The sequence below is a fragment of the Pinus tabuliformis genome, chromosome J (genome assembly GCF_031772625.1).
Source record: "Pinus tabuliformis cultivar Carrire ecotype Pingquan chromosome J, CPIR1, whole genome shotgun sequence".
NCBI classification, from domain to species: domain Eukaryota; kingdom Viridiplantae; phylum Streptophyta; class Pinopsida; order Pinales; family Pinaceae; genus Pinus; species Pinus tabuliformis.
Window position 1 is genome coordinate 939,508,431 of NC_142295.1, and position 72,089 is coordinate 939,580,519.

Consider the following 72,089-nt stretch of genomic DNA (forward strand, 5'->3'; position numbering starts at 1 on the left):
AGAAGATTCTGCTTCTTTGCCATCAATAGGACTTTTACTACCATAATCTTGCGATCGAGTCGCAATCCTTACATGGGACATCATCAATATGGGTTCTTCATTGGCACTCGAGGAAGAACCTATCATCTTACTGTGTTGACTTGGAAATGGATCCTTCAAGATAGCAGGAGTTTGGGAACCTTTGACGATCTTCACAACCTCTGCTCGATGAGGGAAGTCTCTTGTAAAATGTTCTTCGTCACAAATGCGACATGGATAACGAGGTTTGCGCTTTTCATCATTGGATTCCGCCTTTTCAGGTTTCTCCTTTGAACTTTTGTCTGTTTTATTCTTCTTCTTTCCTTTCTTCTTCCCACCGGATTTTGATTTAGTCGTATATGATTCTACAACGTGAATATCGGCGGAAACCTCTTCAGAAGAATCTCCTGTCGGGGAATCAGGCAAGGTTATGATAGGAGAAGAATTCTTGGAAGACTTCTTCTTACTTTTAGTGTTAACCGTACCAATCATACCGTCAACGACATGAGATCCCGAAGGAGCTGCAGTGATTTGATTTGACTTGGGAAGATCGGGGATCTTTTCGGTAAACGTACCTGACTGAGTATAGACCAAGTCAAGGTACTGTGCTTGAGCAATCACTTGCTCCTCAGTAACAACTCCGGCTTTAGCAACATCTTCAGTGATCCTTGGCAACAAAGATTTTACAAACCACTCAGCCAAGATTTGATCCAGAATAAATACCTTCACTAAACGTCGTCAACGTCTCCACTCATGAATATGATCTGAAATATACGTGGATATCAATTGTTTTAGCGAAGTTAACAATTTCGTGACATTGTCATATCTGACTGGCAACTGAAAATGAGTTAAAAACGAGGTAGCTAACTGACTAAAATTATGAAAAGTGCCTTGCGGTAACTCAATGTACCACTTGGCCGCGAGACCAATTAGAGTGCGCTGGAAAAGTCTAAGACGGATCAAATCATCAGTGATGGAGTTAGATGCACACCAGAGGTGGTAAGTCATCACATGGTTCGACGGGTCCTCTCCAGATTTACCTTCGAACTTGGGAATGTCACTGGGCAACTTATTCGGCATTGGCGGCCAAAACGAAAGATAATTAATCGGATCGTTCATTAGGCGCAACAAGTCTGGTAAGTCCAAAGTTGCGATAAACGGTAACTGCCGATTAGGATCCCTAAAAATCTGGGTCATCAAACCAGCCCCAGGAGGAGGATATCCAGGATAACTAGGAATAGGAATCGCGTTCGGGATATTGTATCCTCCCAGAAAACCAGGATTAACCGGACCGTACTGGGGTTGTTGAGGTTGTTGATAAGTGTACCCAGGATATGGTTGATACTGATAAACTGGCTACTGGACAGTTTTACCGAATTGGTACTGTCCCTGGTACGGTTGATAGGTGAATTGTGGTTGACTTGTGACAATCGTACTTAAACTAGGTTGTCCTACAGGCATCTGAACCGTAGTTTGAATCGTGGATCCAGACGGTGGTAAAGATGTCTGAGGAGTAGATACAGGAACAGTAGAAATCGGAGCTGTTGATACTCCAGAAGTAGGTGGGGTAGATTGAACAAATGTTGCGGCAGTTGTAGCAGTCGTTTGAGATGGAGTACGAGGCGCAGTAGGCCCAAACTGAGAAACTACCGAAGGTACAAAAGTTTGAATATTAGACTGGACTGGTTGTTGGGGTGAACCAGAAACTAAGGGTTCTCCAGTTTGAGATGACAACTGTACATTTGGTTGCAACACCTGTTGAGTTTGCGATGGATCCCACACTATGTTCATTCCGGGGTACTAACCCATAACAGCTTGAGGATATTGAGGACCATAACCGGATTGAGGGTAGGATTGATAATTGAAAGGTACATTTCCCGTTCCTTGAACATAAGATTGACCTTGGGGTGGTTGGAAACCTTGGTTTGAGTACTAACCTTGGGGTAGATACCCCTGAGGCACATACTGATATTGGGGTTGATCTTGAGGTATAAATTGATACTGGGGTTGACCTTGGGGTACAAATTAATTGAGTCTGGGGTTAACCTTGAGGAACGTATTGTACCGTAGGTACGTATTGTCCTTGAGGTTGCCCCCCAGATGCAAATTGTGTACCTTGAGGTTGCCCCCCAGGCGTTAATTGAGGTTGCCCCCTAGGCGGTAACTGGCCACCTTGAGGTTGAGAATTGGGAATAGAACCTGACATCATAAGAATATCTTCTATGCTCAACGGCTTTGCACCGTTGCTTCCAGTGAATAACCCTTGTTCAATGGGTTGAGGAGATGCTCCCGAAAAAGTACCATAAAGTGACTGATACCCAGAGGGAACAGAAGGACCGCCGTACAAAAAAGATTCAGGCAATTGAGTAAACATGGATGACTGACCTGACATATTTACGGGAGTATAAAAACCTCTAGGATGATAAGGAGCACGAGGTGGTGAAAAACTTAACGCTGGGTTTTCCAAATAATTAGTCAAAGAAAGATACCAAGTAGTACTTCTAGGTGCACTGTAAAAAATTGATTCACGCTCCCTTAGATCAATAACCGGTTGATTTTCAGGGATAGGGATGCCTACTTCTTCTTCTGGAGCAAGCTCTTCAATAGCTATCAAACCAGAAGGAATATTTTCGGTGATTACTCTTTCTACCCTAGGTGAATTAGGAGCACTAGAAGTTGGAGAGACAAACCCCGATGTTGGAGTAACAGGTTCAGATATCTCAGGTTCTTCACCTATATCACTGGTAGATGAAAAGCTACCAGCAAGTTCGGAAACCGATATAGATTCAGGATTATAGCCTGTTACTAGAGTTTGATAATCAGGATGTACAACCAATGAAGACTCTCCTTCCTCAAGTGACCCAACTTTACTACCACTAGGAGTTACAAGGACTTTCAACCCTTCAAGCTGGCTCGGGACTTCTTCAGGAGGTTGGCCCCGGAGTCTACGGGACTTCCTCAGTAAATCAGCCACGGTTACAACCTCAGGAGACTGGCCCCGAAGTCTACGAGACTGTCTTGGTAATTCAGCCACAGTTAAAAAATTTTAACTACTTCACACGCAAACAAAGTAAAATTTCAATGAAAACCATCTAAAGCCTCTAAAGAACCAAACAAATTTCAATCACACGCCTAAAGAATCTAGAGATCAAACACACACAAACAGTAACTTTCCGGACCGAAAACACTATTTGGTGATGAAATCCAACGTTGCAGAATTCAGTACAGAAATGGTGGTTGGAACAGTTACCCCGGAAACCTGCTTAATGAATAGACTGGACCAAGTTCCTCCACTTAATCGTCTGAGGTGAAGTGAACCCGCCAGAAAATCCAAGTGAGTCTAGCCGACGTCTGCTCCAGGTACAGTGGGATCTTCCCACCACTGTCACATTAGGAAGAATCCTAAAGAATATGGCCACTAAGGTTACCAACTGAGACAAATACACCAGGGGGAACAGTCTATGATCCGATACGAACGCAAGGGCAGAGTAGCAAGCTCAATCCCCTTGAAGGCTCCTTGACATAATCCAAGGCTTACCAACAAGTGACCCCAGGCTCCTCGACAATGGTTAATCTAAGGTTTAACATTTTTAATACGTGAATATCTCGCATCGTTCCCAATGAGGAAGGATTGATTCCCACACTGGTTCGGACACGATCTCGTGCTTCTCCTTTAAGAGGAGCTTTCCCAGAGCATAAATGCAACAATTGGATTTCTTCCTACCACAAGATACAGCTACTTGTTTGTTTTTACTGTCTTGGAGAGTTAATTACTCTCCTACTCCAAGACACTAGCCTAAGCTAAGTTGGTGTATCAGAGCCCTAGAAATAAAATGTTACTAGGTGAATTTTACTTTAAGCGTTAATTTTAGTGGTTGTTGTTTAAGTCAAGAGGTGGCGGAGATGAAACTCGTGGTGTAAAGACTCGACTCAAAATCACTAAAAAGATGCACCTAAGATGATTTAAACAATCTTTTCTCTTCGATGAACTTCTAAACTAAGAAAGAGTTTGAGAATGCAAATACTTTGTAAACACAAATCTTTCTCAATTAAACAAATTAAAAGAAGAGCTTTTCCTTTCCAAAGCACTCTAAAACGAGACAACTAGCTATTCCACACAAATTTCCCTTTTCTTTCCAAAGCACTCAATCACTACAAAAACAAACTTTTCCGAAAGAGAGATTTTTTTTATATTTTTTGTAAATAAAACACTCTAAACTAATGAAAATGACTAACTTTGAGAGCTACAAACTATATAAAAAGCTACTTGAAGTCAAAGCCTACTAAAAGTCTTTTTGAGGATGTTTTACTTAGCTAAATGTGAGCTAAGGACTAATTTATGAAGAATCACAATTAGTCAAAAAAAAACCAATCTTTCGTTTTCTTTTTTAAAAATGATAATTCCAAACTTTCAACTACAAGCTTTTCGAAATTTTGAAATGAGAAAACTCAAAGCGGATTCCTCAACAAGGGTAGATTTCATAAATGGTCAGACTCATAAGAAGACTGGTAGACACCAAGGTAATATGAGGTCCCTACGGCTTCTAAGCTCAGAGCCACTACACAACCAAAAACGAAAAACAAACCCAACAAGCAAAATTCCTAGGAATTCCACCTAAAACACTAATGCTAATGAAATTAAACCAAGGAAAGTTTTTGACAGGGAACAAGCAGGTCTGGGCAATGGCTAAAACCTATAAACAAATTCTAAAATGATAAAAAAGAGAAAAATTTAAAATTTTTCAAATTTTTGATAGGGTACGTAGCCAACCTGTTTATAGAGGTGCGTCCATGCTCTGTGCACAAAGGAAAAGTGAGTACAGGTACGCACTGTGCTTAACTCAGAGGGTGTGTACCTCTCCCAAAACTATGAAAAATGAAAACTAACTCAACATTATCTAAATTCACCCAATCCCACAATCATCAAGTCAAAAATAGAAATAGAAAATACAGTTTCTCAGGTCAAAGTATAGACAAAGAAAACAATCAAAGTATAGACAAATGATTGTCACTCTGGAGCATGTGGCGGTCATATGTCTGGGTATGCCACAACCCAAAAGATATTGCGCGCTGGCTATTTCTGGCCATCCTTGTTTAAAGATTGTATTATGGCGGTCCGAAAATGCCACAACTGCCAGATTTTTTATCGTAAGATGCGCACTCCACCTGCTCCTCTCCACCCTATAATTGTCGTTGGACCTTTTGCCAAATCGGGTATCGATTTTATTACATGTAACCCTCACTCGGCTGGGGGGAATGCGTATATCATCCTTGCGGTAGATTATTTTACTAAGTGGGCCGAGGCGGTGCCTACATTCGAGGCAGACGGCAAGACAGCTGCAATTTTCGTGTTCAATCATATAATTGCTAGGTTTGGTGTCCCACAAGCGATAATCATTGATCATGGGTGTCATTTTTGAAATGTTATGATGACCGAACTTACAGGCCAGCTTGGTTTACGTCACGATAGTTCAACTCCTTATTATCCACAAGCAAATGGTCTGGTTGAATCCATCAACAAAGTTTTAGTTATCATGATCCGACGAATCATTGGGATTCATCGGTCAAATTGGCACAACATGCTATTTTTAGCGCTTTGGGCGTACTGAAATTTAGTAAAAACATAGACAGGGTTCACTCCTTTCCAATTAGTCTATGGTTTGGAAGCTGTGTTACCCATTGAGTGCGAAATCCCGTCACTGCAAATGGCCATCGAGTTACTTCCAGCTACTTCCGAAGAGGAAAAGCGTTTGTTATACTTAGCTCAATTAGATGAGAATCGACGTGATGCTGCATTGGCGATCGAGACTCACGCAAAACGTATGAAAGCTCAGTATGATCGGAATGTGACCCCTCGAAATTTTTCGGAAGGAGACCTAGTGTTATTGTATGATCAAGCTAATGATAAATTAGGCGCTGGGAAATTCGTTCCTATGTGGCATGGTCCCTATATTGTTAAGCGAAAGCTAGCAAAAGGGGCCTATGAATTGGTAGACTTTGATGGGGACTCTTTGGGTAAACCCAGAAATGGCCTTTACTTGAAGAGGTACTATGCTTAAAAGAATGGGGTATGGAGATTTTTAGTTAGGATAGTTTTTTCTTTCTAGCTGGTGTGTTTTAGTTTACAAAGTGTGCTTAGTTTAGAGAGTGTTTTTTCGTCATTATTCCTGCTTATCTTGGTTTCACTCTTGATATTGCAGATGTCGATGCCTCTCCAAACATACATTGGATTTGTTGATGGTGCTTGTTATAATACATGGAACATCTCTTCCGCAGCTTGGGTTATCTATTCGCCCTCTGACGAGTTAGTCTCTATGCATGGGGTAAGCCTCGGTCAAACCACAAACAACATTGCAGAGTACAGTGCAGTGATTGAGTTATTGTCTGAATCTATTTCATTTGGGATTCAGAGTTTGATAGTGAGGTTAGATTGTGAACTCGTTGTGTTACAGCTTAATAGAGTGTATGCCATTAGAAATCCAGTGTTATTAAGATTATTTTTGAGGGTGCGTCTCTTGGAACATGAGTTTGATTACATTGAATATCAACATATTCCAAGGTCTTTAAATACATTAGCAAATGCAATTGCTTCTCGAATGTTAAATAGACATTTGCAATAAACATACATGTAAATTTAAAACCATTCCATAACATGATTTACAAGATAAGCCGGGAATAGTGATATATATATATATAGGAGTGTGTCAAAAAATACATCGTCTTCGATCATAGGTTGAAAAACACCTTATGATCGGCAAAAATGATAAGTACAAAAAACAAAAATGCCATATGTGCCCACAAAAGGCGATCATCCTATCACTGGTGATGATCACTATAAGAAACCACTGCCCGGGCCACCTTGCAAAGGAACCTCCTAAAAGGTCCCGGGACTCCAATCACATAGCGCTGAAGTCGACGATGAATGTCGTCTATAGTGGTCTTAGGAATATCCCCTGTCAAGCGCTCAAGATGACCCTCCAACTCGACCAAAACCTCTGCTGATTCGTCCTGTGGGGCTGGTGCGGGTGCAACTGGTTGCCTCCTCTCGAAAGGCCGGAGAGCGGTTGGTCGCTGTGGACCCACATCTGCATTTGAAATTTTTACTATCAGTTTTGAGATGATGAAAAATATATAAAAAAAAAATTAAAATAGGAAAAGTTGAAAAGGATTTTACCTGACTCGTCCCACTGCTCTCCTGGTGGAAGAGCCATGTCTGGGTCACCATGGAAATCTATCCCAGTGTAAGGGAAATCCTGAATTGAAAAGACCTGGTTTTCCAACCATTGGAAATACTCAGGTTTGAACCGAGCAACTTCTGTCCTCTCGTCCGGGTGACGGGCCATGACTATGACCCATCGCATCAGTTTGGGCTCTCGAGGAAGCCCAGCTCCAATAGTAAGGTGCTGTGGGATCAGCAAAGGAACCCTCTCCAGGCCAAAGCTCATGACCAAAGCCCCATAACCAAAGGTCTTTAGTCGTCCACTCTTGGCCCTGGTTAGTTGGCCTTTCACATTAGCCAACACAGCATTGCACCAGTTGAATATGGTCCCTCGAAAGCAATCAACTGCCATACGCATCTGGGATCCGGTGGCAACATGTAATGCGGCAGCTCCGCAAAGTCTGGTGACAGTAAACGCAATCACCATGAGATCAGGATAGGATATGTTCTTTATGTCTATCCCTTTGTCTTTAGCCTGGCTGTTGCAGTACTCTAGCCGGAGGCTATCGACAGACTGGCCACCTAGCCTAGTCCCGTATAGAGTCAAGTCTTCACCTCTCTTAGGCAAACCAGTCAAGAAATAAATGTCCTTCGGCTCAATTTCGAGCCAGTGCCCGCCAATGAAGAAACACTGGTCATGTCTGGTCCATCTGTCAGCCAGCCACTGTAAGAAATCCACCTGAGCCCTCATGCCAGGATTGGTCCAGAATTTGTATAATCCGCACGCCCTCAAAGCATCAAGTGAAGGCTGATGATTCCATGCAGAGGTATCCACATCCTCATGCTCTCGTTCACGCCAATCTAGCATGATATACTCTCTGCATCAAGTATAACGATTAATTAAATTGCTAGAAAACATTTTGATTGGTCCATTTTTGAGAAATTTTGGGTTCAAAACCCTTGCGGCGGGGTACGCACCCTCCAAGTTAGACACAGTGCGTGGGTACGCACTTTGTCTACACGGAAGTTGCGGACCCCGAGCTTTTTCCCAATGGAGAAAAAGGGGGTCCGCGGGTCCGCAATGGTAAACCTATGGACCCCCGCGTGCGGGTTTTGCGCCTAAAAACCCTCCCAAAAAATGAAATGAAGGACTTCATCAAAAAACTAAACGGTTGAAAATGAGGAGTAAGATGATGTGGATTACCTGGAGAAGACGACGCTCGATTCCGACGGTTGGATTTTCCACAATCTTCAGGGGAAGTTTTCTAAGCAAAAGCACTATTTTCTCACCCAAACTCGAACGGTAAAAATGAATTGACAAAGGCCCTTTTTATAAGTTTTTTGAGTAAATAAATCACAAATTTGTTTATGTTTCACTTTGAAAAGGTATTTGCAAACGCTTTTATCCATTTCAAACATGTATGAGTAATGTTTGTGTTTCTGTGCAAAATAAAGGATTATTCAGGTGAAATCTATCATTTTCAACGAAAAAACAAGTAGAGTCATCTTTAAGCCCCTTTCTGACTCCTAAAATATGAAAAAATTGCCGAGCGTTTCTTTTACACTCGTTAAAACAGAATTAAAAGACGGTCCACTTACAGCTCTTTTCCGACCGTAAAAACATGAAAAGATTGCCGGATTTTTGTCGTTTTGAATTCGATATTTGTTATAAAACGACGTGTCGTTGATCGCTTTTTTACTTTTTCGGATCAGTGACACTAATAACGAAAAGTAATCCTTGGTCGTAAAAGATCAAGCGGTTCTCTCAAGTATTATTTTATACTTTTTCGGGCTTGGGAGACACAAATTTAGGAAAAAGGTCAACCCTGGAGTCTTCTTAAGTTTTTTCAGACTCTCTAAAATTGAAAAACGCCGAGTTTGTCCTATACTAGACTTGTTAAAATTTCACAGTAAAGGACATGTTCAATTACAAACAGGAACAGACCACTCCTTCTTAGGGTTCGAATCTAAACTAAGTTGGACTCATCCGAAGGATGAGCTTATAATCAAGCAAATGTTATCCTCCTCAAGCTTGTCAAAAATAAAGAGGTACTTGCCAGAAATGGTGGGGGAAAAGAGAGGAAAATGAGTCTCTTTGTCATACTTTGTAACCACTCTTGAACACGACACTTTTATTCACTTGGGTTGGGAAATCCTTTGCCTAATAGTTGATCAAACCACATTGAAAGTCTTCAGCCGGTTTCTGGGTATTAACTTTGGGTCAATTATTACCAAGCCATCTGTCGTGTCGTTATGTGTTTAAGAGGTCACTGCCAATAAGCCATTCATCTGCAAAATATCTGTCATCCATCTTGACCATCCCTGAGTCAGTCATTGCAACTAAATTTCTTCAACTTGATCTATGATTTCGTGTTGTGGGCTTGCCTACGACGGATCGCTTTATATCGACATCATCACATTATCTAGAAAGATGATCTAGGAATCGTCAGTACCTTGAGATCTGCATGCCTCAATGGCAGGTTTCTCGCCTTTGACGACAGTTTACATCATTGACTTTCGATCGAAGGATTCCGTGACATGTTCGACATCAACACATTTATTCACATCTCATGGATTGTACTGAGTACTTTGAGAGCCATTGACATCACTGGTGGTTTCTCTCACACTTGTTAACAGTTTACATCATTGACTGGTAATCAAGTGGTTTCTACCATGTTCGAATTCAACACATTTATTCGCATGGATAGAATCATACTATTTCGGGATATAGAAGTGAAGACCCTGGATCTAGTTTCCACCATCCAGGCTGCGAGGAATTTTGTATTCATTATGTTGTGGACTATTCATAAACAGATGGTTGCGTCCATACTGTGTTCACACGAGTCTATACTTATGATGTTTTACAAGATCATTCCTATATCAGAGCAGCAGATAGTTTTCTAGTTAGTTTTGATCTGAGTATGGGAATGCCTACCTCAGTGATGATATGGTCTCATATATATATATCTTGCATTGAATGTTTTTACAGGTTCCGACCGGGCTCTCCACAAGATGATCCTTGAAATTAAAAGTACTTCACTCTTCCTATATGATAAATGAAATCCTCATCTACTACAGACTTCGCACTTTAGGGGGCAATCTGTTACACAAAAATATCGTCACCATGATTATTTGCAGTCAGTATGGGTCTATCATCACTTGTACTGTCCTCCTGAGTAAGTCTAAGACCTCAGCTCTTCAAATCAAGCTTTGGAAATGAGAGAAAGACATTAAAAATCAATGTAACTCTGGTTCCACACTTTCTCTCATGGTCACCTGCAGTCCCGTACCTTCTGTGTACAAAAGCTGCGTACCTACCCGCTCTGTCCCTAACGGTGTAGGTGCGAACCCCTGTGAAAGTCAAAAGGCGCAAGTTTTATCTTTAAAAACTCACTTTGCGTTAATTCTAGAGTTTTCTAGAAGGAATTTTGACGTGGATTGTTCGCTCTGAGGTGGTTCATGCATCCCAAAAGAGAAGGATCTAATCCCTTGACTAAAGGAGCTATCCCTTTGAAGGAGGGCTTTATCCCTTTGAAGGAGGACCTAGTAACTTCCCTCCATTGCACTATAAATACAGGCATTGGGGTGAGGGCTAGAGAGGTTAGAAGCTGAACATTTTGAGGGTAAATGCTGGTGAAATTAAGACTCTTTGGTTGAGCTTGAGAGGAGAGATCACATACCTCTTGGTTCTATTGGAGAGTGAGTGAAACTTGTCAAAGTAGAGAAGACATCTTGTTGGACCCTGGGAGGAGCTTGTACAGCATCAAGGCAAAGGTTGTAAGGTTCTTCTTCTTTTGAATTAATACAACCAAACTCATTTTTCTCAACAAGTATCTTATGTTATTTGTTTCATGGACTCCTTGACTTTCATGACATTAAATATGTTTTATGCAATTAGTTTTTCAGGTGCTATTTAATGTGTTTGCCTTGTTTGTGTTTGCAGATTCACGAAAAGGAGCTCAGTTGGATCAAAGGAGCAAGGGCATCCACAAGCTTGCGTTGGACCAAAGGTAGGCCCTAAAAACACTTGTTTACTATTGTTTATTAAAGCATATTTAGAGAAAGATAGTGTTTGGTTGGTTTGCTTGTCGTTAGGTCTTCTTTAGATTCTAGGAAGGTCTATCTTGTCCACAAGATCGACACATTCCGTGCGACAAAATGGCGACTCCGCTAGGGATCGAACCCAGAATCTCTGGTTTCGCAGCAAAGAGTGGGATTAGGCAACCTGCTTAATGAATAGACTGGACCAAGTTCCATCTCAAGAATGCGTATATCATCCTTGCGGTAGATTATTTTACTAAGTGGGCTGAGGTGATGCCTACATTCGAGGCAGACGGCAAGACAGTTGCAATTTTCGTGTTCAATCATACAATTGCTAGGTTTGGTGTCCCACAAGCAATAATCATTGATCATGGGCGTCATTTTCGAAACGTTATGATGACCGAACTTACAGGCCAGCTTGGTTTACGTCACGATAGTTCAACTCCTTATTATCCACAAGCAAATAGTCTGGTTGAGTCCATCAACAAAGTTTTAGTTATCATGATCCGACGAATCATTGGGATTCATCGGTCGAATTGGCACAACATGCTATTTTCAGCGCTTTGGGCGTACTGAACTTCAGTAAAAACATCAACAGGGTTCACTCCTTTCCAACTAGTCTATGGTTTGGAAGCTGTGTTACCCATTGAGTGCGAAATCCCGTCACTACAAATGGCCATGGAGTTACTTCCAGCTACTTCTGAAGAGGAAAAGCGTTTGTTATACTTAGGTCAATTAGATGAGAATCGACGTGATGCTGCATTGGCGATCGAGACTCACACAAAACGTATGAAAACTCAGTATGATCAGAATGTGACCCCTCGAAATTTTTCGGAAGGAGACCTAGTGTTATTGTATGATCAAGCTAATGATAAATTAGGCGCTGGGAAATTCGTTCCTATGTGGCATGGTCCCTATATTGTTAAGCGAAAGCTAGCAAAAGGGGCCTATGAATTGGTAGACTTTGATGGGGACTCTTTGGGTAAACCCAGAAATGGCCTTTACTTGAAGAGGTACTATGCTTAAAAGAATGGGGTATGGAGATTTTTAGTTAGGATAGTTTTTTCTTTCTAGCTGGTGTGTTTTAGTTTACAAAGTGTGCTTAGTTTAGAGAGTGTTTTTTCGTCATTATTCCTGCTTATCTTGGTTTTACTCTTGATATTGCAGATGTCGATGCCTCTCCAAACATACATTGGATTTGTTGATGGTGCTTGTTATAATACATGGAACATCTCTTCTGCAGCTTGGGTTATCTATTCGCCCTCTGACGAGTTAGTCTCTATGCATGGGGTAAGCCTCGGTCAAACAACAAACAACATTGCAGAGTACAGTGCAGTGATTGAGTTATTGTCTGAATCTATTTCATTTGGGATTCAGAGTTTGATAGTGAGGTTAGATTCTGAACTCGTTGTATTACAACTTAATAGAGTGTATGCCATTAGAAATCCAATGTTATTAAGATTATTTTTGAGAGTGCGTCTCTTGGAACGTGAGTTTGATTACATTGAATATCAACATATTCCAAGGTCTTTAAATACATTAGCAGATGCAATTGCTTCTCGAATTTTAAATAGACATTTGCAATAAACATACATGTAAATTTAAAACCATTCCATAACATGACTTACAAGATAAGCAGGGAATAGTGATATATATATATATATATATATATATATATATATATATATATATATATATATATATATATATATATATATATATATATATATATATATAGATATAGGAGTGTGTCAAAAAATACATCGTCTTCGATCATAGGTTGAAAAACACCTTATGATCGGCAAAAATGATAAGTACAAAAAACAAAAATGTCATATGTGCCCACAAAAGGCGATCATCCTATCACTGGTGATGATCTCTATAAGAAACCACTACCCGGGCCACCTTGCAAAGGAACCTCCTAAAAGGTCCCGGGACTCCAATCACATAGCGCTGAAGTTGACGAGGAATGTTGTCTATAGTGGTCTTAGGAATATCCCCTGTCAACCGCTCAAGATGACCCTCCAACTCGGCCAAAACCTCTGCTGATTCGTCCTATGGGGCTGGCACGGGTGCAACTGGTTGCCTCCTCTCGAAAGGCCGGAGAGCGGCTGGTCGCTGTGGACCCACATCTGCATTTGAAATTTTTACTATCAGTTTTGAGACGATGAAAAATATAAAAAAAAAAAAAAAAAAAATAAAATAGGAAAAGTTGAAAAGGATTTTACCTGACTCGTCCCACTGCTCTCTTGGTGGAAGAGCCATGTCTGGGTCACCACGGAAATCTATCCCAGCGTAAGGGAAATCCTGAATGGAAAAGACCTGGTTTTCCAAACATTAGAAATACTCAGGTTTGAACCGAGCAACTTCTGTCCTCTCGTCCGGGTGATGGGCCATGACTGCGACCCATCGCATTAGTTTGGGCTCTCGAGGAAGCCCAGCTCCAACAGTAAGGTGTTGTGGGATCAGCATAGGAACCCTCTCTAGGCCAAAGCTCATGACCAAAGCCCCATAACCAAAGGTCTTTAGTCATCCACTCTTGGCCCTGGTCAGTTGGCCTTTCACATTGGCCAGCGCAGCACTGCACCAGTTGAAGATGGTGCCTCGAAAGCAATCAGCTGCCATACGCATCTGGGATCTGGTGGCAACATGTAATGTGGCAGCTCCGCAAAGTCTGGTGACAGTAAATGCAATCACCATGAGCTCAGGACGGGATATGGTCTTTATGTCTATCCCTTTGTCTTTAGCCTGGCTATTGCAGTACTCTAGCTGGAGGCTATCGACAGACTGGCCACCTGGCCTAGTCCCGTATAGAGTCAATTCTTCGCCTCTCTTAGGCAAACCAGTCAAGAAATAAATGTCCTCCGGCTCGATTTCGAGCCGGTGCCCGCCAATGAAGAAACATTGGTCCTGTATGCTCAATCTTTCAACCAGCCACTGTAAGAAATCCACCTGAGCCCTCATGCCAGGAATGGTCCAGAATTTGTACAATCCGCACGCCCTCAAAGCATCAAGTGAAGGCTGATGATTCCATGCGGCGGTATCCACGTCCTCATGCTCTCGTTCACGCCAATCTTGCATGATATACTCTCTGCATCAAGTATAAAGATTAATTAAATTGCTAGAAAACATTTTGATTGGTCCATTTTTGAGAAATTTTTGGTTCAAAACCCTTGTGGCGGGGTACGCACCCTCCAACTTAGACACAGTGCGTGGGTACGCACTTTGTCTACATGGAAGGTGCAGACCCCGAGCTTTTTCCCAATGGAGAAAAAGTCGGGGTCCGCGGGTCCACAATGGTAAACCTGCAGACCCCTGCGCGTGGGTTTTGCGCCTAAAAACCCTCCCAAAAAATGAAATGAAGGACTAAATAAAAAAACTAAACGGTTGAAAATGAAGAGTAGGATGATGTGGATTACCTGGAGAAGACGGAGCTCGTTTCTGACGGTTGTATTTTCCACAATCTTCACGGGAAGTTTTCTAAGCAAAAGCACTATTTTCTCACCCAAACTCGAATGGTAAAAATGAATTGACAAAGGCCCTTTTTATAAGTTTTTTGAGTAAATAAATCGCAAATTTGTTTATGTTTTACTTTGAAACGGTATTTTGCAACGCTTTTATCCATTTCAAACAGGTATGAGTAATGTTTGTGTTTATGTGCAGAATAATGGATTATTCAAGTGAAATCTATCATTTTCAACGAAAAAACAAGTAGAGTCATCTTTAAGCCCTTTTCTGACTCCTAAAATATGAAAAGATTGCTGAGCGTTTCTTTTACACTCGTTAAAACGGAATTAAAAGATGGTCCACTTACAGCTCTTTTTCGACCGTAAAAACATGAAAAGATTACCGGATTTTTGTCGTTTCGAATTAGATATTGGTTATAAAACGACGTGTCGTTGATCGCTTTTTTACTTTTTCGGATCAGTGACACTAATAACGAAAAGTACTCCTTGGTCGTAAAAGATCAAGCGGTTCTCTCAAGTATGATTTTATACTTTTTCGGGCTTGGGAGACACAAATTTACGAATAAGGTCAAACCTGGAGTCTTCTTAAGTTTTTTCAGACTCTATAAAATTGAAAAACGCCGAGTTTCTCCTATACTGGACTCGTTAAAATTTCACAGTAAAGGACCTGTTCAATTACAAACAGGAACGAACCACTCCTTCTTAGGGTTCGAATCTAAACTAAGTTGGACTCATCCGAAGGATGAGCTTATAATCAAGCAAATATTATCCTCCTCAAGCTTGTCAAAAATAAAGAGGTACTTGCCAGAAATGGTGGGGGAAAAGAGAGGAAAATGAGTCTCTTTGTCATACTTTGTAACCACTCTTGAACACGACACTTTTATTCACTTGGGTTGGGAAATCTTTTGCCTAATAGTTGATCAAACCACATTGAAAGTCTTCAGCCAGTTTCTGGGTATTAACTTTGGATCAATTGTTACCAAGCCATCTGTCGTGTCGTTATGTGTTCAAGAGGTCACTGCCAATAAGCCATTCATCTGCAAAATATTTGTCATCCATCTTGACCATCCCTGAGTCAGTCCTTGCAACTAAATTTCTTCAACTTGATCTATGATTTCGTGTTGTGGGCTTGCCTACGATGGATCGCTTTCTATCGACATCAGCACATTATCTAGAAAGATGATCTAGGAACCGTCAGTACCTTGAGATCTGCATGCCTCAATGGCAGGTTTCTCGCCTTTGACGACAGTTTACATCATTGACTTTCGATCGAAGGGTTCCGTGACATGTTCGACATCAACACATTTATTCACATCTCATGGATTGTACTAAGTACTTTGAGAGCCATTGATATCACTGGTGGTTTCTCTCACACTTGTTAACAATTTACATCATTGACTGGTAATCAAGTGGTTTCTACCATGTTCGACTTCAACACATTTATTCGCATGGATAGAATCGTACTATTTTGGGATATAGAAGTGAAGACCCTGGATCTAGTTTCCACCATCCAGGTTGCGAGGAATTTTGTATTCATTATGTTGTGGACTATTCATAAACATATGGTTGCGTCTATACTGTGTTCACACGAGTCTATACTTATGATGTTTTACAAGATCATTCCTATATCAGAGCAGCAGATAGTTTTCTAGTTAGTTTTGGTCTGAGTATGGGAATGCCTACCTCAGCGATGATATGATCTCGTATATATATCTTGCATTGAATTTTTTTATAGGTTCCGACCAAGCTCTCCACAAGATGATCCTCGAAATGATAAAGTACTTCACTCTTCCTATATGATAAATGAAATCCTCATCTACTACAGACTTCGCACTTTAGGGGGCAATCTGTTACACAAAAATATCGTCACCATGATTATTTGCAGTCAGTATGGGTCTATCATCACTTGTACTGTCCTCCTGAGTAGGTCTAAGACCTCAGCTCTTCAAATCAAGCTTTGGAAATGAGAGAAAGACATTAAAAATCAATGTAACTCTGGTTCCGCACTTTCTCTCATGGTCACCTGCAGTCCCGCACCTTCTGTGTACAAAAGCTACGTACCTACCTGCTCTGTCCCTAACGGTGTAGGTGCGGACCCCTGTGAAAGTCAAAAGGCGCAAGTTTTATCTTTAAAAACTCACTTTGGGTTAATTCTAGATTTTTCTAGAAGGAATTTTGACGTGGATTGTTCACTCTGAGGTGGTTCATGCATCCCAAAAGAGAAGGAGCTAATCCCTTGACTAAAGGAGCTATCCCTTTGAAGGAGGGCTTTATCCCTTTGAAGGAGGACCTAGTAACTTCCCTCCATTGCACTATAAATACAGGCATTGGGGTGAGGACTAGAGAGGTTAGAAGCTGAACATTTTGAGGGTAAATGCTGGTGAAATTAAGAATCTTTGGTTGAGCTTGAGAGGAGAGATCACATACCTCTTGGTTCTATTGGAGAGTGAGTGAAACTTGTCAAAGTAGAGAAGACATCTTGTTGGACCCTGGGAGGAGCTTGTACAACGTCAAGGCAAAGGTTGTAAGGTTCTTCTTCTTTTGAATTAATACAATCAAACTCATTTTTCTCAACAAGTATCTTATGTTATTTGTTTCATGGACTCCTTGACTTTCATGTTAAATATGTTTTATGCAATTGGTTTTTCAGGTGCTATTTAATGTGTTTGCCTTGTTTGTGTTTGCAGATTCATGAAAAGGAGCTCATTTGGATCAAAGGAGCGAGGGCATTCACAATCTTGCATTGGACCAAAGGTAGGCCCTAAAAAAACTTGTTTACTATTGTTTATTAAAGCATATTTAGAGAAAGATAGTGTCTGGTTGGTTTGCTTGTCATTAGGTCTTCTTTAGATTCTAGGAAGGTCTATCTTGTCCGCAAGATCGACACATTCCGTGCAACAAAAGGGATGACATAACTTAGGCTTCTAGGGGAATAATCATTGAAGAGTTCAAATATACAAGTGAGAGTTTAGAATCTCAAACAAATTAAACATATGGATGGTTTTTCAATGGTTTTTTGGGGTTTTAAATGGTTTCTTCATGCTTCCTCACCTTTAATCCAAAAGGCTAGATAAGAGTGGGAAATTTTGGGATTTTTTGAACATTTTACAAAGAAATCTCGTATATTGTTGTGGGACTTGCATTTAAAAGGAAAAAAATCATAATTAAGATCCTAGATGTGGATTTTCCTATATAGATTCCTTGTAACTAATTTTGGAATTTCAATTGCTATATCCACTTCTGACAAATCTAGGCATATGCATGTGATCCTTGCTTGGGAGTAGTTTTGTGAACACACATCCCCAATGAGTTTTCCATGCTTTCCAAAACTTTATCATCCCAAATGATCAAAGGGAAGTAGGGAAGATTCAACCATGTCAAGACTACTTATGGAACATCAACTTCTAGATCAAAATATAGAAATTAAATGTTTAGATAGATACCTCTCAGCTTATGATGCATGGGTCACTAGGAAACATGAGATCTCAATCTTCCTTTAGCTCAAATTAGAAACCATAATATCCACTTTCACAAAATGGATTTGAATTGTTTGTTTTGAAAGTATGAACTAATGGTTAGCTAATTAGGTCTCCATTATCTTTAGGAATGACCATATCCCACTTATTGAGTAGGATCTTTGATGATAGTAGATGGTGTTTCTCCTAGGTAATGCATGCATGAAGAAAACACTGGGGATTTATTCAAGCCTCTTGAGAAACATTGATTGTTGCTAAAGGGATGATACTTTTTACTTTCCCTTTAAGGTGGATAAAACTTTCATGGCCATAAATTTATTTTCAATGTAGAACATGTGGGGCTATAAGAATCCTCCTCTTTCATGGTTACCACAATTTACTAAGAGATCTAGCTTTTTTCCTACAACTCCACTTTAACACTCAATCATGTGTTGAGACATTTAGAATTTCTTACTAAAGTCAATAAATAATAAAAATATATGAAATGTTCCATTTAGTTTATTGGACTAAGAGGAGATCTATAGCCCAATATAGGCGAGTGGTGGCTATTACATGAAGCATTATATAAAAAATAACTTAATTATAAAAATATTGCACCAAGAGGCACATTCTACAACCCAATATGAGGGTGATGTGTGATTTGTCCATGCTCAACGTGGAACTGACACATGTCCGTCTTAACATAAAAGTAAAATATTCTCTAAATAAAAAAAATACTTTCTATAACAAAAAACATAAATGAATATACTTGGTTGGTAAGAAGGAGATGTGGTAAAAATATTTCATCTCACTCTGAAACCATAATTAAAATATTTCAATGTCCATGTGAAACAACATAATTTATATTATTAAAATAACTAAAAGTAAAAAAAGCTTATATTTTCACTTTTAAGTGTGAACAAGATGTATAAAATATTTTAATATAAGAACTATTTGAATATCTATACTAACTAATTTATTTCAAGATCAAATTTATATATATCTATATAGGGAGAGAAGGTATTAAAAAAAAAAATATTTTAATGTTAACTATAATAAAATATTTCAATGTATAGATAAAAGAAGTAATTGAAAGTGAAAATTTCATTTATTTCCTAGTAAAACTATTAAGAATGTGTTGTAGCGGCTACAACCACCCTCCAAAATTTTGCCTTAGCCTGTTTTGGAGCCTCCCTACCAACCTTACACAACACTTTGTCTTGCTTCATCAAGTACTCAAGCTTCAAGTGTTTTCCTCGCATAAAGGCAACCTGTTGATCATAGTTGATCCATTCCCCTCATAGGATGCTCACCCAGACTTGTTCTAGTTGCAGGCTGAGTAGCTTCCCCTTGAAAACTGCACATTTCTGGAGGGAAACTAGCCTTCCCTCCTTGAATTACGCAATCCTCTCTAACAACCTACTGGTCTCCAGGATTGCGCAATCCTGCCAGCCAAACCTCCCAGCAGGATTTGTGCAAATTTTCCCAGTAGTAGGATGTTTAGCCAAGGATTTGCATAAATCTGGGTAGCAGTCAGCTGCTCTACCAAGAAATTATGCAAATCCCCTGGGTAGCCAGCCCAGCTCCCAGCCATAAATGCGCATTTTTCTCCAGCAGTCAAGCAGTCTCTTGCATGTGCAGCTGAGTTGACTAGTTCCCTTCGGGACTTAGCCAAATAGACTTGCATGCATGGGCTACTTCTCCCAAGGCAACATGCAAAGTCATCCCTTGTTTCAAGGATCTATGTTTAGCAGTTGGAGGTTACATTTAAGGAGTAACTCCGAAACCTCCCACCAAGTGTTGCTTCCCCTAGATTCGTAGCATGCGCGTCAGAACCTTGATGTGATCAAAATTCATAAACTGGAGGTGATAGAGCTCATTCCTCACATCAACATTGTAGCTTTTTCATCCCACATCACATCTAGGAGAAGTCGGCACATTCAACTCAGCTGTTTTGGGGTAAGCTCGCTTCCCATGCCTTGTGTTGCATTTTTGTCGCTTTTTGTGTTTTCGCTTGTAGGAGTATTGTTTGTTTGATTTCTTTGAATGCTTGCTATCGTTTACATATATACTAGCTTGTCCTAGATTTGTTTTAGTTTTCGTTGCTATCTCACTATTGTCACATGCATGAAACTGTTTTGCATGGACGTTTACCCAACCAACGAACTACCTCACCCACATGCATGTTGATCTATTCACTGAATCTTTCATTCATGTTTTTCATGCACTGTTAATCACTTCTGCTATCACTTAGTGTTTCCCTGCATTCACTGACTTACTTGCTTTCAGTTGCCCGTCGATGAGTCGGCCCAACCTTGGCTCAGGCTCTGCCTTCAACAAGGCTACGTTGCGCAATCTGGGGAAAAAGGCCTCACCTTCCTCTCAAGATTTTTGCATTCCTTCCCACCACTGGCCTCCAAGACCGGCTTCAACATTTTCTGGAGGACAGTGGCTGCTTGGCCCAAGAAATTGCGCAAATCTGTCCCTGGGCCAGCAATCCTTCCAAGTTGGAATTGTGTATTATGCAATCCTAGCAGTCAACAGCCACACGGGACTATGAATTATGCAGTTCCAGTAGTCATTCAGTCTCCCAGCAGCCCAGACTGTGCCTTGTGCAGTCTTGGCAATCGGTCTCCCGACCTCCTGGCCGAAATTGCACAACCTTCATGATCATTCACCCAGCTACGTTGCAAGTCAGTTCTCATGTTCGTTATGGTTTTCAACTGATAGATTGCTTTCCATGTCTTCAGGTATCGCAAGTGTTCATCTACCTCTCAACAGTATAGGTACAATGGTTTCCAAGATATGAAAGACAAAGACATCGTTCTGAGCACACTTGGGGATGCAGTCGATCAAGTGTCTATGGACTTGGCCACCCATGAAGACATCAAATTATTCGCTTCAGAAGGATGTCACCATGAGGTGCATGCACACCATCACGGACGACCAAGCTTCACATCAGCTCACCACCTTCACCATCACAAGCATGTTGAAAATAGTAACAAGAAATAATAAAAATAGAATCTAGAATATTCCAATTTTAATTTGTCCTTGAATTAAATTCGAATTTAGTCTCACCCGCTGCTTGGAAATAATTAATTAATTCATTATGAATTAATTAGTTGGAGAAATTCAAGTTAGAAGTCTTTCTGAAGTCATGCAAGAGTTATCCCTTAAATTAAGGAGATTATTCCTTAATTAAGGAGATAAGATTGAGTTATATTTGAGTTTTAATTAGTTAACTCAGTTGAATACCACCAGACATAATATTGCACCTAGGACAAAGACCCATTGGAGAAGGCGGAGGACAACACTTCCTTAGCTAAATACTCTTCCACCTTGACCATTGAACAAGAAAGGAATGACCCTAGGACCAAGCATCTTCGACGTCCAAACTCCCATCCACAACACTTACCTAACCACATAAAAAAACCCACCCAAACCAACCCTCGCAATTCCTTCTAGTTACACTCACAACCATAGAGAAGTCATTGAGACAAACCCTAACCCTAAACCACTCCAACAATCTTGACAATTTCCTCATACCACAAGATACAAAAAATACATAGACATTGTGACTCTAGACCGTTAAGACCAACTTTTATAGAGCAACAAAGCAAGGAACCCATGTAAAATAGACGTTAGTACAGATTGGGTGCAGAAAAAATACGAGTTGAGAGGTCCAACAGAAACCTTAAATTGACGACCTCCACCAACCAGTGAGACCAAGCTACGTAGAAGTCTCATGCTACCAACCTCCAAAGGGAGGAATCTCTTTAAATTTCTTCTCGTCCATCCCAAACCTTTGGTTCCCACAACACCAAAGCCTCTACACAAGCCACATTCACAATCAATTTACTCCAAGATGTTAGGGTCTTCACCTCAACTCTTACCGTTTCTCCAGAAGGAGTTTGCCAACCCTCCAAGCCAAAACATAAACCCACTGCCAATTGTATGACAACATTCTCGTGCATGCAACACTCCAATTGTGTACTTCCATCATAAATGCCTAATTACGAGATTGATAATGGTGGAAAATTTTCCCCAAATCATGTTCCATCCATCATAACACTCCAATCGAAAGCTCTACCATCCATATATTAATTATTGATAATTGAATTAAAAATTTATAAACCCTCATTCAAAATAGACACATCTATCCATGTAAAAACAAAAAAATATATCTTTTACTTATATTACTTTTTATTTTATTTTAGTAATTTTTCTTCCATAAATATGGTTTTTATGTCACTTTAAATTTTGTACATAAAAGCAATGATAATGTAAACATTTTTTAATGCATTAATTCATTAAGTTCTAAGTTAGATCATAACGTATATATCATTTAAAAATATAGAAATATTGGTATTATATAAATTAGATTTTTTTACGATTGCATCTTGTTTGGCATCATTGTCATTGAAAAAGGGAAATGTATGACAAAAATCAAGGAGTCATTTTTTTTTTCTAACCTTCGCATCCTTTTGACAATTAACTTGTGGCCATGAAGGCCTTGGCATCCTTAAAGGGAAAAAATAATTGTATTTTTCTAAGAAATAATTGAAGTTGCTAAAAAAACTTAAATAATTTTTAATTTGCATCGTCAAAATTGCATTGCTAAGAAAATTATAGTTTTGTATTTTGATTAAACCTTAGTTGACAAGTGAGACACAAATTTGTGTGAACGAATGGAGATCTAGGTAGCCAACTTCTACTTGATCCCTTTGAAATAATGAATTCAAGCTACCTCTATTTGGTCCATTTGAAATGATGAATTCAAAACCATTATGTGAAAGAGGATATTTTGCTTTCTAGTTTGAGTTAATGGAAGATTGAGATTTCATATTTATAGCGATGCTAGATCCCAAGAATATAGAAAGAAAAAAACAAATGGTCATGAAACTCAATAACAAATAATCATGAAACTCAATATAGATAAGCTTTTGATAAAATTGAGGGTTGAAAAACAGAGAAGAAAAGAAATAATAATACGATTCTTAAGAAATTAAATAAAATAAATTGAGAACAAAGGTGAACTATAAGGAAAATTAACAACAATGGGAAATGAAGGGACATGACTTTTAACCTTCTCTACAACCCAATGCTAGATATATCCCTTAGCAATTTGATTTACAAAGAGTGTTTTCGTAAAGTGAAAAAGAAGAGAAAGGAAGATACTTTCTATGAAAGTTTCTAAATGGCCCAAATATCCTTGAGACCACATTGTAAATCTAAAATTATTGAAAATAAAGACTAAGTATTTCCATTTAAATCTTGTTGAAAATATAGACTAAGTATTTACATTTAAATCTTGGTTTTTTATATGGGTTCATATTTGTTTTAATTACGAATTTGATTTTATTTTAATGCAATGGAATTATAGTTAATTTTTTGTTTTTTTAGTTTGACACACACAAATAATTGGGACTCTTTGATTTTAATTTTGCTTAGAATCAACTATTGTGTGCTATCTTTCTAACCACAACAACCAAAGGAATTCGCGTGCCATCGCACTATTCAAATAAAATAAATGACTATAATAACATAGTTGTGTCATCTTTGTAGATGGACTACTATTTACAATCCCTTGTATCGAATATATTATTCCTTCGTCTATCAACCATAAGATTTTCTTTGCCACCAAGTATTCTTATTTTGGGTGCAAATATCAAAATTAAATAATTTTTCTATCCCTCAAAGTAATCGTGAAAAAAACAATGAAAGTAACGGATGAAAAAAGGAAATATAGGTGGGAGAAGTAGGTACGAGGTTAGCAACCGATGAGGAAGGGAAGGGTAGGTAGTAAAGGAAATGGTTGGCTAGCAAATCTGGTCATTGGCTAAGAAGGAAAATAAAAACGTATACTCATATCCCATGTAGAACAAGAAACTAGCCTTTGTCATGACCTTTCACAACTTGTGGATGTGAGTCACTTTGAGAATAAAGAAAATCAATTGTGTTATGCGCTTTACTCTCTCCAACATTATCTTATGGAAGATTTTTACTTACAATGAATGTAATTCCATAGATACTCACACAAAATTTAAATATGGCTATGGGAATCATGTTATCCTTTTTTTAAGATAAAAAAATCCATTGAGTTAAAGTTCTTTGTCTCTTCATTAATCCAAAATATATTAGTCTTTTATTTATTTTTTTCTTCAAAATTTAATAAACTGTTTCACTTTTGGGTATTTATTGAAGAAACTTTTCTCTATAAAATTAAATAGTAAAATTGTTGGTTTTAATCCTGTATAGAAATTATCTGCAAACGAATTTTAAAAACAGAAAATAACCAATGACAAAAATATAAAAACAAATACACATATATTTTCCCTTCGATCCCAAAACCAAGACTACCAGATTGATTTTTCATTATATTCCTTTGAATTATATATATATATATATATATATATATGTTGAAGAATTCATAAACACCAATCCATTAACCCTAGATTAGAACATAATCGTACTTCCCTTGACTAGATTTACAAAATATCATGGGAAGAAAACCATCATGCACAAACCCATGCACAAAACCATAGGTAGGTCCTCCCACCTAACATAGTGTCCAAAAAAAAAATCTTGGGGCTTTGCCCTGGACCTCGTGTAGGGAGGGTACCATCCCCCAAAAACCCCCAACAAGGGGGACTGACACCCCCGCGTGTGTGCGACTAGTTGTGGAAATAATATAGCACACACCCAACACTGTCCCACTTGTTTTCTTCTTTTCCACATAGGGGGTCACAGGAGAGCTTAGTCATTGGTCTAGCCCTGCAACGCCCATTGTTTCTCTACACCAAGAAAACTTCTCAATGCTCACAGACTTCATCAATGCATCTGTAACATTCTTCAAAGTGTCCACCTTTACCAGCAACACCTTTTTGTCTTCAACCATACCCCTCACAAAGTGATACTGAAAATAAATGTGCTTTGTCTTTGAATGATAGGAAGAGTTCTTTGCAAAGAAAATTTCACTTTGGTTGTCACAATTTGTCCTTATAGCTTGTTGTAATAACCCCATACTTGAACACAATCTATGCAACCAAACTGCTTCCTTGCTTGCATGAGTGGCTACCATGTGTTCCACTTCTATATTTGAAAGTGCTACTACAGACTATCTCTTACTCATCCAACTGAATTCACCACCAAATAGATTAGACACATACCCACTTGTAGATCTTCTTTGATCTAGATCTCTAACCCATTTTGCGTCAATAAAGCCATGAATGTCCAAAACTTTGTCCAATCCTGGTATTCCTTGGTAGCACATACCATAATCACCAGTGCCATACAAATACTTGAAAACCCGCTTCAATGTTGTCTAATTATCCTTCCCTGGTTTTCAGATAAACCTTCTCAATACTCCCATTCCGTGTGCAATGTTTGGTCTAGTACAGACCATTTCATATATCGGGCTACCAGCTGCACTTATCTATGGAACACGGGACATGTCCTCTTCCTCTTCTTGTGTCTTAGGCCACTATTCAACAGATAAATTTACACCTACAAGAATAAGAACCTTCACTGGTTTACTATCATGCATATTAAACCTCTGTAGTATTTCCTTGACATAATTCCTTTGGTTTAGCCAAATCTTCCTCTTTTCCTGATCTCATTTGATTTCCATGCTCAAAATATATTTTGCATCACCAAGATCCTTCATGTCAAATTTGGAGGACAATTGGGTCTTCAAATCCTAGATAATTTCTTTGTAATTTTCAATTAGCAACATATCATCAACATACAAGGTGAAATAACACAGTCACCAATTAATTTTAAATACACATAGTGGTATGCTTTCTTATTAATGAAGCCAAGTCCCTATATATATGTATCAAACTTATACCACATCCTTGGCAACTATTTTAACCCATACATAGACCTTTTTAATCTGCATACCAGTTCTTTCTTTCCCTTCACCACAAAACCTTTAGATTGCTTCATGTAGATCTCTTATTCTAGATCCCCTTGAAGAAATTTTGTCTTCACAACCATCTGTTCTAACTCAAAATAAAAAGTAGTAAAAACAGATAAAAGTAATCTAATAGAAGCTACCCTTGCAACAGGAGAAAAATATATCACGAAAATCAATTCTTGGCACCTGGGAATAACCTTTTTCTACCAACCAAGCTTTGTATTTCTCCACCTTGTTGTCTACATTCATATTCTTCTTAAACACCCATTTTATTCCAATGGGTTTCCATCCAACTGGTAACTCCACCAGATCCCAAGCCTCATTTTTGTCTAAAGATGCCATTTCATAAACCATGGCCTCTTTCCATAGTTTTCCATCCTATGAATCTACTGCCTCCCTGAAAATTCTGGGATCATCATCAGTAATAGATAAAGTAAAATTTGAATAGAAAGAAGATGGACTATACCTCTCTGGCTACCTTGTTTCTCGAACTGATCTTCTCATAGCTGGAGTTTGTGGCTCTTCATATTCTGATTCTTATTCTTCTCTAGAGTTTGATTCTTCCTCCTTTAGCTCAAACTCTATCTTCTGAGGTTCCTTTGGTAGGACTTCATGTTTAATAACATCTTTCACCTCTCTAAATACCACATCTTGGTTGTACACAACCTTCCTTGTTTTTGGGTTCCAAATCTTATAACCTTTTAAACCATCTTAATACCCAATAAAGGTGCACCTTTCTGATTTACTATCCAACTTCACTCTTTTCTCTTTTGGAACATCTACATATGCATCATAGCTAAATACCCTTAGATGTGAAAGAGAGGGTTTCATCCTAGTCCATACCTCATGTGGAGTCTTATCCTCCAATGCTAATGAAGGTGATCTATTAACCAGGTAACATTCAGTGTGCACTAACTTTGCCCAAAATTATTGTCCTAACCTAACATCATTGAGCATGCTTCTTGCATTTTCTATCAATGTCCTATTCATTCTTTCTCCAACTCTATTTTGCTGAGGTGTGTATGGAGTAGTCTTCCGACGTGCTATACCAAACTTCTCACAGAACTCTTCAAATTCCTTCTTCCAAAACTCTCCACCATTATCTTTCCTCGGCACCTTTATCATCTTCTCTCTCTAGTTTTCTACCAGAGCCTTGAATTCTTTAAACATGTCAAAGACTTTAGATTTATTCCTAAGGAAATATATCCATGTATTCATTGAGAAGTCATCTATAAATTATACATAGTACACAAAATTACCAAGTGATGGAACCGATACAGGTCCAAACACATCACTGTACAAGCTTTAATATCCCCTTCGCCCTCTTAGCACTAGAGGGGAAACTCACCTAATTCTGCTTCGTATACACACAATTCTCATAGAAATCGAAATACAGAGAGAAATTAGACATACCATTACCATGAAGTATTCGAAGGCCCTTCTCTCCAATATGTCCAAGCCTTTAATGCCATAACATGGTCTTTTCTTGAGAGACAACTAGATTTTATGTTCTACTTTCACGAACCATAGAACTATTGCACCCACCAATAAAATTACTACCTAGAAGCTTGTACATAGTTCCAATCCAAACTCCCTAGATCAATACCAGTTCTCCTTGAACCATCTTGTAGGTCTCTGTTTGGAACACTATTTTTACATCTGCATCATCCATCTTACTTACATAAATCATATTTCTGGCCAATGTTGGAATATGCAAAACACCCAAAAGTGTTCTAATCCTTCCACCTTGTAACTTCAGCTTGAATTTTCCATGTCTGATGATTCTAGCCTTCCTTTCATCCCCTAAGAAGATAACACCACCATCATATTTCTCATACTTGCATAACCACTCCCTATGGGGAGTGAAGTGAAAGGATGCACCTCATTCAATCAACCATGCCTCATGATCTACATGTGTACTTGAAGAAGAATCCAAGTACACATCCCCACCTTGATATGAGGTGGCTTTTACCTGTGTAGCAGGAACATCAGCAGATCCCTTTCCTTTCTCACGAGTTTTAGATCTACAGTCCTTTTGGAAGTGCCCTTCGTTTTCGCATTTCTAGCACACCTTTACAAGTTTTCTTGGATATTTAGATCTCCCTCTAGATTTAGATCTCCTACCTGAGGATATATTTTTGTTTCTATCCTGGCACTATCCTCGTACAAACAAGGCATCTTCATTCTAACCCTCCATATTTTTCCGTCTCATGTCCTCCGACAACAAGTATGAGACTATTTCATCAAACTTTAAGGTAGTTTTATTGCTACCTATTGCAACAACCAGATTATCCCATGAATTTGGTAGAAAGCACAACAAAATGATGTAGTTATCTTCATCTAAAATTTTAATATCAACAGATAACAAATAGGTTACCACATTATTAAATGTGTTTAGATGCTCTGTCACCAAGTCTCCATCTTTCATCCTCAGGTTATACAATTTTTTTTGTAGGAACAATTTATTCACCAAAGACTTCGATTGGTACAAAGTCCCTAACTTTTTCCATAAAGCCTTCATCGTAGCTTCCCCTGATACATTCAACAATACTAAATCTGAAATAAACAACCATATTGTGCTCTTTTCTTTCTGGTCCAACTTCGCCTAGTCTTCATCTGACATTGTCATTGGTTCAGTACCCAAATCTACTGTGATCCATTGATCTTTATCCACCAACAAATCCTCCATATTGAGTTTCCATAACTCAAAAATCATACCATTAAATTTCTCGATCTCTATCTTTTCACTCCTCACCATCTTCTTTCACCGCAAGAATTGATCCTGTAGATCTCCCACTAAACGGGGTCTACCAAAGGCCCGAGAAAAACCCCTTAGCAGCAAAGGCGCCCCCTTGAAGTTGAAACAAATCTGATACCAAACTGTAAGTTTTAACCCTGTACCGAAATTACCTACAGACGAATTCTAAACACAGAAAATAAACAACGACGAGAATAGAAAAACAAATACACAAAGATTTTCCCCTAGATCCCAAAACCGAGACTACTAGATTGATTTTCATTATGTTTCTTTCAATGTTAGAATACATATATATACATGTCGAATCATTCATAAAACCCCAATCCATTACCCCTCGATCATAACATAACCATAGTTCCATTGACCAAAACTACAAAATACCATGGGCAGAAAACCATCATGACCAAAACCATGCGCAAAACCCATGCACAAAACCATAGGTAGGTCGTGACAAGAATATAACACACACCCAACAAAAAATTATAGGGATATAATTATTCAATGGCCAAGATATGTTTTTGAGCTATGTCATTCTTGGTTCCTGTTGTTCCCTGCAGAAGCGACTAGAATTTATTAGTCTATTCAAACAATATCATGATGTGTTCACTTGGAGATATGATGATTTAAAGACTTACGATACCCACATCATCCAACACGTGATTCCTATAAAAGAAGGGATGAAACCATTCCAGTAGAAGATATGAAAAGTTCATCTAACACTCGAGACCCTTATTCCGAAGGATTTGAGAAAGTTGTTAGATGCTCAGATAATCTTTAAAGTCATACATTCCATGTGGGTGTCCAACTTGGTCCCAATAAGAAAGAAGTCTAATGAAATATGACTATGTGTTTATTTATGAAAAATTAATGGGATTCTAATAAATACAACTATCGAGTGCCATCCATGGAGCAGATACTCCTGATAATATCTGGGTTTGAAATGTTTTCACTACTAGACATATTTTCAGGCTATAATCAAGTCCTCATAGTGGAACCAGATAGGTTGAAGACTACATTTCAGACTAAATAGGGAATGTTCACACTCAAAAGAATGTCATTTGGATTAATCAATGTTGGTGCAACCTTTCAAAGAGAGATGGACATCACCATTTGTGACCTTATAGATAAGGGTGTTGTCTACTTAGATGATGTCACTATATTTTCTAAGAAAATGTTGGATCATATATGTCATCTAAAGCAGATATTTGAGTGGTGTCGAAAGTACATAATTTCTTTGAATCCCAAGAAGAGAATCTTTGGTGTTTCCTAAGGGACCCTCTAGGGCACATCATAGCAAAGAGTGGTATCAAGATTGACCCCAAGAGGGTCAAGGCTATCACACAGATCCCATTCCTAGTGAATAAGAAATCCATGCATTCTTTCTTAGGGAAAATCAATTTCCTCATAAAATTCATCTCTGATTACGCACAGATAGTCAAACCCATACAAGAGATGGTTAAAGCATATGTAGTCTATAAGTGGGATGAATGAGAGAAACAAACTTTTTCTTCGATTAAACAGACTATTGTCGATGCACCCACACTTTTTAGTCCATATTATGATAAGTATTTCCTGCTCTATACATTTTCTTCGGATTTATCAATTGTCGTTGTATTAACTCAAAAGGACAATGAAGGAAATGAGCGACCTATCTCTTTTATGAGCGCTAGTCTACAGGGACCAGAATTAAATTACCTTGCCATTGATAAACAAGTGTATGCAGTATATAAGGCAGTGAAGTGTTGAAATATCACACCATTATATTTGCACCTCACCCAACAATAAGAACGTTACTTATGCAACAAGTGTTGGGCGAGAAGAGGGCTAATTGTGTGATGTGTGTTCAACAATATGATCTAGAGTTCAAACCAGTTCATATAATAAAGGGTCATGGCCTATGCAGACTAGCTGTTAAAGCAAAGGATGCTCCCGAAAAAGATCTCTCAGGATGGGAGCAAGAAATTCAAATGTACAATATTGATCGCATTCCTCAGTCCACGTCCACAATGCCCTGGTATCCGAACTTATGGTAGTTTTTAGAACATAGAACCTTTCCCTCGCACTTATCAAGTAAACAGAAAAGGGAAATCTACTTAAAGGATCTATCATACCAACTAGTCCATGGAGTACTTTTCTAGAAGCACCATAATGGAGTTCTGTTAAGTTTCCTTAAGCCACAAGATATGGAGAAGGTTTTGAAGGATCTACATGATGGAATGACAGGTGGCGACTATGTGGGTGACACCAAAGCGTGCAAAGTCATGAGGGCTTGTTATTATTGGCCCACTCTTTTTAAGGATGCTAACGCGTATGTCTCTAAATGCCAATCTTGTCAGAAATGTGTTGGTCGTGATTGAAGGTTAGTCACCCCACTGCTCCCAGTAGTAGTTGAAGCACCATTCAACCAGTGGTGCCTTTATGTTATCAGAGAGATTCTTCCACACTTGTTAAACCAACACTGATATATCCTCACAACTACATACTATTTCAAGCGATGGTAGGAAGTAGTTTTGCTTAGAAAACTAAATTACCAAGAAGTCATTTCTTTTATACAAATAATGTAAACTTTGAAACGGGAACTATAAACTCAAAATGGGAACTTTGGCAAAAAAACCCCGTAAAACATAAAACAACAGTGCTAAAAACGAAAAGTGTTGATGTTGTAATAACACCTTTTTTTTCTAGGGTAAAATTTCAACATGTTTTAAAAACAGTAGTGAAAACTAATTTTTTGTGCAAAAAATGTCCAAAAAACACCATCAAAATGAAAAGTGTTGATGTTTGAATAACAATTTTGTTTTCAACGGTAAATTTTGTGCAAAAAATACCCTCAAAACGAAAAGTGTTGATGTTGGGCTAACATTCTTTTTCAAGGGTAAAAATTCAACAATACGAAACAATGACGTAAAAGATTTTATCATGACCCCGAAAAATATTAAAATTTCAAGAGAATAATGAAAACATAAAATAAAATAAAAAATTAAAAAAACTAAAAAACACAAAACAAAACAAAAAAGTTAAAAAAAATAACAAAACATAAATTAAAATATATATTAAAAACAAAACATAAAATAAAAAACAAAAAAGCAAAATAAAAAATCAAACATCAACAAAAAAATTCAATCATAAAAATGTAAAAAAAAAACAATATTAACCCTTAAGAGATAAGAATTAAAAGACTAAGAAATTATAGATAAGTAAATAGTAAGAAAAACATATTTAAAATAAATAAATTATCTTGTAAACCATAAAAAAAAAAAATTTCAAGTTGTTGTTGTTTTTTTTAAATGTTGATTACTTAAAAAAACAAATATAAAAATATATAAAAAAAAGACAAAAAAATTGTTAAAAGAAAAAAAAATTATCTTGTAAACCACAAAATAATTTGGAAAAAACAAAAAAAACAAAAAAAAAAAAAAAAAAATTAACAAAAACTCGAAAAAAATAAAATTAAAATTAAAAACAAACTAGAATTAAAAAAAAAAAAAAAATTAACCCAAAAAAAATTAAAAAACTAGTAAAATTAATATTAAAAGCATTTAAAATAAACGAAAATAAACTCAAATTATAAAAAAAAAAAAAAAAACAAACAAAAAAATGAAAATCTTAAAAATATATATATGTTTTCAAATTAAATAAATAAATAATCCTTTAAAGTTTAAAAAAAAACATGTACTTTTGATTTAGAAAAAATAATAATAAAAAAATAAAAAATATTAAGCCCTCACGCTTTTATTTAAAAACAAAAAAATTAAAAATTTTGAACTTTCTTTTTAAACAATTTTTTTATTTAAAGAAATAAAAAAAATTACAATTTTTTTTCAAACAAGTTTTTTTTATTTAAACAAAAATATATATATATATATATATATATATATATATATATATATTTAAATAAATTTTTTTATTTAAAAAAAAATTAATAATTTTTTTAAACAATCTTTTTTTTTATTTACATAAAAAATTTAAAAAAAATTACCCCGCACTGCCCTGCATGTAGACCCTCCGCTCAGGGCCACGCCGCCACGGGCAGCTGGGCAGTGCAGGTTAATTTTTTTTTTATATAAATAAAAAAATGTTTAGAAAAATATTTTTTTTTTAAATAAAAGAATATTTGTTTAAAAAAAATTCTTAATTTCTTTTTTTTAAATAAAAAAAAAATTCGTTTAAAAAAATAATTTAATTTTAGAAAAATGATAATAAATAAATAAATTGTTATTTTTTTTAAATAAAAAAATTTGTGTAAAAAGAAAGTTAAAATTTTTAAATTTTAAATTTTTTTGTTTTTAAATAAAAGAGTTAGGGTTTAATAACTTTTTATCTTTTCTTTTTAAATCAAAAATACATATTTTTTTTAAACTTTAAATGTTTTTTTTTTTTAATTTGAAAAGATATATATATTTTTTAAATTTTCATGTATATATATATATATATATATATATATATATATATATATATATAGATATAATTTGAGTTTATTTTTGTTTTTTCAGTTTTTTTTTAAATGTTTTTAATATTAATTTTACTAGTTTTTAATTTTTTTTTTCTTAATTTTCTATTTCTTTTTTAATCTAGTTTGTTTTTAATTTTTATTTTAAATTTTTTTATTCTTTTATTTTATTTTTTTCCTAGTTTTTGTTAATGTTTTTTTAAATTTTTTTATTTTTACTTAATTTTATATATTTTTTAAAATTTTGTTTTTTTTTCCAAATTCTTTTATGGTTTATGAGATAATTTTTTTTTCAACTTTTTCTTTTTTGTCTTTTTTAATATATATTTTTATATTCGTTTTTTTAAGTAATCAACATATAAATAAATCAAAAATAAAACAACTTGAAAATTCGTTAAGTAATCATAATTTCAAAAGAAATTGGACATAATAAATTTTAAAGCGTGAAAAATAAGTCCTCTAAAAAAAATGTATGCCACATCAACGCGTTGCATCAACACGTTTCAAAATCAGCATGAAAATCACTAATATTTAGAAACAAATATTTATATTTGATACATAAGAAAATTTAAAGTGTCAAAAATATGCTCTGAAAAAAAAGAAGTGTATTTTGCATCACCACTTTTCAAAATCGGGTCACATTTTTACTACCCCTATCAAAGAGGTAATCGTATCGATTATTTAAAGTGCCAAAAACTATGCTTTAAAAAATATGTGTGTTCTGCATCGCCCCTTTTCAAAATCAGGTCACTTTTTTGCTATCTCTACAAAATGGGTAACAGTATGAGTTCTTGTTTCAAAGTTTACGTTGTTTACAGTAGAACACCATGACTAAGTTTAGCGTTCCTAAGGCTTCAGAGGTCTTAAAATACTTATTTGAAGGGGAATCCTCCTCTACTCTGAATAACTAAGGACCCCTCTTCTACCCATTAGAAAAACAATAAATTCCAATGCACATTTCTACTAAATAAATAAATAAAGGATGAAAGAAGAAAAAGGCTTCTTGTGCGGGGAGGTGAAGGAAGCGACTTTTCTAGGGTACTGTCTAGGCTCGCTGACAACGAAGCAATGTTTGTGCCTCTGGAGTGACTTCGTCGGGGTACTTTCCAAGCCTACTAACAGTGAAGAAACACCATACATGAAAAACTCTTACTTTGAATATCATAAACTCACCGCACACATTACCCATCCCAGATCGAAACTGTTGTGATATGGTTTATCTTCATGTCTATTCAATCAAGTAGAGAAAAGCAAGTTGTTATTTGTAAACATGATTCGAAAATGGGAACTTGGGGCAATCAATACTTCTTGAAGGTCTAACCCTTAGCTAAAATTTATTCCTGGATAGAGAAGTTGAAGCTCATGTAGTGTATCGCCAAGTGTTGTCACTGCTACAACACCCTCCAAAATTTTGCTACATTTGAATTTTGGAGCCTACCTCATTGTCATATTGAGTGTCACCTTGGTTGTTAAGTGTTGCTTTGTGTTGATTCATATTTTTCTAGTGTTCCTGAGTGTTCTCAAGTGTCATCACATTGATTTCAATATCCTTATATGAATTTCATGGTCACAACACCTTTCTTGTTGTAAAACGACACTTTTGGGTTGCAGTCGCACACACTTCACTGTTTATATTTGGGGAATGTGTATAAAGTGGAATTTTGATGTATATTCATTGTTGGTTATGTTTTTCTAAGTTTTATCAATGAGTTAGTATGTGTTGCACTTGGTTTTATGTCCAGAACTCATCTTGTTCATTCCTTGACCAATCATCCACACTTAGACAAATTTTAGTTGAAAAGTGAGCCCATTAAGGCCAAGAGTGCATGAGCGCACTCTAAAGCCTTGATGGGAGACCCTTCATTGTTCAAAAGTGCACCCTTCGCCCTCCCTGAGAAGTAGGTGCAGTCTGAAAGTGTGAATCCACTTTGTTACTTTGAACTGCACCCTACAAGAATGACAAAGCATTCCTAGAGCACACTCCTTCAACTCAGAAAATGCACCCTCCTTGAGCGCATTGGTGCATCATAAAGACCTAAAGCTTAGCCCTTCAGTCATCCCTTGTGTGACATGTTCTCTCCTGAACTTATTGAGCGCATTGTTGCGCCGTGAAGGCATGAAGCCCTGAACTTTATCCTTCAGGAGTACACCTCGTGCCCTCCTTGAGCCCTCTTGAGAAAATGAGTGCACCCTGAAGGCATGAAGCTTCAACCTCCAACCTTCAGGAGTGGTCCCTACCCTTTAGCACATAACATGCTTGGGAGCTTGAAGCTTTTCCCCTCATCCTTCGGACTTGCAACATGTGTCCTTCCTTTACTGCATTTCTTTTTAGGGAGCATGAGCGCATCACAAAGTGATGAAGCTCCTCCTTCTCATCCCTTCAGTCTCTCGAATTGTACGCTTGCAACTTGTATCTCCCTTAGTTATTTTACGAGCACTAAAAAGGCACAAAGAGTAAAATATGCTTAAAACATGGTAGAGTAGGACATTTTTAGACACGGTTTCTCGTCATGAGTGATTGCATAAACAGGTATTCTAGGGACCTCATGGAAAGTATACACAAAGAATATTGAGAAAAGAGGATAAATAAAGGAAGAACGAGAAGGACCAAAAACACACCTGAGACTTGATGATCAAAGTACCATGAAGACTCTAATATTGAAGACCCTTCACAGGGTGCAAGAACCACAAATAGATGATGATAAATAATATACACAGTTGTAGCCATGTAACCACTAAAGAAAGTCCATGTCTTTAGTCACCGTCAGTCCCAGTCATCCCAGATGGTGACTTGTTAAGTTCCATCATATGATGATATGGGAGACAAAATGTATTATTGTAATTATTGTGAAAGACAAGCAAGGAGAAGTCCATGAGTAATATGTAAACTTAGGAGTCACGTAAGTCTAAAGGAAATGTAATACCAAAAGTCATTTGAAACTTCAAAGGTTGTAGAAGTCCTTTTACCTTGGAATTCTCCCATAAGGAATAAGAGAGATAAGTTAGTACTTTTTGGGAGCAAGTAATGGCTCTAATGCTCCATTATTAGAGCAAGTGATGTTCGTTGTATTCATACATCTTGGTAGTTTTACTTATTTAATTTGAAGCCTTGATTGATCTGAAATGGGTACCTAAAGGCTTCTTGTTAACTTACAAGAACCCCTCCCACTCCAAAGCTTTAACAATTTTCCAAGATCTAGCTTATGATTGATAATTTGTGGAATTAAAAGAACTTGAAGTAGGTGTATGTCTTTGTTTGCCTTTAAATTGTTTGAGTGCTTATCTTCATTTTCTTAAACTGAAATAAAACACATAACAGTAAAATAGTGCAGCAAATATGCAGACCACATAAGGCAACAATATAATATGGAGTTCACCCTGATATCTTGGGCTACGTCTCCTTGAGCTCTAATCAACTCAATTAGGCTCTTTGGGATTATGGATTCAATTCTTTTACAAGTGCTACACTTAACTCCATTGGTTTACAACTAAACCAATGGGCTTAGAATTCCATCTTACCCCTGGTTGTCCTTGTTCTAGAGACAGGTCTAGGCTTCCCTAGACTTGACTCCTTTAGTCAGTGCTCTGAGATTCTTGATCTTCTGGCTTCTCTAACTCCCTCAGAATTCTGCATTTGCCTCTGGAACTCCTTCTCCTATCTTCAGCACACCTCAGACACCAGCCACAACTTGATCATTCGATCTCTTTTTGTGTTGTAACTTCACTGCAGCCTCATGTCTCTTTAGAAGTCTATTGGAGCTCTCTGGCTCTACAGCTCTGCCTCCAACCTCTGGTGGCTCTGCCTCTATGAAGCTTCCAACCTCTAGTGGCTCCTTTTGGGCTGCATCTTTGCCTCCCAACCTTTGGTGGCTCTACCTCTATCAACCCTCTGGCTCTGAAGCTCTCTAGCTTTCTGGCTCTGCAATTCTGCTGTGCTCAGGCTCTCTGGCTCTGCAACTCTGCTGCGCTCAAGCTCTCTGAGGAATCACCACTTTGCCATCACCCCCAATCTTTGGTGGCCTCTCTAGATTTCTCGAGCTCTCTGTGTTATCTCTCGGCCTCTGCGAATCCACCTATCAACTGTGTTCTCTGTGCTTTTTGTAACACATCAGTTACAGTCTGCCTCCATCACTGAAGACCGACTATTTATTACAAGAAGAAATTTTCCATTGAAATGAACCAGTGGGCACGAGCAACCTGGTCATTTGGCCTTCCTCTTGACATTAATCCTGAAATAGCAATATAACAAAAATACACAGGAAAACACATGAAAACGCGTTCATTATCCATGAGCTGGAACTAAAAATATATGCAATCACCCCTATACTCCTTCCGGGTTCATAAAACAGCTCGTTCATCATCCATCGTATGATCAGTAATTGATAATCAACAGTTGACGATCAATTCAGGTGGCCCACTTGCACGAAGATTACACGCCCGAAAAAGCAGTTTTCTCTATCCTGCGGCGTGCTACGTGTCAGCCATGGACTCGAGTGAAGCCCTTCCAATACCACTTACCACTTTAAGCCCACCCAAAATACCATTTACTGCCCTCCTTCTGGAACTCAAAATATATAAAATTGCACCTATAAACCCGTCAGGTCCGTCTTGTGATCGCAAATTGCAATCACACAGGCAGGTGGTCAAAAACATCAATACACGCAAAATACATAGAAAATCCGCAAATCCAGATTTCAAATATTATTCAATCGCGTTCATAAACCTCATTGGGTGTGTGCCTTTATCTCTAATCACAATCGCGTATCGCATATGTCAATGACCCTTTATATTGGGGATCCACTGATCACCGCGCCAATCGCCGATATCAGCACATCGCATATCGCTTTCGCAATGGCCCGGGGGTCTATACAACTTTCCAATGGACTGTGCCGACCCGATATATATATCATCGATCCTCTGCGTCGCACGTCACATGCCCAGGGTTTCGATATCGCATGGAAGCCTACCGCCGATGCGATATGTCAGAGGTCGCAATTGGGGTTCCTTAAGGCCCGCTGTTCCGCCCTTTAACATTTCCGATGCGATTCTTTAAGGAGCCCTTATTTCTCTTAAGTCCCATTTAATAAGAAAATGCCTCCTTTTCAAAGGACATTGGGCAATTTATTTTTTACAATAACTCCTTCATCCGGAGTCCGTTTTGGTCCATTCAAATTGCATTAGATTCAGATTGAAGAGATCTATGCAATGGGACTATTTTCATAAGCATCCTTTGACTTTCATTTTTGGGTAAAAAGTCATCTAGGATCATTTTCTTATCATTGATGGCCAATGATTTTCATACATGGATTATGGATGTCTGTAAGACTATTATGTGAACGATCATGGTTCATGTTTGCTTTCACTAATAATAAGGTAGTTGAACTATTTCGGTTATTTTAGTTCTTATTATATTAAGAATTTGTTGTCATATTTATAACATTTGTCACATTCGTGTGGACATAGACATGGATTAGTCTTTAAAAGTAGTTTGCTGTAAACAAGCATCCGTTTACTCTTGTATTTTTTAGCACTGTACTACTAGCATTACTCTAGAAAATGATAGCCTCAGACTGAGACACTCTTTGAAATAACAAAATGTTCCTGGATTGACAAATTAATGTGAGGTAATTAGAGGTGAAAGAGACCCTTTTTACAACTCGACATTTTGGCGTTGTTGCCGGGGAAAGAGTGTAGCCATTTGTTTCTTTTCAAAGTAGTGTAAGATCCTGCTAGGGAAGAATTGGGTTTTAAAAACGGAAGGTAAGAACCTACGTGTGGAGCACGTAACAGCCCTGCTCCTCTGCCTGCTTTCCTGTAGATTTGTCATTGTTTTGTTTGGGTAGAACCTAGCAGTTGATTTGTGTGCATGACTAAGCAGAAAAAGCCAGAAAAGAATTCCAAACCTCTACCCAAGCCAGAAAAAGCTAAGGGGCCGGTGACCCTTGGCCGATCAACCTTTATAGACGAAATTTTCAAGAAAGTAGAATCTCAGCCTTTAGTAGGACCCAAAAAAGCTATTTCTAGACGACCTACTAGTTCCCTTCAGGCCACAGGATCACCATCTGTAGCCTTTGCTGAGGTGCATAGTCAAACTGAAGAGCAGGATTTTCAAGAAATTGAAAATTCTACTCTAGAACTATTGCAAGAAGGGAATTTCAGCAATCTTTGTGAAGGAAGAGGAGAGACAGGGGAAATTGAGGAACCAAGGTCTCCTCTTGGGACAACTCAGCCATTGAACAACCCAGATAAGGGAAGTGCTGCAAAGATCATTTTTGAAGAAACCCAATCTCCTCGAACATTAGGCACTCTCATTATCCCAGATAAAGGAAGTGCTATTAAAACCATTCATGTTAAAGCCATTCCCTCTCAACCTAGGAATACCCTCCTAGATATCCCAGAAGGTTATTGGCATATATTTGACCAAATGGCCCAAAACCAGCCAAACACCCAAACCTCTACATTGCAATACCCCATAGTGGATACTGCAGCGAATGCACCTATGAAAGCAACTCCTCTTCAGCATATCCCTACATTCCATGGTATTACATCAGAGGATCCGGATGCATTCCTATTTGAATGCGATGTGTTGTATAGGGGAAATGGTTACACCACCGACCCCCAGAAACTGAAATTATTTCCCTCTACATTGAAAGGGGTTGCTTTAAGATGGTTTATGGGATTAGGTGGCGGAGTTATAAATAACTGGGATCAAATGAAAGAATATTTTTTTTAAAAATATCAAGACTATTGCAGATCGAGAGAACTAAAAGACAAAATATTCCAGATGGTAGCTAGACCCAATGAAACATTAGAGGAGTATGTGGAATGATTTCAGTATAATCTTCAAAGATATCCTTATGCATCCCTACCTTTACCTGATAATGTGTTAAAAACAACATTAATTAGGGCTATGAAGGAACAATGGATTGAAACATTAAACATTAAGGGGAAAGGAGATATTTATCAGGAAAATTTTGCTGACATTATTGATTTATGTATCAGGAGCTCGAGAGGCAGCACAAGACTAAAACCGGCAGAACATGATCAGTTTGTAAGAGATAATAAAATTTCGGCAGAAGGAGTAACGCGTGCAGAAATTGGAAATTTATTGGAAAATTTTAAAACCGATATACTAGGGACGCTAACTACACAACTTGATATTATGCAGGCCAAACAAAAGCAAATGGAGGTAGAACAGAATTTGGCAATCTTCTGTCCCCGATGCAGGAAGAAACATAGCCATAAGGAGTGTCCACTAGATGCAGTCCAAACATGCGCCATCTGCACAAAAGACCACCTTACAAAAAGTTGTCCCTCACTTCCCGGATTAAAAGCGGTATACAAGGAAGCATAAGAAGAGCTAAAATCGGTGTATCTACTCAATCAGCGCCGTTAGTGGCAGCCGTGATAGTCTGGTATGTTTTCGGAACCAACTTCTTCTTTTTAGTCCCCACAGTATAATTCTCAACAATATAATATGTGGCAAAAGCAACCTCATCCCCATTTCCAAATTGGTCACCACAGTCATTTCCTTCATCAACCCCATGGCCGAATCAAGCAAGCCAATCTAATTGACCGAATTTTCCTATGCCCCACTATATTGGGAAAGTAACACATACCTAGCATAATGGACTCCTCCTACTTCACAAAGTCCATCCTAGAAGACAAACTAGAAAAGACCGATGCATCAGCCAGTAGGAACCATTCCGCTCCCTCAACCTACACTGCCAGCCTTACAACAAAACCCCCAGTCTAACCTGAGACCGCAACTCCCAGCCCAACCCAACCCTAACCCAAATAATAGACCGGTCCAATCTGTCCAAATAGTAGAAACACCAGAAATAGGAACCGATCTGAGGGAGTGTAATGATCTTCAGCTAAGATCTGGGCATATTATTGAAACTGAGTAAGATAAGACAGCCCATGTTAAAAATCAGTTACCTAGAGAACAACCGTCACAAGAAGAGGATGTGAACAAACAACAAACTTATAACAAACAAACCAAATCCTCTCCCCCGTTCCCAGAACGATTAATCATACCTCGACCTACAAAATATCCTGATTTTGACATTCTGGGAGAATTACAAAATTTGTACATAAAAATTCCATTCCTCCAAGCCATTCAAGACATCCCGATATATGCAAAGACTATCAAAGAATTGTGTGTAAAGAAACCAAGGAGGAATATAGCAAACAATCCAAGAGTCCAAGTAGTTGGCACTCTATCTGACTTATTATCAGGAAAAGAAACACCCATTAAATATGAAGACCCAGGAAATCCAATAGTAACCGTACAAATTTATGGTCAAACCATCCCTAATGCCTTAGTTGATCTAGGAGTTGAAGCCAACATCTTAACAACTACTACTTGCCAAAAGCTAGGCACTACATCTGTAGAACCCACATCTACCTTACTAGAACTGGCTGACCGATCTGTGGTTAGGCCAGAGGGCACACTACATGATGTCATGGTATCTGTTGACTCCTGGGAATATCTGACTAGTTTTTTGATAATAAATCCCAAAAACCGACTTGATGGACACCCATTGATTTTAGGTAGACCTTGGCTTGCAACTTCCAATGCCTATATTGGCTGCCGACAAGGCAATATGACCATAACCAGAGGAGCGAATATCAAAAACTTAGCTTTATATCCTCCAGCATAGCTAAGTGTCACAATAATGAAAACTAATAGGCACCCTGTATCATACCTTACTGATAACATTAGATCTCCATTAACTATGCAAGAGGCACTTGATTTTAAAGACCAAACAGAAGACGATGCCATTAATAATTTTATTAGTCAAACTGAACTCAGATCCCGCACACAATGTCACATGATAGAGGCAGCATTCGATAATGAATTAGAAGAAGATCCTCTTAAAAATACGCATGATCAAACAATACCTGTTACCTCTTTTGCAAATAGTAAAGTTGAGGAAATTGAACCGGGAAAAACCCTAAACATTAATGCCAACCTCACCTCCGAACAAGAAACAAAGCTCATCCATTTATTGAGGAAATATAAAGAAGAATTTGCATGGGACTACCCTGATATGAAACGAATTGATCCCCAATTATGTACACACCACATTTACATAGAAAAAGATGCGAGACCTATTCGCTAGCCTCAAAGGAGACTTAATCCTCATCTAAAAGATGTGGTAAAAGCTGAACTTCAAAAAAATTTAGATGTCAATTTCATCTATCCTATATCCAATAGTAAATGGGTCTCTCCGCTTGTGGTGGTACCAAAAGAGAATGGGAAATGGAGAATTTGTGTGGACTACAAAGAACTAAATAAAGCAACACAAAAAGACCACTTCCCTCTCTCATTCATTGATCAAGTATTAGACACTTTGGCAGGAAAGAAATTCCTTTCTTTCCTAGATGGCTTCAGTGGATATAATCAGATCTAGATTGCCCCTGAAGACCAAGACAAAACCACTTTTACTTGTCCTTGGGGAACATTTGCCTACAGAGTTCTACCTTTTGGCTTATGCAACGCTCCTACCACATTCCAAAGGGCTATCCTCAGCGTTTTTGTAGACTTAATAAATGAAGGACTCGAAGTATACATGGATGACTTTACACCATACGGAGACGATTTCGATCCAGCATTGGACACATTGGAAAAAGTCCTACAACGCTGCATTGCTACCAGGCTTTATTTAAGCCATGAAAAATGCTATATGATGATGACTGAAGGACTTATTCTAGGACACTATATTTCAGCAGCTGGCATTCAGGTACACCGAGCCAAAATCCAAATAATTTTTCTTATTCCCACTCCTACCACTCAAACTGAGGTACGCAGTTTTCTTGGATTTTCTGGTTATTATCGGAGGTTTATAGAACATTTTTTGCATATTGCTGCACCTCTGTATGCACTAACAAGTAATTTTGATTTTCTTTGGACAGAAAAATGTGAACGTGCTTTCCAAGATCTAAAGAAGCTTGTGTCCACAGCCCAAGTCCATCGAGGACCAAATTGGGATTTTCCATTTCAAATATCATCAAATGCCTTAGATACAGCCATTGGAGCAGTCCTGGGGCAGGAAGAGGATAAAAAACCATATGCAATTTATTATATTAGCAAAAATTTATCCCCTGTTGAATTAAATTACACTGTTACTGAAAACGAATTTCTAGTTATAATACATGCTGTCAATAAGTTCATACATTACATTACTGGATATCTTGTTATCTTGTATACAGATCATTCTGCCATAAAATATTTAGCAAACAAGCCTGTCACAAATGGTAGAATAACTAGACGGCTGATTTTATTGTAGGAATTTGATATTACAATCAAGGATCGACCTAGAAAAGAAAATCCTGTAGTCGATTTTCTCTCACGAATGCCAAAGACAATCGATGCAGCAGCAGTTGAAGATCAATTTTCAGATGAGCATTTGTTTGCTGTTGAAACGCCCTGTTATGCTGATGTTGCCAATTACCTAGCAGTAGGTAAATTACTCAAACATCTAACCCCTAATGAGCGGAAACAAATTGTTCAACGAAGTGCTCGATTCTCTTGTGTTGGAGGCTACCTGTTCCACATAGGGGCAGATATGCATATCAGAAGATGCGTTCGGGAGGATGAAATCTTTGACATTTTAAAAGCCTGCCATGATGGACCATGTGGCGGACGTTTCGCCGATCACAGAACTGGACATAAGGTGCTGCAAAAAGGGTATTATTGGCCTACAATTTTCAAAGATGCAAAGAAATTCGTCCAAGATTGTGACAGTTGCCAAAGACCAGGACGCCCTGGTTAGTCCGATGAGATTCCCCTGAACCCACAACTAGTCATTGAACCATTCGAACGATGGGCCCTTGATTTCGTTGGACCAATTAACCCACCCTCGAACCACAAAACATATATTTTGGTGGCAATAGAATATGTCACCAAATGGGTTGAAGCAGAGGCATTTCCAAGAGCTACAGAGGATTCTATCATACAGTTCTTGTTCCATATATTTGTGCACTATGGTCTTCCAAGAGATATAATTACGGATGGTGGACCACAGTTTGCTGGGAACAAAATAGCTGCAACACTCAAAAACTATCATGTCCAGCATAAAATCACTACTCCATACCACCCATAGGAAAATGGTCAGGTAGAAAGCAGCAATAAAATAATAGAAGCAATCCTAACAAAAACCATTGTGTCACATAGACGTGATTGGGCTGCCAGTCTACCAAAAGCACTGTGGGCTTATAGAACAACATGGAGAAGTACCACTGGTTACTCACCTTATCAATTAGTGTTTTGAAAAAAACCCATCTTCCCCATAGAATTCGAAATCCAAACATTGCGAACAACACAGGAAGTTGGCTTAGATCTAACTGAGGCACAGATTAATCAATTACAGCAGATCAATGAACTGGATGAAATTAGGCTCTCTGCACTCCAAAACATTGCACTAATCCAACAGCAGTGAGCTAAATGGCATGATGCTCTCATTAAAAATAAAGTCTTCCACGAAGGAGACCGAGAACTTTTGTACGATTCTAGGTTTCAAGACTTTCCCGGGAAACTCCAGTCTCGTTGGTTGGGACCATACGAAATCCAGAAGGTACATGACAATGGTACTCTTACTCTAATCACTATTGACGGTTCTGGATATGCGTTCAAGGCAAATGGCCACCAAGTTTGACTTTATCTCAAACCACTCACTCGGGAGTCCTTCTGCCAGCAGCTACGCCAAGACTCTAATATGGAAATTTTGGGGGAGGGAGAGAAGTCTTCCTCACCTGTGATTCATTAAGTGATTTATCTCTTTTCACACTTTGTACATAATTTATTTTTTTTGTTGAATTATTTTTGTATCAACACCTTGCTGTTACTTTTCGGAGCAACAGCAATTTTATTTTCTGCTGTTCATTTTCTCAAAGGGATAGCATTTCCATTTTTCTATTCCTTTTTTAAAGGAAGAACACCTTTTGGATTAGTTGTTCATTTTGCTTTAACTTTGCTGTTCTTTTTTTTTACCTTGTGCTTTTGTTGTTCCTTTTCCAAAGGAACAACACTTTTGATTTTTGCTGTTCCTTTTCCAAAGGAACAACACTTTTGATTTTTGTTGTTCCTTTTCCAAAGGAACAACACTTTTGATTTTTGCTGTTCCTTTTCCAAAGGAACAACACTTTTGATTTTTGTTGTTCCTTTTTCAAAGGAACGACATTTGTGTTTTCTGCTGTTCCTTTTCCAAAGGAACAACATTTTTGATTTTTTGTTGTTCCTTTTTCAAAGGAACGGCATTTGTGTGTTCTGCTGTTACTTTTCCAAAGGAACAACATTTTCAATTTTTGTTGTTCCTTTTTCAAAGGAATGGAATTTGTGTTTTCTGTTGTTCCTTTTCCAAAGGAACAACATTTTTGATTTTTTGTTGTTCCTCTTTCAAAAGGAACACCACTTGTATTCTTTTGCTCTTCCTTTTTGAAACAACAACATCCTCGTATTCCTTTTACTTATGCTTGCTCCCCTTGTTGTTCTAAATTAAGGATGCCTACTGTTCCTGTTCTTTCAAGTCTTTTTGAACATAGCTATGCACTTATGCAATGGATACAAAATGACAACATACTGAAATCAGTAAATCATAAAATCACTATTTTTATAAGAAATTGCTCTGAATTGGTAAGAGGAAAAAGGGAAGGACACACTTACCCATTATCTTTTGCTGTCATTGTTCCACTAATTCTGCTCTGATTGGTTATCTTTATCATGTTGGTTCCTTTTAAAATTTTCACAATTCTCTTCGATTATTATTCAGGAATAAGAGCAAAGGGTTTACATGTTCCTATTGAGATGTTAAGACTTCTTCCACCATTCCTACTCTTAAGGAGTGTTGAACCACCCTTTGTGTATAAACGGGAAAGTACTTTATGAAAAAGAAAGAAAAAAAGAGCGAAAAATGATGTTTTAATGACTTGGTTATATAAGTTGTCAAATGCAGGATAGGGGGTCTCATCAAGAGCCAACCTACCATGATCATGAGGAAGAAAGTGAAGTGGCATTCCCACTATGGCGACCACACCAGGGATATGGTCCAAAAGGTATATCAAATTAAGAACCCTTGGAATAGGAGGTCTCATCACGAGCCGGCCTACCCACCTTTCGCTCCTTCCTCGTGAATGGAATTATGGCTAACTGGTCACCAAGCCAGCATAATGGCCTACATTTTGACATCGCACAACATTTCCTAAGCATACACAAAGGATCATGGTTCCATGGGTGAAATAAACAACTCTGCCAAGGTTATGGACACCTGTCGGCAGCAGAGCACTATTAATGGTATTGAAGTCACATTATTTACACCAATAGGTAATTATCAGCACCCTTCTGTTTCTTATACCTTAGTAATAAATCACATAAGAAGAATGTATATTATTTCCCGAACCATAAAACGCATGTAAATCTATTATCACCAATCATGACAGAAAAGTTGACAATGACCGCATGACACTTTGTATGCACGACAGCTATCCTATCTTCCCAGCCTTGCATCATATCACAACAGTCTCTCACTTATTAATCGATCTGACCTTGCACCTCAATTTTGGTAACCTGCTACTTTTGTAAGCATGGCATATTGCCATACGCTGTTCCTTTATGACTCTGTTCTAGGGCAGATCAGCACGCTGCTCCTTTATTTGACGGCCGGGATGGCCTATCACATTGCGGGGGGGCAGGTTAACCTCATCATTCCCTGGATTACATGGCAGATCACTATTCAGGAAATTGCATACTTGGGAATAGCACGGCTCAACGGTATACTATTTTTTATTTTTGCATGGCTTGCTGTTCCTAAGCCATTTCCATAGTATGCTCTGCGGCATTAGTAAAGCCCTTTAGATTTTGAGCAAGTCCTATGTCTGTTAGTTTCTCTGTGTTTTAACAGCGTGAACAACTTGCTATTCCATTGTCAAATTCTAAGATTTTACAGGGAAACCACAAACATGGGAGGAAGATCAATTCGGAGAGAACCACAAGTGTTAACAGTCTCTGATGCTGCACAGGAAATCCTGGCAAGAGCAGGATGGTTAACTTATCTCAATCGCTTACAGGAATCCAATGAGACTGTAGCAATTGAATTCTTGCAGAACTTGCAAGAGGATCACTCCACAGTGAGGGGGAGACACATAGCAGTCACCGATGACATAATCGCAGAGGTCTTGGGACTGCCAGCCGCTGGACCTGTATGGACGTTAAAGAAGGAGAGATTGCAGAAGATCATAGAAACCTTCCAAGAGGAAGGCCAGAGCCTGACAATTAGAGGAAAGGGGGTTCTACCAGTAGCATTAGGAGAACCATGGGCGGAATTGGCGAAGACTATTTAGAGGTACATCACCTGTGAAGGCAGAAAAGACGTGGTAAGACCACGACACCTTAAAATTTTAGCCGTATTAAAGCAAAAATGCTCTGTAAACTTACCTGCATTTTTAAATTCATTACTTCATGATGTTGCACAGAGCATGAAAAAGGCACAGTATGTAGAATTAGTCGTCAGTCACCATGGGTTGATACGGTTAATAGTTAGCCATAGCCTTACCCAGCAATAGAGCAGCTGGGAAGAGCTAATTGCCATGATAGATGGGGGATTGACCACACCATCCCCAAAATGTAAACATGCCACCAGTACACCTAAGCGTCCAGAAAAACGAAGGAAATCGGTCCGATTAGCACAGATTAAAGGGAGGATGGAAAAGTCCCAAGGAGATACCAACCAACCAGTAGAGGTAAACGATTCAAGGGATGAGCAACCCCCACGATTAGAAGGAGAAGAAAATGAGAAAGGAATGCAGGGAAATGAGGAAGGAGAAATGGAGGAAGAAACCGAGCAACCTGAGCAGGAGGAGGAAACAGAATAGCACGAAGGTAGCACATTGCAGAATCCATTGAGAGAAGATGAACTGGCAAAAATGTTGGCCAATATGGGCGAATATGGCCAACCTCCCAGCCCACTAGATCTCCATGCTAAAGAAGAACCAAAAGAACACTCTGCTCAGGATAGAAATGCACCTGAAGAATTACATGTCGAGGAGGTATAAGAGGAGAGTCAGCCTGTTCATGATGAAAATATGACAGGAGAGAGAAGTGATGCAGAACAGGAACAATTCGTTCCTAGCCAGACTAAACCAGAAGAAATTCTGGAAGAAGGGGAGGCAGAAAAGGAAGTCACCCAAGAAATAATAGAATCAGCTAGGGTTCTTGTCCCTGAGCAACCAAAGCAGAGCAACGAAGAAGTACCCCAAAGAGAAAATTAGGGAATTGATCCAGATCATAGTCCAGGCTATAGTAAACAGTCTACTGTTCCGTCTAAGGAAATTGAGGAAATTAAGAGATTACGGAAAGAACAGTAAAGACTACTGAATGTAATAGTTCAACTTTGACAGCAGATCAAGATTTTGAAAACAAGAAAAAGGGTAAAAAGGAATTTGGGGGGGAGACATGCAACCATTACAGCAAATCCTCTCAAGAAAAAGGTTCGAAAGACCAGAGTCCATCCTGTTGTTCAAAACCCTGTCAAAAAATGGTCTGCTGTTCCAAATGTTGTTGAGGAGCAGTCTGTTGTTCAAAATCAAAAGGAACAGCATTTGATTGTTACCCATAATGTATTGGCCTATGACAAAGAAGTACAGACGGAGGCACAGTCCCCTGAAGGAATGCGAACCATGAAAAAACACAATAGGAAGATTCAAGTAAACCTCCCAGTCTCCACTACCATGTGGGATAGTGATCCGAGGATGGTAACCCTATGAGAGGGTTTGACGCAAGCTCCGCAAGCAGCAAAAAAGCTCATAGAATAAACGGTTCCTCGAGAAAGGTATGAAGAACTACAACAACAGCTAAGGAACGTCAATCTATCTGAAAGCCAGCCCTTTGAAGGGTGGTGAAGGGAAGAAGAAAAAGTCGCGAAGGTAACTCGTAGGTTCGATATAGTTATCAAGCAGATGGATACCTTATGTTCTTTGTACAATGATGTCCTAGCATGTAGAGCCCCTGCTAAGAATTATGCCTTGTTTTTAATGGAACGATATTTGCAATTGAAAATAAAGGCTGTTAAAGCAAGCGCCCCTATACAAATTAGTACCATCGATGATTTTATAAACTGTTGTAACCACTAAGGGGTAAAAGTTCAAAGATTACTGTGTGAGTTTTATTTACATAACCTTGTGTTAGACCAGGAGACCGAGCTGAACCCCGGCCCTTTTGTTGGGAATATCCAATTACAGGCATTTATTTCATTTGGGCTTAATCAAATTAAATGGCTTAAAGCCTATAATGCTTTCCAAAGGCAAGAAAATAGATTAGACTTGTGGGTAAGAGCTGAGCCTAGGTATCCAGTACAGTTGTGGATGGAACATAGGAAACTCATGGGGACTCCAGGTGTAATTGAAGAATTAGGACGCATTCATACAACAATCAATCGGCAGGGAATGGAATACTTTTTCACTATTAAAGACCTTGCCATTGATGTGGCTAAATTTCGATACCAGATCTCTAATCCGAATATGCAACTCAGGGAACCATTTAAATATGAAAATTTTAAGTTAGCCGCCAACCACTTGCACCTTTATGGCGAAACCGTTTTGAGGGCAAGGCCATCCTGGTTAGGATATAGGTTCTGAAGTCCAATTATTTGGCACCCTGCACCTGGATACCAAGCCCTGTACGAGATGCCTGAGGGTCAGACAGGCCATTTTTTTGAACACCTAGTTATGCATCATGGCTGTAGACCTCCACATGAGATTCCATCTCCAGCCTACTCTCTCACTACCTTACATGTCAACTACAATGTTTTCATGAGGGCATGAAAAAGGGTAAGCAGGGGGGTGTGTGGAGTACTAAAGAAGGTATGTTTTTGATGATTATTCCAGCATATTTTCATTAAAACTTACAAACCTTTTCCATCATGAACTAGGTAGATGATAAGGAATTGTAATAAAACCTGTAAGATTAATGTGCAAAATGAAAACACTGACAATTGTCATTTTCTTATGCAGGAAGAAGGAAAAACGAAAGACTGTCATTCCAAAGGAAAGGACAAGGCCAGGTTAACTGTTGTCCCTTTGACGGGGAACTGTATGCAAACAAGGCAAACCAAATCAAAGCGTATCAGCCCTGGAAAGGAAATGGAGATATCGGCTCGGCGCAAGAAAGTAAAGAGATAACTGAGGACCAACGATTCGGCGAATCCCTCAGGATCTTTTGATCCTGAGGGATCGATGTTTTAAGTATTTTTTCACCTAGACATCTCCGCCTTCACCATTATAAAAAGGGGCAACATTGTTAGCCCGGGGAGTCTGTTATATTTTTATGTAATTTCTCTTAAGGTTGAGACTTTGATCATCGACTCTCGATTGAGAAGTGATCCACTGTGATTTTGTCTTATGCATTAATACTAACTTGGTTGATATTTCATCTTTGATTCTGGAATAACTTCAAGTGGTGTACCCCTGGAGGCTAAGGGCCCGGCCCTGGAGGAACACTTTCTTCTGTACTATTACTTTTGGTTTATGCATGGTTTGCTCATCAGCGTTATTTGGTAATCTGATATGTTCTGTTATTTTACATCACAACTCTATTATGTTTGATTTATTGAGTAATATCATTTCTGAAGACAAAACCATTATATTAACCTTGCAACATATTACTGTTCCTTTAAGTGCTGATATAATATTGTCGGTCTTTACAGAATACTGTTGTTGTTCAATTACAAAGTATTTGTGTGTACACTTATTCATTGGTATTACTGAACTCATCTTAGGGATTATGTTCCCTTGCGATTGTTGAATCTATAGACATTGTTGTTCCATTCTGAAATACAATCATATTCTTTATAACTGAGATTGACAACCGGATTACCAAAATCAGATTACTATTAAGGTGTGCCATGTGCATGTGTGAGTGGCTTTCAAGCACTGTTCTATAGTCCATTATTAATCAGTGTTGTTCCATTTTTGTGTGTTGTTCGATTCATCCTTAAAAGTGGAGGATTGTCAATTGATTTCTGTAGGAGACAGTTATTGTATTTGATCTTGTAGACTAAGGTGTTGCTGCTTATTAGAATTAATTGTTGTTACAGTTTCCGGTTTGTTGTTCCATTTCAGGTTTGCTATTCCATTTCTTATTTGTTGTTCTATTTCTTATCTGTCGTTCCATTTCCTGTCATTTGTGTTATTGTTACCTTGGTGTGAAGAACGATCTAAGACTGTAGCGAGCGTTGACATTTACTGTCTGGCCCCCAGATCAACGATCTGTTCCTTGATTTCCTTTGGCTCATCAGTTTACAAAGGGATGAGTTATTGCTACTGAACCCTTGACTGATAAATTGCTTAGTTTTCTGAATGCATGGTTTAGTCTTTAAAAGTATTTTGTTGTAAACAAGCATCCGTTTACTCTTGTATTTTTGAGCACTGTACTACTAGCATTACTCTGGAAAATGATAGCCTCAAGCTGAGACACTCTTTCAAATAACAAAAAATTCCTGGATTGACAAATTAATGTGAGGTAATTAGAGGTGAAAGAGACCCTTTTTACAGCTCGACACCTTACCTCTAGAAATTGCACAAATCTCACTAGCAACCTACTGGGCCCAGAAACTGTGCAATCCTATCGAATAGCCTTCCCAGTGAAAACTGTACAATCTGGTCCAACAATGCTACTCAACCCATAAATTGCATAATTCTGGGTAGCAGCCAGCTACTCCTCCCATAAATTGTGCAATCCCTCTAGACATCCATCTTAGCTTCCTCCCACAAATTGCGCAAAAGTCTCCCTCAGTCAAATAGGTTCTTGCATGAGGCTTTAGGCTGACTAGTTCCACCCTCGACCAAAGAAACTTGACTTGCATGCATGGGCTCCTTTTTCTCGAAATAGAAAAAAATAACATGCAAAAAGCATCCCTAGATTTTAGGGATCTATTTTTAGTAGCTTGATGTTACATGCAAAGATTGTTTTAGAAACTTTCCTCCAAGTGTCGCTTTTTCCTAGATTTGTGGCATGCGTGTCATGAGCCTCAAACTTATTTATTCGATGCTTTAGAGTTCATTCTTCACAGCGATTTTGGAGATTTGACATCCCACAACACATGTAGGAGTCTTCGACACATCCAGCTCAGTTATTTCTAGGTAAGTCCACTTAACTTGTCTTTTGCAGCATTTCTATCACTTATTTTGTTTTTTCTTGTGTGAGTGTTGTCTGATTGGTTTCTATGAACACTTTCTATTGTTTGCATGCACATTAGATTGCACAAGCACCATTTCAGTTTTTCTTAGCATCTCACTGTTGCCACATGCATGACATTGTCTTTCATGAACGGTCGCTGATTCGGCAACTCATTTCACACACATGCATATTGTTCCATTTTTTGAATCTTGCATTCATTGTTTTCATGCATGATCATTCACTCCTGCTTACACTCAGTATCACCATGCATTCACATCTTCATTTTCTTTCAGTTGACCGATGGTGGGTCTGTGCAACCTTGGCTTGGACTTTACCTCACCAAGACAATATTGCACAATTCTATGAGGGAAGGATATTCCTTCCTCCCAAAACATGTGCAATTCTAGCCAGTGACTTCCCTCTATTCTTGCCTTGCACAATTCTAAGAGGCAGTGACTACTAGCAATGCAGTCCCTAGGCCTATAGTACTTGCCAGATGAAATTACGCATTACGCAATCCTAGCACCCAGCAGGCCAGTCTGGATTGCATATTGATAAATTCTAGCTATCATCCATCCTCTCGAGAGTCTGGACTGCCTTTTTCACAGTTCCTACAGTCAGTCTCCCAGCCTCCTAGTGAAAATTGTGCAATCCTTTATAGCAGTTCCCCAGGTATGTTGCATGTCATCCCTCAAGCTTGATTTGGCTTTAACTGACAAATTTCCTGCCATGCATGTCACTATATCTCTAGATATAGTAGGTGTTTGTCCATCTCTCACCAGTTCAGGATCAATGGCCTCCAAGAGCGCAGGGTCAAAAGACACTGACAAAAGCACAACTGGAGCAACAATTGAGCAAGTGTTTACGAGTTTACCGATATATGAAGACACCAAGCTGATGGTAAACAAAGACATCAAGGTGAAAAGGAAAGAGGTCAATGATTCATTCTCAGGCACATTTGGGGAAGATCCCGAAGACTGCCAAGTCTATGTGAACATTCACAAGTCGAGCTTGTACCGAATTGCATGCAGGTATCCTGCATTACCATGCATGGACATGATATATTGGATCGTCTCACACACTGATCCCGACACGATGACATTGAGAAGTGTCAACAAGCCGAAGATTGCTACCTTTAGGGCACAATATTATCAATAGATGTACCATTTTTTGAAGATAACGATCGCCATGGAGATGCCCTTCAACACACCCAGCACCAATGCCAACTCTAGGGATATCTTGAAGAACTAGCTAAAGGAGCCAGCCCAATTTAGGATGACACCCAACCAAATTTACAAGACGAAGATACTGCAGAAGTCATATGAATACTTTGTCATCTTTTCATGCCACTTATATGGCCAAGAGAGCATGGAGACCTTCCCGCATAGTTGGGTGATCGTGTTGGACCAACTGGCTAGTGAAGGAAAAACATGCAACTGGTCCAACTTGTTGGCTCATGGGCTAAAGGAACAGGTCATGGGAGCTTGGCAACCGCCCAAAGGTTAGCAAGAAGAAATCTACATGTCTGCCTACCTCTTGGATGCAATCTGTACCCGTCAGCAGTTCGCAAGCATGAAGTGGGCATGGACATCAGTGGAAACCTTTGTCAATACTTATTGTAAATTGTTTTCTAAATGCAGCTTCAAAGGATTTAGCACATAGATGTCAGATCATTTTTTCACCCTGGTGTACAAGACAATATTTGAGCAAGATCCACCTTGCATGTCGAAGGAAACAATGGAGGCACTGATCGACATAGTGGATTGGTATGCCTCACCGTTCGACACCTTCATACAGATGTACAATGCAGAGAAGCCTCCACATGTTTTGCCAAAGTTTTCCATGGACAAGCTCGTCATGCAAGAAGTATCATACCACATCTCGGTAGGACTATCAGTTAGGCTGCACCGGAAGAAGAAGGCACCTTGGCCCACTCTTCTATTGCATATCAGGTTGTACGAGATACAAAACCTCAAGCATGCAGATGTCGTAACAGAGGAGATCAAGAAATATCCTTTCGATGTTCGAAGCTTTAATCCATATGACCTGCATTGTATTGTGAAAAATCACTACATGAGAGTATAGTTTTAGTGCATTGACAGGCCATGTCATTGGGTGGAGGTAGACCCATGGAGATATTGTTACAACTTCTCTAGGCCCAATGAATCATTCGACATCACTATGGAATGGTTAGCGAAGCAGTGTGAAGCAACATCCATGAGAGCACCAGCAGTGGCAGCAGCAAAGGTAAAACATACCAAGCACAACAAAGGTGGAAGAAAGCTACATGTTCAAAGTAGACCCACTTATGCAGAAATCAACTTTGGAAATAGAGGCAAATAGGTAACATCGTGATAGGAGGACCGCGCAAAGGCAAAGAGAAATATAGAGGATGGAAGAAATACTGAAGGAGTTGCATGAGTTAAAGGAGAAACTTTGGAAGGAATAGGATCTGCACAGATAGGAGAAGGAAGCGCAACAAGAACAGGTACAGGAAGGGGTGCAACATGTATAGATAGATGAAACTCCACCTTTATAGGTAGTATACTCATCTGAATAACTGGCCCCAAGCAGACAGTGTGAGCAGTCGCAGGAGCAGGCTTCACCCAAGAGATTGAATAAGCACTTGAGGAGATGGATACAGATGGAGTAGAAAGAATTAGAGCAAGAAATCAACCTCATGCCTTACCACCAAGAGATCGACCCACCAGGTTCACCGGATCCAAAAGAAGAGCAAGTCCCAAGTGACCAAGGAGATACTGAGATCCTTGGAGCAACATAGAGTTGTGCAATCACGCAAAGTGTCTACTTCGGATGAAAACACATCTCCTACGGAGTTGGAAGAACGAGTGATCATGTCTAACGTGCGCAAGCGTCCACTAGCAATGGCCGATGCTACCAGAGCATATGCGGAAGCCACTATCTTGAGTGTTCGCTTCTTGATAGCTGAGAACGAGTGAATGGCTAAGGAGTTATAGACGAACAATAAAGGAGAACTAGTTACAACATCTACCTGAGAAAAGCTGAAGAAGGCGATATTGGATGAATTATTGTCCCTTGAGATAGTCATGTGGGCATTGTATTCCAAGTTTGGTACCGTGCATAAGGCAATTGTCCATCTCAACGTTGGCAAAAGCAATGTGCTAGGAGAGCATGTATCTTGTCAAACATGCATACTGTTGTTGACTACATGCAAACATGGACAATGAGATACAAGGGAGCCCCATTACACTTGCCCAAGATGATGAAGCCCAGAGCAGAAGGAACGCATCTGGAGTCAGATCCGGAACTATGAAGATCTCCCGCATCTCATCACTATTTTACAGGCTTCCCATGCATGGGTATTTAGGAGTATGGATGTTGTTGTGTGCTCACATGCAATCCCATCTATTGGGACACGCACCGAGGCAAAGACAATGGCACAAGTCAGACTGGAGCTTGACTCATACTTTAACGAGTTAATGCGCATAGCCACCAGCATAGACATGGTGATCAGTGCAGACACCATGCATCAGTATGTCACTAGTTCGACCCCAGTCAAGGCAATGATGCACATGTTATTAGATGAGTTGGACAAAGGAGCTAGAGTAGTGTACTCAGATGCAACAAAGGCAAGAGTTCATTTCCAGAAAGATGTCAACACAGAGTACATGGACACCATCAATTCACCACTGTCGAACATTATGAGGATGTCGAAGAGATGGTCTTCCCATAGTTGTCTGATTCATAGTGATGTCTTGCATGGCTTGCCCAAGCCTATTTTGTCCCACATGGGTACATGTGTAGATTTTATGTAAAGTCTTGTCAAGTGAAGTTCAAGTGTCGATAGTTGAATGTAACAGTCATGTAGTAGGTGAAGAGTCATGAGGGTAGGTGAAGAGTCATAAAGGGGAATGCCAAGGATCACCCCACCCTTTGCTATACAAAGTCCCTCATAACTCATTGTAGGGGCTTTTGGTCAGTCAAGCTTCCGATAGGAGTACATTAGAGAAAGCTTCGAGAGTATTGTAACAAGCCTTGCCTTCACCATTGTGAAGAGCTAGTATATATATTTGGAGGAGTAGGTGGCAATGAATGTAACGTTCTGCTGTCAAAACTAGTGGTTGGTCATGGTTGTATTGTATGACTGGAACTTTCACTTCTTAATGTAATAGAGCCAACACGTTTCATCCATATGTTGTATTGTATTTCAGCTATATTGTTTACTCTAAATGATATATGTATATGTTTTCTTACACGTGTGTATAGAATATTTCTGTATATGTATGTATGAATCTTACTCAAATGTGTTGTTGGTTTAAACATCACTTTGGATTGCTAGCATACTTTCCTTCCAATTTGTGATTCATATTTTCTCATGTGATCCCTTCTTAACTCCGTGCTTTCACAGGTTTCCAAGGGACACACTCACCTCACCTTTCGTGTGTTAGAACCGTTCATGCACCTTCCTTGACTTGCTACATATGTCACACCCTTTCTACCAACAAGGAAATATTACTTGCCTATGCGCGTGTTAACACCCAGGTTGTTCCCTTTGACTCCTGAGGGAATACGGCCGGGGTAACCACTAACCAAGCTTTGGATTACAGGTTCTGGCCAACCTGTAATCAGAGAGGGCTCTCTCTTTTAGTTTTTAACTTTGTTCTTGAGGATCTTAGGCTAGTTATGAGGTGAGGGTTTGGTTTAAAATTTTGGTTGATTGATGTCTTTCAGTATCTAAGATGAGATCTTCAGACAGTTTCATTCCATTGGGCAATGGAGTCTGTGATTATGGGTTGCTTGAGGTATTGAGTAAGATTGTTTAGAACTGCAGGGCCATTTAGATATGTCATGAAACAAACTTAAAATTGTGATGATGAAATATGATTAGCCAGTGAAAGGCAATTAAGACTTTTTCACTAAGCTGGTGATGTGAGAAAGAGATATATCACTCAGGAGCAGATTTGAATTCCTGAATGATAGTCACTGTGAAGTTTTAGTGTGAAGGTGAAGCAATTAAGAATTACACTTTAATAACTAATACTTAGAGGAAAACATTCATAACAACATAGATTGAGTTCAGGGTGTTTAATAAACAAATCCTGAAAACTATTCTTTTTCTGTGCTATTAAACTGTGACATATAAAGCATGAACGGATTATGAAAGAATGAAATACATAATAAAATATTTCAAGAAGACTTATTGTGCCATGAAATACGCAGGAATCCTGTAGCAGTAAGCCATCACACCGCAACACATCAAACAACTCAAAACTTTGGAAATTCCATCAACTCTCTGTATTAAAACTTTGAAAATTTACAGCATAGGTTCTTTTCAAGAGAAAATAAACAACCTCTGCAAGCTTATGCGAGGGGAAATATATACAATCGGTTTTACAAAATATCTGAATCGCTGAGTCATTTGATTAATAAATGCGTTCACCAACTTTCAGAATAGCAGATAAGAAAGTTATTGCTATTCTAAAGATACAATGAATACCCTTTAGTTCTGTCAGAAACCTTTTTGACTTTTGGAGGCCACTGAGTCGGTTGAGCGCTCTGCATTAATTCTGAATGATGTGCCTTTAATGCTCTGTCATGCTGTAGCTTTCTCGGCCCTGTCATCTGCATCTGTCAGGGTTGCTTTGGTGGATGAATTGGTTTGCTGAGTTGGCTCAGTCCACTCTTTTACTGTCATGGTGTATGTTTCAACTGTCTGAACATGATGACTTATATTTTTTATGAAAAAACTTGATGAATACCTGTTGGCTCACAGCAATATATGTATCATGGTGGTCCACCATTCCTGTGTAGGCAACTGATGCCCCAAAATTGTTCTTAATGTTTCATCTGCCTCAGTATATTTGAAGTAATTAGGAGGCACTTCAAACAGATGCCTGATTTCATTCATGATAAAAAACAAATTTTCTATTTTCTCATAGAGGCTCTGCCCAGATGCAAGCCCTGCTTCCTCTTGGATACTTGATCCTGCAGTGATCTGATTGGTGGCAAATGTATTTACCCTTTTTGCATAGTTCTCATGGGATAGTAGCCTTCCTGCGCTGTTCAGTAAGCTGGGAAGGCCTTTGTTGTGCAATGCTGTGAATTTATCTGTGAATTTGTTTACCTCTGTTTGCATCTCCTGGCACCTTCTATCCAATGTCTGCACCAGATTTCTCAAAGTGAGGACCCTCTTTATCAGTAAGATGGTGTCAGTTCTATTGGTGATTCCTATTGCTTCCAGCTGAGGGCCTGTGCGGTTATTGAGAACATTGATCATTCTATTGGCTATCTCAGGCATAGTTCCTAGAGATGCCCTTGCTCTTTGGCTTTCCTTGTGTGCCCAGCCTATCAGCTCCATGTGCTCATGAATGGTTTCTATGTACTGCCATTGATCTGTTATTGATTGGCCAATATTGGCCCATAAGACTTTCTTGATCTCAGCCACAACCTTGTCAAGGGAGAGCTCTTTCTCTAATTCTTTTATCCTTTTCTTCAGAGCTTTAACTTCCCTTGTTCTTTCAGCTACAGTTTGTTTTGATTTGTCATATTTTTCATTCACTGTGGCCAACTTCTCCTTGGCTTCATTCAGCTCTGCCATCTGGGCTTCTAGAACCTGAATCTCTTTCATCATCTTCTGCATGTCAAGGCTTGGAGCCTGTTCTGATGTTGTTGCTGGTGCTGATGTTGTTGGACCTGTTTCAGCTGTCTGTACTGTGGGGGGAGTGATGATTTGAGGGGGCTCCTCAAGGTTGATCACTGGCTGAGGGGGCTGAGATGTTTGGCCTCCTTCTCTCTGCTGCAGGGCTACCTGTAATGCAGCCTCTGTTTCTACTAATTTGCCTTCTGTTTGGACCAGTTGTTTGTGTAGTGTTAGCAGCATGGCTGCTACATCCTAGTCTTTCCCTTGCTGAGCAACCTCTTCTGTTTGAGGGTGAAGGGTTGCTGGAATTTTTACCATCTTTCTTAAAGCTGCTATATCTGCATCTCTTTCCTTTAGCAGTGCTTGTACAGCTTTGGGATCCATTGGGTCATGTCCAAGCTCTATAATAATATCCTCTAGAGACCGGATCCTGTTGTCTTTGGCCTGAGAGGATGCCTTCTCCAATTCAAGTTGGGTTGTTGTATTATGAAGGCTATTTTGCAACTTGTGTGCTAGGAAGGTCTTGTCTGCCAGAGTTGAATAGACCATCTCACCCATTTGCTTATGAAGCTCTATTTGGTCCATAGGGTGGATGTCTTTTGCAAGAACCTCAAGGTTGGTCCTTATATAATCTGCAGCTGACTGTGGCTGCAGCATAGTAGGCATGAAATGACTCATAGTCATTTTCCCCTCTGTTATGTCATATGCTGACATAAGCCTCTGCTGGTTTGTAGGGGCCATTTTAAGCAAGTGATTATAGAGTTGGAGCCTAACTGGCTCATTTCTCTTCTTGATATCAATAAATTGTTGCTTTATGCCTGATTCAGCTCTCCTTTTCTAGCTTGAGGAGCTGACCTCTCCTCCAAGGGTTCTTTCTTGTTCCTGCTGAAAGGAACTGGCAGATGCCTCCATGCTAGGGGGGCCCATGCCCAAGGATTGCCCAATAGGCATCTCTTCTTCAGAAAGGGGATTTAATCTCTGCCTTTTCTCCCCTCTATTTGTTGATGTGGTGAGGGGAGTTTCCTGTTCTCTATCCCTCTTCCTTCTTCTTTCTTCATTTAGTGGAGTTTGGAGCACCGAGGCCTCCATTATTGTTTCTTGCCTAGGAGGCACACTCTCTTGAGCCTGCTGCTCTTTAGATATTGGGGCCTCAGTTATTTCTTCTTGCTGCTTAGGCTACTCTTTTTGTTGTTCTGCTGTAGGGGGTGGTTGTTCCTGCTCCATCTCTTTTTCTTTACCTTTGCTGGCAGCCTGAGAAGTAGTTTGAGCTGCTTGCTGGTGGGATGTAGAGGATGAGGCAGCTGCTCCAAGTTGCCTTTGATAAGAAGAGGAAACCTGCCCACAAGTTTCCAAGTCAGCTTCTTTATCAAGATTCTTTGCTTCTTTTTGTAGTATTTCCTCTCTAGGACTTGCTTCCTCTAATGTTCCCTCTTTCCATCTTAACAAATTGGCATATTTCTCAATGTGGGGCAGCCTGACATGATCATAACTAGCCAATTTAAACTTGATCCTTCTAAGACTAATGAAGTGATTGGGTTCATAGGGTGACCAGAGGAAACTGGTTTGCAATCGGAGGCCCTCTAGGATCTTATCTGCTTCTTTCCATCCTTCTTCCCTTTTATTATAAAGAAATGGGCCTAGCTGGTTTCTGATTTTGAGTTGTACCTTCTTGTTTTTGCTGTGGAAATGGACCATGTCTGCATTTCCAAACTGCCTGAAATACTCTAAGCCAAAGAGTCTCATAGGGACATATCCTGGTAGCCTATATGGGGCTAATTCACAGCCATATATTTTGATCACTGTATGGTTTTGGTAAAAGTACCAATCCCCAATGCTGTAAGCCTTTGAGAGCAGGAGAATCCTTTGCATCTCATTTGTCAATATTGGAGGAGGGGTACCCAATAGCGAGGACATAGCTGGAAGGATAAAGAAGTCTATGAATTCACAGTAGCTGTATGTGAATAAGATATGTGATGAAAGATTGAAGTCCAAAATACCACAGACCTTGGGTTTCCCTGAACATCAAGCTTCTTGAGAGTAATAGGGAAGCCATCAGGTTGATAAAATAGGAACAAGTGATAGATGTATGAAGTGTATCTAAACACCTTTTCCCTCTCTAGATTCATCAACCGCTCATGAATCTTATTGGCAATTTATGCAGCATAATCATAGTGAACAGAAGGAGGCATTCCAGGGGAGAAGATAGACATCATTGCCAGAATGGTTTCATCAGCATCCTCAGCTGATCTATAACCCAGGACATAACTGATCAAATCCATAAGCAACTTGCCCAACTCATTAAAATATACATTTCCTATAGGAGGGGTCCTCACAGTTTGAGAGCATGATTCAATGAATAGCTGATTAATCTTTAAGATTTTGGCACTAGACAGCTTGCCTCCTTTCTTTAGTAAATCCTTCATGGAGAGAGGAGTCAATGGCCTTGAAGTTTGAAAGTTTAGCATTTGATTTATAGCCTCAGGGGCGACATGGAACAAAACTAAACCTGAGGAATTGAGGACAGCTCTTTGACATGGGTCATAGTTGGCACTGCATCTGTGAATTAAATCTGGAAGGACATTGACTTGATGGAGGTTATAAATGGGCAAATTGGAGTCCCAAATCCCTAGAATATCAGTTCCACTGAGGCGCTTGGCCTTCAACTCATTGAGTACATGAATATTATATTTGGTGTGCATTGAGAGTGTTTCTGTCATCTGGTAATCTCTATCACCCAGGGCTTGCCATTCCAGCTCTCTATGTGGGGCATTCAAGGGTGGAATGTCCAATGCTATTGGTGTTTCCATGGTCTGTATGTGTTTTCACTCAGAATTATAACAAACTTCGGGCAAATGCAGTTTTGTGCAACAGGTTAAGGTAAATTGCAGGTTTAGAGTGTTGACAGGATAATTCAGGTGCAATTAGGCACAATTGGCCGGTGTAGGATCAATTAGATTGATTCCAAGGCAGTGCAGGTCGAATTCTTAGGTGAAACGAGCAGTTCAGTGGTTTTTTACAAATGCAGAATGGAATAGACCAGGCGGATGGAGAATTTGGTAAGTACCTGGTCGTGGAGCAATGGCGGAGGCTTGGTTAAAGTCGACTTGTAGGCGGCAGCAGCTCTGGAGTAGCTTTTAGTAGGTTGGCGGCGAAATGGACGTAATTCGCATGGAGGAGGCAGAACAGTCTCTCGCTAAAAAATGCGAAAAAATCGTGAATTTTGGCAAAATATGGACAATTTTGGCTTTGGCGTGCTTTTTTTGGATGACGTCATCGGGTGGGGTCGGGTATAGAAAGGTGACGTGGCGGCCTGTGAGTGGTCCACGGGGACCGGTGATGTGGCAGACAGGTCGGAGCGATGGCGGGCCGGGCGCTGACGCGACGCTGACTTGGCATGACGTGGGCATGGCGTGGGCGTGACGTGGGCGGGCGGTAAACCAAAGCGGTAAGCGGTAATTTCGGACTGCTTATTGTACGAGGGTGGTACTGTCAGGCAGCCTCCCGATATAACCTGGGAGCGACGCGTGGCACTGCCCTGACATCACCCTCTAACACTTTTCGGGTGCTATAGTCCGGACATCGGGGGCAGCCCGATATTGATATGGGCCGTCGGATGGGAAAGCCCAGATCCGACGGTCGACGGGTTATAAAAATGAAAGGATGATACGGCAACGAGGCGGGGAATAAACAATTGTTTTTTATGGAAAAGCGCGCCTGGCGGGACCTTTGGAAATCAAAGAAATTATGGGTTCTTTCAATGTTTTTTGTGTTTAATGCGCTTTAATCAAAACTTTGGGTAAGGGGAAAAAGTGGGTTTATTGGTGTTTATTGCAAATAGCGCGGGTTGGACATAATAGTGGGTCTTTCCAATGTTTTGTGGGTGAAAATGGGTTTATTGGCATTAACTTACAAAAATGGGGTTAGGGCTATAAATCAAGCAGATCTTGATTTAATCCCAAAAAATTATATTAGCGTTGTCTTGCCTCAGCGCTTTGAGTTCTTTGTATTGCAACCCTTTAGGACTATTAGGCTATATTGCCTAGGGGAAGGGAATATACTTATTTTTTGGGGTTTTTATACATAATGATGCTGTAGTAATAGGGAGAGGGGAACTTAGGGAGTTAAGTATAGATAGAGTTAGTAGTTAGTATTGGAGGGGAATAGGAATGGGAGGGGGCAAAGACTAAGTTGTTAGGGAACAAACTTAGTTAGGATAGTAGATCAAAATGAAAACAATTTTACACAAGAAATGTGGCTCTTTATGAAACAAGAATCAACAAAAGAGTTTGACTTCTTTCATGAACAGAGGTGGTATTGGGATGTTAGCAAGGAATGTGATGGGGGATGATTGGGAAGTTAGACATGCTTCATCTTGCTGCTACAAAACTGCTGAATAGGAAGATCTGCACTGACACCATGTTTTTCCTTTGCTTAGGCCAGTGAAATGTCATAAATCATGCTTCTACAACCCCATCTACCTACCCATTCGATTGCCTAGCATTTTTTGTTACTTCAAGGAGGGTGCACTTAGACTTGCAAACCCTCATGTGCCTTTTCTTTTCCTTTGGCTTTTTCCTTTTGATTTTCTATCTAAGGCTAGCCTTATTACTTCCAAGGCCCCAGATTAAACAGTTGGGAACCTTCATTCTCTACCTAACTACTTTATCTGCCAAGATTTAACAGTTTGGACAGATTTCTTTCTCTAGTCTACAACAATCAATTGAAATATGGCATGACCCAGCTTAGACTGTTGGATCACCCATTCAAAAGTAGGACAGCATCAACCAACTGCAGATAGGTGTTTTCCACACAAATATGAGATCTTTGCATCACCAAAGTAGATCATATTGGCACTTCCCCTGCCAATCATGAAAAATGAAACCTAGTGGTATAGGTAGCTAACAGCGGCTCCACTTGGGGATGGTTTTTCTACTTGAAAGACCAAGAACAATAGGTCAGAATGCCTTGGCTTTTGACTTCTTCTCAAAACTTGAAAACTTCCTCTTTGGACTTCAAAACTGGAATCTGCCACCATTGTGGAACCTCTGAAATAAAAGCCTATTTCTGCTTATTCACAAAACTTCTTAAACTGAACTATTCATATGCTGGAAGAAAAACTATATACAACTGATAATGTACAGGGCAGAGCCATGCTATATACATGGAAAGTAGTCAAAATAGTGCTTTAACATCTGGCCATTTACAGGGCCCTCTTCAGCTTCAGTGTCATCCAAATTTTTCAAGAAATAAGTGTTATTTCCTTGTACTGCTTGAATAACAAAAGGTCCCCTCCAAAGGGAGTCAAATTTTCCATGCTTACCCTTGTCTTCTCTTCTTGAATCCCATTTAAGCACTTTATCCCCAATGAAGAAATCTTCAGCCTTGGTTCTTCTATCAAAGGCTTTCTTCAGCTTCTCTTGTAGGATTTGAACTCTGTTATACACTTGATCTCTGGTTTGCTGCAAACATATAATCTGGTTTATTCTTCTTTGCATGTCATTTGGTTCAGCTTGACTTTCCTGAAGCAGCTTCATGACAGGGACCCCTAACGATGAAGGGAATTTGGCTTCCATTCCATAAACCAATTCATATGGGCTGACCCCAATAGATCACTTGGTTGTTAGCCTGTCTGCCGACAAGGCATTTACAAGCTTTTTATGCCAATTTTTCTTATTCTCTTCCAGTACCTTCTTAATGATGTTGATAAGAATTTTGTTAGATGATTCAGCTAACCCATTGCCTTGAGGATAGTATGCAGTAGAATGGCCCAAAGTAATGTGGAATTTGTGGCAAAAATTCACCATCTTCTTGGATCTAAAAGCAGCAGCGTTGTCTGTTATAATCTTGTCAGGACAGCCAAATCTAGAAAGGATATTAGTCTCAAGGAACTGAATGATAGTAGAATCATTTGCTTGTCTACATGGAACAGCCTCAATCAATTTGGTAAAGTAATCTGTGGCTGTTAGAATTCATCTATGTTGGCCTGAGGATGAAGGATGAATTTCCCCAATGAAGTCCAAGCCCCATTGATGAAAGGGCCTTTCTGTTGCAATAGGCTTTAAGGGAAGTGGTAGTAACTTTCTTTTCCCCTCAAACACTTGACACTTGTGACAAGAAGTAGTAAATTTTTTGACATCAGAGAAGACAGTGGGCCAATATTATCTTACCCTTAATATCTTATCCACAGTGGACTTCCAGTACAAATTTCCACCACAATCTCCTGCATGAAATTCTTTCATAACATTGTTAGTCTCATCCATATTCAAACAGTTCAGCAGTATACCTTCATGATTTTTCCATAGTAAATTACCATCTATAACACAAAATCTTGAAGCTTTCATTTTTAGAAATCTAGATTTGGTTCTGGGCAATCCTGGGGGAGCACACAGGTTTTGTAATATATAACAGATATCAGAATACCAGAGGGATTGTTCAAAGGCTGCATTGATCTTTGGAGTCACCAGCTCTGGTTCATTGTCCAGTTGGTTAATGTCTAAGGCTTGGAAGTTTGTTTCAGACATTAATTTAGCCAAACCTTGCCCTTTAATCAGTTTTGTAGTTTTTATCTCAATGTCAAATTTCAATATACTAGCAATCCATTTTCCTCTTCTGCCCTCTAAGTTTTCTTGAGTTAGTATGTCTTTCACAATGGGATTTGGTACATAAGCAATAACATGGGAGTATAGGATGTAGATCCTAAAGTCTTTGATGGCTTTGACCAAAGCATAAGCTTGCTTTTCCATGATCTGATATTTCAGAGGTGCATCTCTAAGGGCTCTACTAAAGAAAGCAATGGGTTTTTCATTCCCTTGATCATCTTTCTGCAATAAGACAGCAGCAATGGTATGCTGGGAGGCAAAAGAGAAAATGATAAATTCTTTGTCAAATTGTGGATTTGTTAAGACTGGGGTTTGGGTAAGGGCCAATTTAATACCTTCAAAAGCTTGATTTGCTTCTACTGTCCACTTTACTTTTGAATCCTTCTTTAGCATGTTGTTTAGTAATCTGATCAATTCTGCTAAGTTTGGGATAAATCTCCTTAAAAAGTTGATCTTTCCCAAGAAGGCTTGTAACTCTTTAATGTTTCTTGGATGGGGCATTTGCAAGATGGCCTGTATTCTGTCTAGGTCAATTCTGATGCCATCCTTTGAAATAATATGACCTAATAGCTTACCTTCTTCCAAACCAAATAGAGACTTCTTGGGATTTAAGGAAATTCCATATTTCCTACATGTTATGAATATTTGTCTCAAATGTTTTAAATGTTCTTGGTCAGACTTTGAGAAAGGTGTAAGGTCATCTAAGTAAATAACAAGGAACTCATGAATCTCTTTAGCAAAAGCAATATCCATTGCTCTCTGAAATGTATCTCCTACATTTTTCAATCCAAAAGGCATTTTAACATATTTGAAAGTTCCCCATGGGGTTGTGAAAGCTGTTTTATCTTGATCATCAGGGTGGACTAGGATCTGATTGAAGCCTGAGAATCCATCAAGTAATGAGATTCTTGAAGCCCCCACCACTCTTTGGAGAATATGATCCATTTTTGGTAAGGGATAATTGTCTTTAAGGGACAATTGATTCAAATTCCTTAGGTCAACACAAAGCCTAATCTCCCCAGTTTTCTTTCTTGTGGGGACCAAGTTTGAAATCCAGTCTGAAAACCTAATTGGTGCTATGATGCCAGCTTTAAACATTTTTTGTACCTCTTTCTCAATTGAAGGGAGGAGCATAGGATTGATTCTTCTCAATTTTTGCTTGAATTGCTTTTGATTGGGCTTGAGATGGATTGTGTGTTGAATAACAGAGGTGTCATAGGATTTCAAATCCTCATAACTCCATGCAAACACATCTTGGAACTCTTTAAAGACGTCAATGTATTTAGGCTTCTGGTCAGGAGGTAAAGATGCAGACAATTTTATAATCTTGGGTTTTTCAATAGTTCCAATGTTGCATTCTTCAATGGCAGCATTAAGGGGTTGCATTTTTGGTTTTCTAGGAACATCATTTGAGTCCAAAATGTCCTCCAATGGGGTTAGGCCTGTTGGTAGAAAATTATCCTTTAGCTCTATGATTTCAGCCTCTGTACCAGCTACTTCCTCAAAATGCAATTGTTCAAGTTGTTGTATCTTTTCCTTGTCAAAGTTTTTTGGACAGAGTATTTGATTTGTTGTTTTGGGTGATACTATTGTTAGGTCCTGTTCACTCAATGGCTTTGTGTCTTTCACAGAATCAACATCAATGTTCAAGCCTGAAAATTCATACTGCAAGGTTAAGAAACTGTTTATTTGTGTGTCATCCTCAAACACTTGCCAATCTTTGACATTGTTTGGGACAAAAGGCATGTGTTTTATCTCAGCTGTAAAGCAGTGATTGGGTTCAAAAGGAAATTTGCATGTACTGGCAAATGTAGCTAGGCTATGAGCATGAAGGTTGTGAGTCCTAGGTATTTTGGTCATTTGAAATTCAGTGAAAGCTTTGAGTATTTCAATAGTAGCAGCCTTGTATGATCTTAGTGTTTTGTCATTTGTCACAAAATTGCGTTTCACTTGTTGGATAATAAGGTCTGCATCCCCCATGATTGAAACTTTAGTGGCCTGAAATGATTTTACCAGTTTGAGGCCTAGCAGAAGAGCCTCATATTATGCCATATTATTAGTACATCTGAAATTAAGCTTATAGGCTTGACCTTGTGCGTGATTGTTTTGTTTGTTATGAATCCGCACTCCCGCTCCTGCCCCTAATTTGTTGACTGATCCATCAAACTCCAGAAACCATAGGATCTCTTGATTTAGGGGATTTTCAACATTTTCTCTATGACTTGGGATTATAAGTTGAAGTTATTTTCTTTCACCTGGTTTTCTTTCTAGAGCAGTTTCATCACTTGATTGCACAACCTTGATTTCTTGGGAACTTGATTGCTCACTCATGTGTAGATCTTGTTCACGTATGATAGATTTGTTGTCACTCATTGGTCTTATATCATCATTGAACATAATGAAGGAATCAATGTCTGAATGGACTGCATAGATAGGGAAATTTTGAGGTTTTTCTTCACTGCTCACCATGTATTTCATAAGTGACTCCCTATATAGCCTCTTTGGCTGCCCAAAAACAGAGATGGTGGCATATGACATGTCTAATTGCAGGGAACCTTGGAGTTTGGCCCCCCATGATCTTGATAACAGCATTCCATACTTGGGTGGGATATCAGCAACTACAACATCCATTAAGATTGTTTTATTTGGGTATTGGACTAGGGACACACATAGATCTTTTGTCAAGCCTAAACACTTAACTTGGCTGGAGTCAAATGAAAATAGGTCCTTATATGGTCTTTTAATATCTAGATTCAATCTTTCCATTACTGATTTGGGCATCAGGTTGTGAGAGGTGCCTGAGTCAAACATTGCATTTTGTAATATCTTATCATGAACATGCAAGTTGACATAAAAAGGTAGTATTCCTATAACTGTTGTCTTTCCATCAACCTCTGGACCGAAAAGTAGTTCTAGGGTGTCATCCAACACATTGACATCATCTTTATTATGAGTAAGTTGAAGGGACTTCTTGATTTGTTGTTTGTAAATGTTATGCTTGGCTAGCTCTGAAAGAGGAATGGCTATCTTCAATTTTCAAATTTCAGCTTTTAAGTCAAAAGGTCTTTCAAATTGGGTCTTGGTGTTCTGGTTAACAACCTTTCTCTCTCAATTGAATTTTTAGAGGTTTCTTCTTGACTATCATTTTGATCTTGAGGCTTGTCCTTTTTACTCATCTTCTGGAAAGTGCTGCTTGGATTGTGCTGTAAAGGAGGTGTAACCACTGGTTGTTGATTTGAGGGAAATGGTTCAGTTACCTCTTCAACTGTTACTTCATTGGTAATTGAATCAGATTTGTTACTAGGCTCTGTGACAATAGCTTTCCTAGGCTGTAGGCTATCCTTTGTTTTCTCAGGCTGTGGCACATTTACAGTTCTGCTTCTTAATTTGTATTGTTTATGAACTTCAAAAACAGCTGTGTCATAGCCCTGTTTGAAATCAAATGTTTCACCTGATCTGGTTTGGAACTGCTTGATGTCTTCATCTTCATGATCTTCTTGACTCAGAAAGACTTGCTGATCATTGTTAAGGCCCATCAAATTGATGTGGGTATCATCTATCTGCTCATTAGAAGTGGATGCTTCAGCATAGTTTTCTTGGAACGGAGGCCTTATCTCTGGTTCAGGGCTGGGCTTGCCAACATTGGGATTTTGATTTCTTCTAAAATTGGGATTCCTGATAGGGTTATTCTATGGTGCTTCCCATGATGACTTCCTCTCAACTGACTCTACTCTGTCACCTAATCTATGCATACCAGTGATTATTGCATCTAATTTTTTATCCCAACCTGAAGGCTCTTCTTTGAAGGTAGTCTTTCTTTCAGTTCTTGTCCTATTTCTCCTAGCTATCAGGTTTGCTTCTACACTCACTGCTATGTCTTGCATTTCAGCTAAAGTTCGGGGAGCTCTTTCTCTTAATTGGTATGCCATATCTGAATCAAACCCATCAGGAAAGGTGTATAGAGCTAGATCAGGTGGGGGTCTGAGATTTTGTGGAATAGCATTGTAGACATTGTTAAACCGAGCACAATAATCCAAGACCGTTTCTTGGGGACCTCTTTTGATAGTATTGTATTCAGATAAAATATGAAGTGGATCCTTTTTCTTCTCCCATCTGTTGATAAAGGTTTGATACAGGGCTTCAGCGTGAGCTAAGGAGTTTGCTGGGAGTGACCTAAACCATGATCTTACATCTCTTGTTAGGCTTTGCACAAAAATTTTCATTCTATCCCCATCATCATCTATCTCATAATTTTCAAAGTAGTCCTGCATTTTCCTAGTATGTTGAAGGGCTGGATAAGAGCTAGTGTCATCAAAATATGAAATCTTGCTTTGGTAATCTTGAGGCATAGGCCCTGGATTGGCAGGTAACTGCAGTGGGGCATATCTATTAGCCATGTTTGGTGGGACAATAGGGATAACAGGAATGAATGGGACAAGTGGAGGAAAGGGGATGAGAGGGGTATGTGTAGTTGATGGAGTGGCTGAAAGGATACCTTGTGAAGTGGATGAAGAACTAGGAGGTTGTGGCACAGTGGTGTGAGGATGTGGAGAAACCTTAGCAGGGTTTGGAATGTCAGTTTGAAGACCTGCTTCAGAACTTGAATCTGATAGAGTCCATTCTGATTTGTGTCTCTTGAGGATTCTTGAAATCAAGTTTCGATTTTGGAATTCAGCTGATGGATCAGGATCAAGGTCTGACCTAGTGTAGCGAGTTTTATTCTTAGGAGCCAGTTTCTGTAATTTTCTTTAGGAGAATTTTCTAAGAGATAGTGATATTTGACAAGGACTGATCAGGCATAGCACAACTGTATGGAAATTAAGACTGAATAAAGATTGACTGAGGCAGCTTTTATATACTCCTGCAAATGCAAAGAAAAGGCAGTTTCTAAAGCTATCTGGCTGTCACTCAGGCTTTATTCTACAGTATTAAGAATCAGACAGGGGGTTATAAAGTTCATTCAGTCCCCAGAGGAGTCGACATTTATGTTAACACCCAGGTTCTTCCCTTTGACTCCTGAGGGAATACGACCGGGGTAACCACTAACCAAGCTTTGGATTACAGGTTCTAGCCAACCTGTAACCAGAGAGGGCTCTCTCTTTTAGTTTTTAACTTTGTTCTTGAGGATCTTAGGCTAGTTATGAGGTGAGGGTTTGGTTTAAAATTTTGGTTGATTGATGTCTTTCAGTATCTAAGATGAGATCTTCAGACAGTTTCAGTCCATTGGGCAATGGAGTCTGTGATTATGGGTTGTTTGAAGTATTGAGTAAGATTGCTTAGAACTGCAGGGCCATTTAGATATGTCATGAAACAAACTTAAAATTGTAATGATGAAATATGATTAGCTAGTGAAAGGAAATTAAGAGTTTTTCACTAAGCTGGTGATGTGAGAAAGAGATATATCACTCAGGAGCAGATTTGAATTCCTGAATGATAGTCACTGTGAAGTTTTAGTGTGAAGGTGAAGCAATTAAGAATTACACTTTCATAACTAATACTTAGAGGAAAACGTTCATAACAGCACAGATTGAGTTCAGGGTGTTTAATAAACAAATCCTGAAAACTATTCTTTTTCTGTGTTATTAAACTGTGACATATAAAGCATGAACGGATTATGAAAGAATGAAATACATAACAAAAGAGTTCAAGAAGACTTATTGTGCCATGAAATACGCAGGAATCCTGTAGCAGTAAGCCATCACACCGCAACACATCAAACAACTCAAAACTTTGGACATTCCATCAACTCTCAGTATTAAAACTCTGAAAATTTACAGCATAGGTTATTTTCAAGAGAAAATCAACAACCTCTGCAAGCTTATGCGAGGGGAAATATATACAATCGATTTTACAAAATATCTGAATCGCTGAGTCATTTGGTTAATAAATGCGTTCACCAACTTTCAGAATAGTAGATAAGAAAGTTATTGCTATTCTAAAGATACAATGAATACCCTTCAGTTCTGTCAGAAACCTTTTTGACCTTTGGAGGCCACTGAATTGGTTGAGCGCTCTGCATTAATTCTGAATGATGTGCCTTTAATGCTCTGTCATGCTGTAGCTTTCTTGGCCCTGTCATTTGCATCTGTCGGGGTTGCTTTCGTGGCCGAATTGGTTTGCTCAGTTGGATCAGTCCACTCTTTTACTGTCATGGTGTATGTGTCAACTGTCTGAACATGATGACTTATATTTTTTATGAAAAAACTTGATGAATACCTGTTGGCTCACAACAATATCTGTATCATGCTGGTCCACCATTCCTGTGTAGGCAACTGATGCCTCAAAATTGTGCCTAATGTTTCATCTGCCTCAGTATATTTGAAGTAATTAGGAGGCACTTCAAACAGATGCCTGATTTCATTCATGATAAAAAACAAATTTTCTATTTTCTCATAGAGGCTCTGCCCAGATGCAGGTGCTACTTCCTC